Raw genomic sequence first — 72,089 nt, forward strand, 5'->3', positions numbered from 1 at the left:
TCACATAAAGCACAGTTGTCTGTGGTATGTTGTTGTATATAGGAAAGGAACTTTTCTGCAGTCTTAATGATTCACTTTATCCTTCAAGAAAGATGGTGTAAAATTTGTTGTAGCCTTATGTCAAATGTAGCAATATCTTTAAGTGGTAATGCTGCTCTATGCATGTGGGACATATCAGGTCATTTTACATTAATATATAATATTTTATAAATCAAAGCTTCTATAACTATAAGAGTCAAACTTGTGTTAGTTCTCACAAATGTCCTTTTTTCAAATTCACTAGTCATACAGAGCTATGTAATTTGACTATACAGTGATGCCAGAGCATGGTATACCTGTTCTTTGGGGTGATTGTGTGTTCTAACTTATACCTGACTGTCTAAAGTTCATAAGGTATAGAACATTTTCTCACAAAGTCTAAGCCTGGAAGATAATATAAACAGCACTTAATCTATTAAAAATGATCAAGTTTGCAATCGCTGATGAAAATTAAACATTTCAACAGAACCTAGATTAAATGACGTGGTTCATTTTGACTGTCAGGAGATGAATATAAGCCAGGTGTAAGGATAGGAAAAAGTGTCATTTCTACTCTAAGACAAAAGAGATGACTTGAAGAGGAAAACTAAGGCCAATGATTTGTCTTAGGGGTGACAGTGAGTGCTCAGTGGAGGTGTGACAAGATTAACAAGACAAAGACTATAAATTGTCAAGGCAAACCCAGAAGATGTAAGAACCGAATGAGGAAATGTGAGGCAGTTATATATTCTCAGTAGGTGGAATCTTGCTGGTGTGTGAACAATTTTAAGGAATGTTAAGATGTTTCTTTGCACTCATCATCAGGACTCTCTCATGAAAGCCAACTGCTATCTGATTTTTTTCTGATACTTAAAACAACATATGAGGAAATGAGTATATTTAATCCAAAAATAATAAGATAAATAATATTTAGATCTATTGTATAAGGATACTTTGGTTTTATGACATTTTCATTCAATGAAAATATTAGGCATTAAGGGAGGGGAGTGAGCTAATGCTTGTTGAAGGTCAACTATGAGGTACACATTTTGATAGATTCTCTACATGCTTTAACACTCTTAGTGTAGCAACAAGTTTTATTAGAAAGTAAAAGGCTTTACTTTCTTTATTAGAAAGGACTTTTCTCCATTTTATACAAGAAGAAAATGAGAGGTAATGAGGTTAAGCAACAATATCAAATCTTTTAGACTCTGCCTTGTCTTCTCTTCTCACTTTGCAATACTCCTTGCTAGCATAATGTGAAAATATCAAAACACAGAACCAATCCTTGGCCACATTGTACAGACTGGCCTTGAGGCATTATTCCCTCATTTTGGGGGAACACTTTCTTCCCTTCATCTGTACCTTGACCTCTGTTTCCTAGGTTACTCGCACTCTCTTGATTCTTCTTATGCCAGAGAAAAGCCATCTGATGATCTCATTTCCAAAGATGTATTCCCTTTTATGTGCATCATGAAAAGTGTGATCCAATGAGCTAAAGAAATGAAATTCAAATGGGTGAATTTCAAAGAAAGCGACACATGAGTGAGAAAGATGTTTGGGGAAAGAATAAACAGCTCAGTCACTCACGAAAGTGATACTCTGTTTGGGCAGGAGTGTAGCACCCTAAAGAGCTAAATGTTGTTTCTATAGGGCTTTTCCCATTGTTTTCCCATAGTGTTAATATTTATTCCTTGAAAACTGGCTCCGCAGTCATTTAAGTTCAGGAAATTTTCACTGATTTCATTTATCCAACAAATATTCTTCAATAACTGCAATGTACTAGAGAGTTCCAGGGAATGGGAATACAATGTTGAATACTACAGACTAGTGTTGCATTTGTATGAAACTTAAATTCCAGTGGGGAATATGTGGATAATAAATAAGGTGACAAATGAAAAATGTAATTGTGTTACTAATAAGAATGATAATCACGTTTTATCAAGGGGGTGATGCAGAAGAGAAGAATTGTGTTGTTGTTTGAAGTACAGCTAGAATTTTAGTTAGGCCCAAGTTTATATAACTTCATTGTTTACCCTCCTTTCTTTTTATGAGTAAATTACTCTAACACATGCATTTGCAATGGGGATGCTATCTCTCCCTGGTAGGTAAAAACAGTTTCTTGAGAGATGAAAATATCACACTTTTTAATATATAAATCACAGAAATACATTAAGTACATAAATAATATATCTATGATGTTAAAATTTTAGGGTGGGTGATTACAGGAATGAAATGTCTAAAAAAGAGGCTTAAGGGGGCAATAATGACAAGAAAAGATTGAGGAGAACTGCCTAGCCCATGGTTAGATAAGAACATGGAGTGATGTCAGCACGTTGGTAAAGGCAATTCAAGCACAGATCTTGGACCTGTGAGGATCATATCTGGGAAAATCGAGAGGCGTTTTTCTTCTCAGGAGACTTCCCAGGTATACGGTCAAATACGTTAATGAACCAGTTATAATCTCCAAAATACATTGCATATGTAGGATATTGATATTTTTACTATTAAAGGTGGAAAAAGAAATGAAGACTATAACCCCAAACGTTTCTGAATTGAAAACTTGTCATTTGAGAAAACTAATTGTTAAGGAATGAGAAAAAATTTTGTCCTTATTTTTTCTGGCTGAAGTACATTTTTTAATACTTAGTAATAGCAATTGCCCTTCAGTTAAGTGTGACACAATTTTAATAATAGTCTCAAAAGATGAAAGAACTTGGGGTCCGCCCCGTGGCCAAGTGGTTAAGTTTGCTCGCTCCGCTTCCGTGGCCCAGGGTTTCACTGGTTCAGATCCTGGTCACGGACATGGCACTGCTCATCAGGCCATGTGGAGGTGGTATCCCACATGCCACAACTAGAAGGACCCACAGCTAAAAATGTACAACTATGTACTGGGGGGATTTGGTGAGACAAAAGAAGGGAAAAAAAAGAATATTGGCAACAGTTGTTAGTTCAGGTGCCAATCTTCAGGAAAAAAAAAAAAAGATGAAAGGGTCTCCGATTAGTTGATAGAAAAATTTGGACCTGCTACTTGTTAGGTGGCCAAGAATAAATCTTATTGACTTTTCTTCATTTATATTATCAGGGCAGTTGGGTCATTGTGTGGCCATTCTGTTATTGAAGGAGAGAGATTAGCTGTGGAGCAAATAATTGAATGGTGTATACCATGATCTGGTTTTGTGTTTGTGGTGCATCACCTTGTCCAGGCTCCAGTGATGTTCTGTGCCTTGTGAAAGTGGATCATTGCAGGGGTAGATGGGAATTCACTGGTATGGTGATTAGCTACTCAGTCAATAGAGACCAGCCTCAAAAAGATGCAGTTGGAATGATGCAAGTGATCAAAATGATACACACTTTGAAATTCTGTGTCATTTGAAAATGGCACTCTGTCCTCTTTTGGCTCAGGTCTATTACCCAAAGGGGAATGCCTTATTATTTTTCTTCTAAAATGTGGATTGGAAAATCTTTACAAATTAAGCTCCAAGTGCAGCCAAATGGCAGAAACAGTTCTGTGAATGATTTTGTGAACAGCTTAGTGGCTGTCTTTTTTAGCAACCTTTCTTATTTTGATGACATTTAAATTCCTTTGCCAACCACAAGGGTTGTTTTCTATTTAAGTCCTTGAATACTTAGAGCATGTGTTTTAAATCTTTCTTTAAAATCAATAGAAACTCTAGTCCTATTAAAATTACTTCCCAGTGACTGGTTGGATGATTTGTTTCCAGTGTCTGTCTTCTTGCATCCACACTTGGATTTGCTACATTGAAACTCTAATGTGTCATGATTTCCTGCTCTTTTGAAGATAAAAGTCTGTGTGAGTACATCTTGGATGCGGCCAGAGCTTTTGGTGACCCTGCTGATCCCAGAATCTTTACTTACACAATATCCACCTTCTACTTCCTGGGACCATCAGGTAACTGGGTTTTGGAGGTCACGGAGAAATCATCAGACTAAGTTTTGCAGGTGACTTTAAAAACTTGAGCATTAAACATGTTCTTTTAATTTAAACTACTATTTTGAAATCATTGAAATAACTGAATCACCTACATGTGAATAATTATATTATACCTAAAATTTCTCAGTAGTTCACCTATTTTATCTGTATACACAAATTGTGCTCTCAGAATGGAGAGCTTTGAGCTAACAACAATTTTTATCTTCTTTTCCTTTAATTTCTTTTGATAAATTATCAAAATGTAGGTGTCTACCTTTTGGCCTCTCTCCAGATCATGAGATTTGCTAATAAAACAATGTGTTTATGTTTCAGAGATGTTCCCTTAGGACGGGAAGGAACAGGACTCGCTGGCGTGTCTAGGACAGTTTCAGAGAGATTTCTATTTCCCTTTTTTCATGCAACATTTTTGTGTGTGTGTTTATTATACATATGCATTGCATCTATATGTTTCTGCTTTCCTCTTGTACTAGTTTCCTTTAACCTTTATTTTTCTACTAATCACTTTTGAGAAAAAAAAGTATGTAGTATTTTCTCTCTGTTTTGATTAGTTAATGATACTTCATGTTTCCCCAGACAAAAGCACAAACATTATTTGTGCGTGGCTCTGGCCACAAGGATGGTTTTGGTGCTGGTGCTGAGGGTGATGCTGATGATTTGCTCAGGGAAGGGGAGGTGAAACCAAGAAAGGTTGCTCAGGGATTAAGCCCCCTCTCTCCAGAAGCATTCCAAGAAAACAATGATTTATTTTATCTACAATGATAGAGTAATTTTGACCCTATAAAAGTGCTACTACAGATAATTCCGTATCCACATATCTCTCAAGGAAAGGGAAGTGAATTAGGAAGGCTATAAACAGAAAAAGTCCTTTAAGTGCCTTTAATTAGAGGTGTACACTACTGATGATGTGTGTGGCCAGGACACGGATCTTCTGAAGAGCACAGGGCCACTGATTGTTCATTAAAAACACTGACCCAGAGGAGCTCACTGGACACACTACTATCACTTCTTGTTATCCAGGATATTATTGAGGAAATTATTTTGCTCCATAAGAAATTCAGACACAAGAAACAGCTATCAGCTGTAAAGTCAGCTTCTTGGATTCAAATTCAGGCTCTATCACTTACTAACTGTATAGCCTTCAGATAATTAAATATTCTGCTTTTTCTCAGCCATAAAAGTTGTGCAAACACAGCCAGATGTGAAGATTAAATGAGAAAACATGTATAAAGTACTAATAAAGTTTCTTGTAGAGAGCATATACTAAATTATTTATTATTATTATTAGTGAGATATGGAAATCCATACATAGGCCATATAGTTATTACATTGCATGTAATTTAGCTTTCTTGGATACTGATCATATCTTTATTGCTTATGTTGTCAATGAAACTATCGATGGAAATGAGACTGTGCAGGATTTTGAGAGACTAATGTTACAGAATCTATCAAAGTTAAACATAGACATGTCTTTTGACGTGATGGTGACATAAATTTCTCCAACAGAAATATTCAAACCAGTAAGTAAAGAGTCTGTAAGCGATGTTCATTGCAGCGTTGTGCAAAAGACAGAATATTAGAAATAATATAAATGTCAAGCAAAAATGGGCTGATTAAAAGACTTATGGTGTAACCATAAAATGGAGTAATATATAGAAACTAAAATGAAGGAAAATTCATAGATAACTGACACAATGCACATATAAACCAAGTTAAAATTCTAGTATATTATTGTACTTTTATATACTTTTATCTAGAGTAAAACAAATACACGACTGTGCATACATAGCATACCTACCTACAGGTGCACATATGAAAACCATGCACTAACTTGTTATTGGAGGTCGAGTGAGTACTAGTTGTTGGGAGTGATCCTGTGACTTTAAACTTTCTATCACTCTATCTGCCTATACAGAATATTTTCCAAGGGCCATGTTTAACTTTTATAATTTATAAAAATAAATTATTTTTGTTTAAACTATTCTGTATTTGGGAAGAACTGCAGACTACTTTAGAAAATGGTTTTGGGAGACATTTCTTTTAATGTCAATGCAAAACTTACATCCCGCCTAGTGTTGAGGAGTCCTTGAGCTTATTTCCTGCCACCCAACTGAGGATTTAATAGAAGCAAATGCAAACCCACATGTGTTGAAAATAAAAAGGAAGATAATCTATTTTTAAATGATTTGTGGTCAGTATCATTCTCTTCATCCTGGGAAAGAAATGGGGATGCTCATCTAAGCCCTTTATGTTGTAAAATTCTTTAATCTTTACAACAAACCTTTGGGATGTGTAACATTACTTTCCTCTTTTATAGAGGATGAAACTGAGGCACAGAAAGGTTGTCTGGCATGTTATAGGAACTCAGAAGGAACAATTAACTGTACATAGAAAATGAGGAATTTTATGTGTGTTTCTTTAATCTTGTAGCTCTTACTACTCAATTCCCAATTGAACTCCAGTCCACCTAAGCACATATGTTCAAGGAACTTGTGCCTTGTGCTAGTCAGGGTAAATAAGTTTTATGAGGCACACAACCAAACCAGGCATTATAATGTTTACTAAACATTTAAACTATAATTTAAGTTAATATTTCTATCACATTTTAATGTTTATAAGTTTAAAAATTAAAATTTAAATTATAATGCTAGGAACTTAATATGTTTAATACAACTCTGCAAAAAGCACCTGAGATTTAGAGAGAATATATAACTTCTGGTTAATTACACTGCTGAAAGGTCCATAATAAAATCCAGTTTTTGTGATGTCAAAGTCCATATATTTCACTCTGTAAACTATGTTTTTCTTTTCTTTCTTTAGATCTTGCTCACGCTGATGTCATTCTTGTTCACTTTCTAAATTACAAGTTTATAAATTTAGAATTTTCTAAATTCTCATGTCAAGGACTATCTCATTTCATCATCTTTGAAATCTATAGATCATACTATACTGATAGTTTCCCTCCAGAACTTATACCAACATGCATTGTTTCATGAGTGCTCATTCTTTCTCCCTCTTTATAGATAGGGTATTTCCTTGTATCCCTCAGACTAAGGGATATGCTATTACATGAGAAATATGCACTATCTAGGTAATAATTAGATAATTGAAGAAATGTAATTTCTCACTTCTTTATATGAACAATCTCTTGAGTGATGGCATTTCACAGGAATACTGGAAAGAAAAAGATACTATTACAAAAAGGATCTGATGGGAGTGATTCATACTGAACTGGAAGTCCAAGGTGTGGTTCAGCTCTTGGGTTTGGCTAAAGCATGTCTAGGAGCAGAAATGATAAAGATGAAGGATCGTAAATGGGATATTTGATCCTGAATGCCAAAGGAATAGCAGTCAGGCTCTGACAACAACGTTCTCTCATTTCTGGAGGCAGAGACTGGCACCAGCATTGCTTGGCCCCCATGGTTCAATGCAGTTTTCTTTGGCTGAATTCAATATCATGGATTTAATTAAATTTAATTTAATGACAAGAGTGTACATAGCACAGCATTAGAAATTTGGTGGAAAGAGAATAAATTAGCTATCCTTAAGCATCCACGTAAGGAGATAAAACCAACATAAAATTTAAAAAAAATTATAAGATAATTGAATTATTGCTGATATGCAACCTATTAAAATGTACGGAACAAATATTCAGGATGGCAGTGGTGAAGGGAGCACTGGGGAGGAAGAGAGGTATGAAGGAGAAGTGATAATGGATGTGTTGATATCAGACTACATAGACAGAGGTAGCAAAAAATCAGAAGCTTATAGGAATGGAAAATAAGCATGATGGATATTTGAATAGTACTCCCCAAACATTCTCCTGCCTGTTACTACCCTTGATCCTCATGGAAGTGGTGTGAGGCAGGGCATAAGATTCTTAGAGCGGTTGTAGAACATGGTGGTTATATATATGAACCATGGTGCTATTAACTCGATCACATACACACCAAAAGGGTTTGAGCAACTTGCACAAGGTCTCTAAACCTTATCTAATGCTTCAGAAAATCAGGATAATACTCTTTCCCCTCTCATATGGCTTTTGTTAGAATTATAAGAGAAAATCCTGTAGCTCTTAACATAGTACCCTCAAATAATAACTACTTGAAACATGTTGACTTTAATTTCTATTGTATTCTTTTATTTTTGCAGGATTTGAAGGTTGTATAGTCAGTCAGTGGCCTGAGGTGGAGAACTAAAATTGCTCATTCTAAACCTATGGCCTTTCCCACTGTACTAAAGAGATTGAGATGTGTGGTCTGGCAGTAAGAGGTAGATTTGTCTGCAGTGGGAAGGAGATATAAAATTATGAAGTTTATTACATGGGGGACGGTCTTGAATATCAGATTGAGAAGTTGAGAAGTGTAGTAGTAGTCAAAAGAAATTTGTGAGTAATTCACAGATTTTAAGACAGAAGGGGATTATTATCCTTTCTAGTGCATTTGGTTTTGGAATATTTTAAGTTATGAGATGGTTCAAAGGAAATCTTACTTGGAAGTGTAAGCATTTAATCTAGGTAAGAGCCATGTTGTTGTGTTTGAAAGGGAGAGAGTCCCTGATATGGCTTATTTGAAGCCCTAGCATTTTTCTCATTTATTACAACTATCTCATTCTCCAGATGAGGAAACTGAGACCCAGAGTGGTGAGCAATGTAACAGCATATCCTGGCAGTTAGAGGGAAACCTGGAATAAAACCTAGTTACTTTGATATCTAAGAACGTGTTCCTTCTCCTTCATTAATGCTATTAAAGAACTTTCGAAGTTCTTGAGCTGGAGATGGGAGAGAGGGTTAATCCATATGGTAGATTTGCAAAGAGTGTCTGGCAGCTGTAGACTTCACTTAGTAAGAAGGCTAATTCTAAGAATGGGTCTTTGAATATTTAGGTGAGTCTTGGAGAATGCATAGTTTACATCCCCATTTGAAGTGGTAGTCTCTAATATATTCTCACCAAGGGACAGACAGCCTCTGCTTAAGTACCCTATGCTCCTGAAGCAGTTCTTTTACCATATCATTTGGTGGCAGCAACAATTGTGTTTAGCTAGTGAACCCATTGTTCACATCTTCAGTGGTATAGTGTAATGGGTAAGAACTCATGTTATGAAATGAGATTACCTGGATTCCTAATCCTCAATTATTTTAGATGAGATGTTTAATGTCTCCAAGTCTCAGTTTCCTCATCCTCAAGATAGCATTTGTGATAGTACATATCTCATGTGATACGAAAAATAAATGCAATCATGCATGCAACATACCTAGCACTTTGATGGTACACGGTGTAAATTAACTGAGTTGTTTTATTGATATTTTGATTATTCTTTAGAATTCTGTATTTCATCTGTGAGCACGCCTTCACAAGGAAAAATGGAATAAATGATTGACTCTGATTCAGACTCATGTGCAGAGACTGTCAGCTAAGTTGGATCTGTGTCTTCCTGGAGCAAAGAGACTTAAGGTTTTATTTTCTTTAATCAGCATATATGAAAAATGATAGAACCTTGGAAGCTTAGTTAATGGTTGTAACTTCTAGTTTCAGATTGGATTTTACATATGTGTATATATAACTGGAACATCCTCTTTATCGTGGAATTGTTCTTGAATTTTATTGTAGAGTAGTTTAGTGTAACGACCACAGAAAGTATAAATCTATCTTAAGGGATTGTTATAAAAACGAAATTGTCATGAGTCACAGTGGCTCTTTCATAGTGAACACTAGATATTGTCAACAGAGAAGTAGTATAGTTTGTTATTGGTATTGAATCTGAATCGGAATAAGCTGGATTTGAATTTGGCTTCAAAGTTTACTAGTCGTGAGAACTTAGTGTCAGCTTGTTCATTCCTTTAAGCCTCAGGATCTTATCTCTAAAATACAGAAAATGTCTCATAGGATAATCCACTGGCTGAGACAGTAGGGAGTTACTGAATATTAGCAATATGTAACAATAATAATAATCCAGCTTAAGAAGAAAGAGGAATACATGGAAAGAGTACAGTAGTTAGTAAATGGAGAGTCCTTGGGACATGACGTGTCTTACAGGCTCTTCAACTAGCAGGTGCTCAACAAGTATGTGGAATAAATTAATGAGAATTTACTCAAAATGTTCCAGGTTCTTGGTTCTTGGGTGTGCCCAGTGATAAGTGGAGGTAGGCTTCCTAGCCTGAGGTTTCCAGAAAGCAGAGTGTAAGAGAAGGGCTTGCATGTAGGTACTTTATTTTGGAAAACTTACGGGAGGCAGTAAATGGGGAGAGTGTAACAGGGGAGGGAAGAAAGTTAATCCAAGATAGTGTTAAGCTGATCATCATTTATCCACTGGCTTCTATCTACTAATGATCCAAGGTTTCCTTAAGGTGGGTTAATTCCTTCATCTTTCCAGGTGTATGTACACATCAGAATAATGAAGCAGGGTCTTCTAAGTGTCTAAGGCAGCAAGTATCAAGAGAGAAAGCAAGAGACATACTGGTGTGAAGAGGTGTTTTGAGGGGATCAGTAGGATCAAGTTGTTTAGGCTATAATTGTTAGCAGCTGGTTGCTGTATCAATGGCTGGAGAAAAAGTTAGGTTAAATGGACGTGATAGGGGCCAGCCTGGTGGCATAGTGGTTAAGTTCATGTGCTCCACTTTGATGGCCTGAGGTTTACAGGTTCAGATCCTGGGCATAGACCTAGCACTGCTGGTCGAGGCACCCTGTGGCGATATCCCACATAACAGAGGAAGATCAGCACAGATGTTAGCTCTGCTACAATCTTCCTCAAACAAAAAGAGGATATTAGCTCAGGGCCAATCTTACTCACACAAACAAAAAAGAGGTGTGACAAAGAGTGCAAAAATGTGCAATACACTCAGTGACTACTAATTAAAGATATGATTCTTTTGTAGATTTTCAAGCTCAGAGCAATGTGCTTGTATAAGCCCGCAATACATGGAGAATCCTAATAATGTGACAGAATTCATTCTTTTGCACATTACAAAGAATCCAGAGCTGCAGAATATACTCTGTTGTGCTTCTCATCATGTGCATGTCCACAGTTTTGGAAAACCTATACATTTTGGTCACCATGGTCACAAGTCAGAGTCTGAGATCACCTATGAATTTTTCCTTACTTCCTTGTCCCTCATGGATGCCACCTCCTCTTCTGTCATTGCCCCCAAAATGATTGTAGACTCCTTCTCTGAGGGCACTACCATCTCTCTCAAAGGCTGCATGGCCCAGCTCTTTGCAGAGCATTTCTTTGGTGGTGTGGGGATCACCCTTCTCATTGTGATGGCCTGTGACCACTGTCTGGCCATCTGTAGGCCCCTGCACTACATGACCATCATTAGCTCTCGGGTCTGCTGCCTGCTCCTGGGAGGGGCCTTGGTAGGATGATCCATGCACAGAGAGATACAGCTTTTCTTCATGTACCAAATAAATTCTGTGGCCTCAATATCATTGATCACTTTATGTGGGATTTGTTTCCATTATTGAAATGGGCCTGCATAAACACCCACATCCTATGCCTCTTAGTCATCCTCAACAGTGGGGTGATGTGTGTGACCATCTTCCTTGTCCTCATCACATCCTATGTGGTTGTCCTCTGTCCCCTGGATTCTTGCAGTTCTAAATGGTGGCATAAAGTTCTCTCCACCTGTGGCTCCCACCTTACAGTGGTTGCCTTGTTCTTTGTGTTGTGCATTGTCATGTACATGAGGCCTGTGGCCCCTTAGCCCATAGAAAAGACAACGGCTGAGTCCATTTCCATCATCATGCCTGAGTTAAATCCTTTGATCTATACCTTGAGGAACACAGAGATGAAAAATTTCATGAGAAACTGTGGATAAAACTAGGGACCCTGGGCAGTCAGTAGCTTATATGCTGAGGACAAAGCTTTCCAACAAGGGCAACGAGGTCTTACTCTCCACATTCATTCAACCCATTGGGCACACAGCTGCCAGGGGCATGTTTTAAGCATGCAAATCAGGTTAAGATACAACAGTCAGGTGGCTGCCCACCTCTCCAGTGCATTTTGTACTCCATCTTTTTCTCACAAGGCTCTAGCCACTCTCTCTCTCTTTAAACTGTCTTTTGAATAATTCAAGACTTTCCCAGCTTTTATTCTTTCTCTGATCACTGCTGGAATTCTCTTTCCCAGAGATTTTGCTTGGCTGTCTCCACTTCAACTTTTCCATTTTCAGATGAACTCCCACCTCCTTAGACAAGTCCTTCCTCTTGACTCTTTCTAATCATCCCCTCAGTTATTCTCTAGTCCTTCAAACAGTTATATCTGTAATTTCAATGATCACAAAACGTACTTTAATAAATTATTTCTTGACTTTTATTTTGTCTGTTTTCCCTACAAGATTGTAATTCCTGTAAGGGCAAAGATTGCATTTATTCACGCATGCTGTTGGTAGAACACTGCCAGTGACCTAGTAGGCGCTTATAAATATTGTTGAATGAATATAAGTTTAAAAGAGACTTTTTTTATATTTGCAATTTCACAGGTTGGGTAAGAAGGTAAAGGAGAATAAACAGATAGAAACAATTTAGGAGGTAAAATTTTCCCAGTTTGTCTGCTGTCAAAATTCTACTTGGAAGCAAGTACAATCTCAGATAAGTAATTTGCTATTTAATATGGAGGCCGCCATTTTACCAAAATTCTCCACTATCTTTTTTATCCTTTTGTGAAGCAGAATAAGAATTTATCATGCTGAAGTCAAGGATCTTTAGAAGCTGCTGTCTATATCTTGACATTATATATTCTTTATAAAAAAAGAGCAACTCTATAGATCCATTTTTTTTAACTGTGGGAGAATGGTTCTCGCTGTTACATTATGGATATGGATTGCTAAATCCAAAGGGTATTTACTTCCTCCCAGATCCATGATTCTTGCTGTTACATTATAGATTTTACTTTCTGAATCCAAAGGATATTTATTTTCTCCCCGATCCTTTTGTTGCTGTCACTAGAGAGACACTAATTCCTTTTTAAACTGCCTCCCTTGACTAGGTATATGGGAAGCGTAAGGTCATAGAATGATTCAGCATTCTGTTATGGTTTTCTTGTTTTTAAAAATATGATATATATTACGGCAATAGTTAAAATATTAGTTACAGTATTTCAAACAAACTCTTTAAATCAATATTTTTATTTATTTATTTACTTACAGGGAAAGATTCACCCTGACCTAACATCTGTTGCCAGTATTCCTCTTTTTGTTTTCCTCTCCAGAGTCCCCGTGTATGGTTGCATATCCTAGTTGTAAATTGTTCTAGTTCTTCTATGTGGGCCACCACCACAGCAGGGCAGCTGACAGAGGGATAGTGTGGTTCGATAACTGGGAAACAAACCTGGGCTGCTGAAGTGGTGAGCACTGAATGTTAACCATGAGGCCATCAGGGCTGGCTCCAATATCTTTGCTTTTAAATGAAAACTGTATATGTGACATATAAATCTAGCATTAACTACCACCAGCTGTTTTCATTAATATGAGGATCATTTACTCATTGAAAGATATTTGCTGAGTTTTACAAAGTGTCAGATACTCTTCTAGGATCTGGGTATACAGTGATGACTAAGAAAATAAGTTTCCCTTTGTCCTGTAGCTTAAATTCTAATGCAGAAGATAAACAATATATACAAATGAAAATAAAGTCATAGAGGATAACTGATTCTCAGAAAATTGTCATAGAGGGGTGCATGTGTGACAAGGTAACTCTAGTTAGGTGACATGGAGGCTTTTCTGAGAAATGATTTCTGAATGATGAAATAGAATGATCCTTAAGCATATCAATAGAAAGAAGATCTAAGGCAAAAGAGAAAAGCTTGTGCAGAAACACTAAGGTAGGATGTAGTCTCAAGTGAAGAAGGTCAGGGTAATCAGTGCACAGTGGACTGGGGGAACGCGGTCCAAGTAGAGATGTGGAAGATAGGCAGGGTCTTGATCAGGGAACGCTATATTTTTAAACACTCAAGTTCCAAAAGAACATGGAAATCAAAATGACTCTATTAATATAACAATTAGAAATCAAATCCTTCATGAGCTTTTAGATGACAGAGCAATTTGGCATCAAAATCCCTGACAACTTCCATTTAACTTTTGCTATGTTGATATTAGTAGAACACAATGTTTACTGCCTGCTTACAGTAATTTATAATTAAATTCCTGAATTCATGCCACAATTCTTCACCTTCCCTCATGTCAAAGAAGAAGAAAACATCTATGCCAGTGTAATAACATTGATCTCTGTAAGAAGTTTCTAATGATTATTTTGTATTTTAATTATAGAGTTAAAGAACTAGAAGGATCATAATGAGATCCCTAACGTAAAATATTTGTAATATTTTGGGTAACTTTCCTAGTGTCAAAGTAGGTCCAGAACCTACATCTTCCATTGCATAAGGAAGAGCTGTTCTGACCATCCATGATGAAATTATAACCTGTCAGCTAGATTCCACAAATTTCTTCTGTGGCAAGAACCTCAGTTCTAGTAGGGCAGTGTGTCAAGCAAATGGCTTTCACGGGTTGGTGCAGTATTTCTTTTGTACTCTTGTACTAAGTTGATTCCTAGAATGGTGTTTACGTGCTGATTTTGGGAGACACTGAACAAGATCAAGACATGGGCTGTAAATGGCCCCGTGCTGACCCTTGGCTTGGGCCAGGGGTGTAGGCCATTCTCAGCTCACATTTATGCATGGTCTGACTGCAGTGCAAAATGTATAGCACTGACGATGGTGGAGGTGGTGGCAGGCATTCTATATTCTGTCTTCCCTCCTGCTAACACCCAAGGAAGTCACTAGAGCCCTTCCACAGGCTCTGTGCCACATGCCAGACAGTTCCTCAGAGGTGAATATACTTATCTCCTTCAAGGTCTTTTAAAACCTTTGCTCCTCAATCCCAACTGGCCCTTCTGATTAATGCTGTCTCTTGCCTCCCCTGGATGTGGTAGCATTGTACTCTCCGGTCTTAAACCACATGTAATGAGGGGCCTAACTTGCATGAACAGGACCACTTTTCTTTGTCTGGGCTCAGGTCTTTCATCTCTTCTCCCAGCTGGTGGTGGTGTGTGGAAGGCAGGGCTGTGGGACATCACATTCCTGAAATGCCTTTATTATGGCCTAAAGAGCTCATGGGTAGACATGATTGGAAGGTAACTAGTTTTAAACTTATAGTACAAAATTCCAATCAATTTAATGTGACTGGGAAATGAATTATTGTCCACATCTTCCTGCAAACTCTGCTCATCAGATTTGTATTTGCACTCATTATCAAGGAAACGAGAGAAATTGGAAGACAGTATTCACAGTCTAATAAATGATGCAGCATCATTAGTTATGATGTAAAACAACATTAAATAGATGGTATCAAAGAACATTAGAGGCATTTTTCCAACATAGAAAGGTTCTGAGTTGAACAAGAAGAGATGGATTCTGGACCTGGACAGGAAGAGAGATGCTTGGACACTGGGAAGAATCTTTCTGTGCTCTGACTGGACAATAAACAAATATGTAAGTACCTGCTCTCTACCTGTGATCCTAAACCTCCACTAATAAAGCACTATATCTTACACTGAGTCGTGAATTTTGTAATATACTCTTTAGTCACATTGTTTATAATTATTAATTCTTTTTACATCAAACTATTTGTATAATTAGAAATCCTGTAAAAAATATTTGGGTGGTTCTGCACACCCTAGGGAGAGGAACTGCTTTTAGAGATATCAATTTTGTGATGAATTAATAACACCTTCCCCCAATGACAAAGCATATTTTCATGGAAATTGATAAACTAGTTCTAAAGTTTATATGGATGTGTGCCTGAGTTTCAATAGAGTTGGTAATATAAACAAAGTGAGAAGAACAGAAATAGGTGATTGTATCTACTAGATGTCAGAACATAACATAAAGCTCTGGTTTGTAAATATTTTGTTATATGCCCAGGAATAAAGAATCCTAAAGAATGGAAAAAATGGCCTAGAAATAGAAGCATCTATCTTTAGAGATATAGTATAAATTTTATAATTTGATAAATGATGAAGGTGAAATTTTAAATCTGTGGAGAAGAATGGATTATTGGATAAATTCCAGAAGTACAAATTGCTATTTATTTCCCTCGTGCTCATCCCCCCATTTCACACATTTCTTTGTGCCTCTCTCTCTGTCCTTCTCTCTCTTTTCTGATTTGTAAACTTTTTGAATTCACCCAACTTTTGCACCAATAAAGTGCTTGTTGTATTATCTGTTGCACTCCATCTTCACACTATTATTTTAGTGTTATCCCTCTCACTTCCTCTAATGGAAGCAAATAATAAAGGATTAAGCAAAGCAGGGCATGGAATAAAGTACAAGATGGTAAGTGTGGTCTAATGTAGGAACCAGGGTTCCAGGACTCATTCCTGGAGTCCTGCTGTTGAGTCATACTTTAATAATAGGATCCCCTCCAGGAATGTGATCCATGTCAGATGGTGTTTCTGGGTCAGGAAACCATCTAAAATTTCAATAGAAAACCGAAAATAATCCTCCACCGCCCCCCTAAAGAAAATAACACTTATCCTTTAATACCATAGGCAATTGAAGTGAAGGTGCTTTGGGCCTTTACTTTCTGATGAGTCACTTCACTTCAGCTTCTTTCTGTGAGGGGTGATAGACATAAAAATAGGTTGGATGCAAGAGTGTATAGACCAACAGATTCCTCAGTATGGATCCTCTCTGAAGGGACATTTTTGAGCTTACATTCAAGTTTTCGCTCATGCTTCTATCCCATTGCCACATTCCATCACAGAGATCTGACATTCCTTGTTTTCAAAAAAAGAAAAAGTAAAATATCTTTTATAATGAGAAATTGTGCTTTTGGTTTTAAAGTCATGGCATATCAAGATCAGGAACTGATAGGAAAAAAGAACATTTTAGATTAATCTGTACATCTTTGTACACTTATAAATAAAATTTGTTATTCATTAACAAGCAAGTATTGCTGCTCTAGTCCCAAAAAATTCCATGTCCTTATGGATTGATGCTGTGCCTGATTCCAGCACTAGGCTCTTGCATTTAAGGCATTTACCCAAAACCTGCCCAGAGACACTACTTTCCATCTGAGTACCCACAGTGTTCTTCTCCTGAATATGAAGGAAAATGAAAGCATCTTCAAATAGAAACCCAGGAGCAGTTAAAAAGGAGAAAAACTTAGAAAAACCTCTAATTGTTTGGGGACAAACACTTGAGTAAGTCAAACCACAGATAACTGTGTCTTGGAAAGTCATACTGATGGGAAATTTCCAAATCCTGAGGGGGAACTGAGAGGCAATTCTGCAGGCTCATGACCTATCAGAGAAACCTCTTTAAATTCCAGTTGGAAATCAAGGAGGAAACTCTTGCTTCTTTATTTTTTTCTCCATGAGACTGTGTTGGAGACAGTACTTGAGAAGGAGTGGGCAACATTCTCGACCTCATCTGCCAGAGATGCTCTTCCTCTCTCCTTTAGATGTAGAAATAAGAGTTGGAAACGTATGTCACGCTTTGGCGAGCCACTGAATGCACTCTTCTCCCTTAAGAATAGAAGATTGCTGTCACCAGAATTTTCAAGGAACCAACACATGGTGAGATTTGTAATTCACATTTCTGCATTTGCAGAGAGGATTTTAAATTGTGATATTGTACATACAATTATGGGTGTTGTGGTGTGGGCTCTCAAGTTTAATACAACGCATGGGTCTACACTTAACTGTGTATACCTGAGCTAGTACATAACATTTCTGGCCTCATAATCTTCATTTTTAATGGGAATTATAATATTACCAAGTTCAAAGGATTTGGAAACTTAAATCAATACATATAGAGTCAATAGGACAGAACTTGACACATAATATGTGCTCAATGAATAACAGCTATTAGAATGTAAACTTTTTTGGAGGAGTTAGGAGTCCCTATTATTTCAAGTCTAATTAAATTAGACCTATCTTCAGTTTTTCATCTCCGAGTTAAATCTAAATAACTATGAAATGCAATGGGTACACATTTTTGTCTTCGCTCTCCAATAGCATTTCATTTATTCTTTCTATATATATTCTAACTTATCATTCATGCTCTAATGCTGTACCCTTCCTGATGTTTTATATTAAAAAGTGGGATTTTTTGAAGCTGTATACAGAATACTGAGATAGGAGCATGGTAATTCAAGTGCTGTTTACCTTTACAGAGCTATTGATATATAGTATAGCAGTTAATATTCCCACAACAAAGCCCCAACAAATGGCACAGGGAAGGACATTCAAGGTAAGAAAGAGTGACTTAAGTCACAGACCAGAGTCTTCTAATTTTATTTTATTTATTTATTTTTTAAAGATTGGCACCTGCGCTAACAACTGTTGCCAATCTTTTTTTTTTTTTTTTGCTGCTTTATTTCCCACTCCCTCCCCCGGTACATAGTTGTATATCTTAGTTACAGGTCCTTCTAGTTGTGGGATGTGGGACGCCACCTCAACGTGGCCTGATGAACGGTGCCATGTCCGCGCCCAGGATTCGAACCCTGGGTGGCTGCAGCGGAGCGCACAGACTTAACCACTCGGCCACAGAGTCGGCCCCGAGTCTGTAATTTTAAATGCTGGTTAAAGTCAACTTAATTTTCTCTGAGTATATTTGATGTCATAGATGGTCTTAGATATCTACATCAGAATTGTTCAGAATATTTGAACGGCCAAAATTGTGGCCTGGTTTAGTGCTGGTTGTTGGGGCTTTACCTCTCTCTTAAGATGAGCTGAATAGTTAGGAGGACAGGCAAGAGAAGGTCAGGCATCTATCAGGAGTGACACAAGTGGAAACAGAGAAAGGTTATTTTTTCCCCCAATTACAGAAATAGTAAGAGTATAAAACTTAAGATATTTAGGGATATCAGCAAGTAATATTGAGGGGAGTGAAGAAGATGTGAAAACTGAAGAGAACATATTTTCCAGATTGTCATGGAAATAAACATGTTTAACTAGATAGACAAAGAAAAAAACTCTTTTATTGCACAGGTAAATAATAATCCTAGATCTAAAATATAGTACACTGAATAACTTGACAAGGAGAGTAATTAAGAATGGCATTTTAGGGCTGGCCCCTGGCAGAGTGGTTAAATTCATGTGCTGCACTTCAGTGGCCCAGGGTTTTGCTGGTTCAGATCCTGGGCATGGACCTGACTCCACTCATCCAGCCATGCTGAGCGGCATCCCACACAGCAGAACTAGAAGGACCTACAACTTCAATGTACAGCTATGTACTGGGGGGCTTTGGGGAAAAGAAGAGGAATAGATTGACAACAGGTGGCTCAGGGCCAATCTTAAAAAAAAAAAAGTAAAACCAAAACCCCAAAATGGCTGATTTATATATTAAAAAATGAGATTTTAATGTATTCTTTTAATTTGTAATAAATATATTTATTTATGAAACTATATGCAGATGTGACTGTTATGTGGAGATAGGTACATATAAATGCATCTAAAATTTACTGCTTGAAATATAACTACAAAACACTAGTTAATAATCTTACAACTAATTCCTCATATAAGTTTGAACGTTATACATACTTCAAAGTTGAAATTTCTATTATTTTCAAAAGGATAGATACTAGAATTACTTTGTTACCAAAATGAATAGGAAGGAAATAGTGGACATTGTGGATATTAGGGAGACAAAATTCCCAAGGTCACAGCCCCACAGGATGGCCCAGAGCCCATAGTTCAGGCTGTGAGGGGTCCTGAGCAATCTTTGCTGCAGCTTCAGCATATTAAAGAGTAAGATATCAAGAGAGGAAAGACCATGGAATCTTCCAGGAGAAATGTGAACAGAATAAGTTGCTTCCTATAGGAGTATATGCCGTTAAAACTGATCAAAGTGAGAGATGGGAAGGCTGGGTCCATGATACAACTACTTATGGAAGGTTTACAATAGTTTAAAGTTTTAATACAAGATTCTACGTTATGTTAGGATATTAATTCCTCCTATGCAAGTTAATTATACAAGATAGATAATAAAATTATCCTCAAACCCCATCTCCTTTTTCTGATCAGTTCAATACGATGTTGTTGGTTTTAAATGTTAAAAGATTTTAGTGTTAAATCTTGTAATTAGATCAAGGTATGAATTGAAAATAAAGTCTCTACCATTTTCATATGTTCTGTTCTTGATTTTAAAATTATACTAAAATGTTCAAATGGATAAAGTTATCACAATTTTTCTTGTTTTTCTCATTTACCATATTGTAAAAATGCTTTACAATCTATGTCCTCATATTATTAATTAGTATTTTGTTCACAGAACACTGTGCTATTAATTCGTAGTAGTCCAATTCACACAAACACCTTTCTATTATTCAACATTTTAGATATTTCTAAATTTTCACTATTATAAATGACATTTATCATCTTCCATTATGAAACTTACACCTTCTTTCACTTTCAGAACAATTTTTAAGATTGGGATTACTAGTATGACAAGTGTAAACATGTTTATGATTCTGGAAATATTTGCTAAAATGTGTTCCAAAAGAATTACATGCATGAAGTAGTTTCATTGCAATTTTATGATTGATGTAATTAAAAAAACTTGATTTTAAAAATATGTATTCTATTTTTATGATGGATTTAATTTTCTACCTCACTTCGTGTGTGTAGACACTGTTTAAAAATAATGCTGAAATCAATATTTCAAATTTTCCTTTTGAATTATACATCGCAGAGCATATTCATAACTGTCTTATTGACTCCTACGGGCCGGGCAGCTTGGACAAGTGTTACTGCGTCTATCTTGTGGGAGAGAACTCGGAGGCTTAGCAATCTCTTCAATGACACGTGTCTCTTAAGTGATGAAGATGGGATTGCTAGCCTTTTGATAGCAGAAACCGAACAATTATTGTATTACTTTTCATTAAATGTTTATTTTGGACTAATTTAAGGCTAATAGGAAAATTACCAAGATAGTACAGAGAATTCTTGTATACTCTTCCCTTTACTTCCCGTAATATTCTCATCTTACATCACCATGACTGTATTTGGCAAAAGTATATAATGCACATTGATATATTACTCTTAATGAAACACGAGGTTTTATTCATATTTTATTAATTTTCCCACTACTACCCTTTTCCTGTTTTATGGTTCGATCCAGCACAACACATTCCATTTAGGATAATTACCTTTTAAATGACCTAAAGTCATAAATTTGTGATCATAAACTATGAGGACACTGTACTCTCCATTGTCAAAGTTTTAACATTAATTTTGGAAATTTATGTTATCAGAAAAAAGAGAGGGTTGATTTGTTTATATCTAATAAAGATTTTAATTCTGAAATGGTACTATTGTTGGAAATTCTTCAGAAAAGGAAAGTGGAGAGCCTAAGAATTATTTTATTATTAGATTAATGTAGAGCTTTGGTCTTCCTCTCCACCTCGCTACCCAACTTGGCTTTCTTTGTACAATGAAGCTACCTGAAGAAGAAGCAGACACATGTGGGCCTGAGGGCTCTGATACTTTATTCAGGGATTATTAAGGACATTTGCAAGTGTTGCATATTTAAACAACACTGTATCTGCACCGTGACCATAAAATATTTTATATTTGTGAATAAATAAAAGGATCATTAAAAAAAGTACCAACATCAGTCATGGTGGAGCAAGAATTAGTAGTGAAAACGTTGTCATTTCTGCTCTATGTCAATGGCTCTGCGGGCTGTTCTCACCATCTATAGTCATGTTCTCCTGTGCTTCTAACTACATAAACATTTTTATGAGCATTGCCATATCTGATTCTCGCAAGAACTCTCTCAATACGCATACTTATTTTTACCCAGTTACAGAAGTAGAACCCGAGTCTTTGAGAATTTACATTACTTTTCCTCGACACCTCAACATAATGTAACTAAGTAGAAGAGCTGGGATTTGAACCTCGGTCTGTATGAGTCTGGAGCTAATGTTCCTACTCATTTCATTTGGTTGTCTTTTCTGCTTTGACCCTAGGATAAGCTAATAACTGCTAGATCATTTATTGTATTCTTTACTTTTTAATAAATGGTTGTTGATTGATTCATGACCTTATGGGGTTTGTTTTATGCTCTTGTTTTCTTTATGGCAGCTTGTAGCTGGATGTGAAGTTTATAGTGCTGGCACTGTTTAAGAATGCCTGCTACCCTGGAAACATAATGGAAATGGTTATTTTAAAGTAAGGAAATAGATAGATGTTAGTACATGTAATTGTATTTTTGTTAGTTTTATTAACATTGAAAATTGTTTTTGTTAGCTCTAGGTGGCATTTATACAAATCAACTTATTTTTAATTCTCACAGTAAGCCTCATTATGCTTTCATTCACCTATTTAACAAACAATAATTATATATACATGTACACACACAGACAAGCACTGTCTGGCTGATAAGTTTCTGTTATATACATGTAGGTGAGGACAGAATCGTTCTCTGAAGTTGTGTCTTGCTATGGAAAATGAAGTCAAAAGTTGAAGTAATTATCTGGATGACTCATGGAAAAACTTTCTGTGGGTAAGGTGGCTGGCTTTTTAAGTGAGAGTGTAGTTACCACAATTTGTAAAACCATTTTATCAAAAGTGATATTTTTGCATTTTCCAATTTGATCCTCATCATGATCCTGTGAGATAAGCGGATGGGCTACACATGAACATCCCTACTTTACAATATAGTCATAAATTCAAAACAGATATACTTTGGCAAGTTGTACTTGATCAATTGAGCCACATTGTATACATAATTAGCAAGTAATTAATAAAGCCTCAAGACTGACTATATGTGACACACTGTTTCTATTTCTTACCTGTGTGATTGTTGACAATCTGCCATTCGCTCTTTGACTTTCATTAAGGGGCTGCATTTAAACAGAACAAAGGACTCAGAAGGGTTTAACATCTACAGGTGGATGGAGACTGTAGAAAGGCCAATCCTGCTCTAAAGTTCTTCTTATAAAAGAAGCATCTTTGCTTCTTTCCCTGTTGATCCAGTGGGAGGGACTTGGGTGTCGAAACCAGCCTGTGTTACAATTCCAGATGCAGCATCTATTATTTGTTTGGCCTTATCTCTTTAAGCATGAGTTACCTCCCAGTAAAATAGGGATAATAAGACCTACCATGGGCTGTTTCCCATGCACTAAGCCATGAATAATTGCTTTCCTCATATTATTGAACTTAGTCATAAAGATAACACTCTTCGTTAGGTATTGTTACTTTTTTATAAACCTCTGTTCTTATTTTTAAATGACGAATGAAGGAAAACACCAACTAAACACATGCGTACTTGTTACCTGTTAGTATTGAGCTAGGCACCTTACCATAGAGCTTTCTCTTTTATAAAAAACAAATTAATTAATCTTAAAGTCTCAATTCAGTTCAGACATTTAAAGAAATAATTAGGGGACTTGTCATGATTTTCAACTGCTTCTTTAACTGGGTGTCATTTCTTCTTCTATTTGTAGATATGAGTCTCCTGATCAGTGATAGTGTGCCAGTCATTGTGCTCCGACTCTATGCAATGAAAGGCACCACTACTTAACTGGCAGCCATCCTTTCTTCAGAACTTGGATACGACTTGAGAATCCTCAACAATTCACTCCAGGAAACCACTATTGAGTGATCAGAGTTGGTGGTTGAGATGAAAACTATTTCTCATCTCTTCCACATGCGAATACCTCCATTCCCCCAAACTGAAACTCTGGCTATTTTTAAGTATTTAATAACTTATCTCCACCTCAATTCTGCCTAACTTCCCAAACCACCTCCCACAATTTTATAATTTTGTTTTCTCAATGAAGACAGAAGCACATAAGATAATTTTTCATATGGATGCCTCCGCTTGTAGATGACTATGATACCATAAACTGGTCTGAAGTAACTTTCTCTTCATTTGTGGTAGCTTTCAACTTTCCCTTGGAAATCATGCAAAACCAAAGCTTTGTAACTGAGTTTGTCCTACTGGGTCTTTCAAAGAATCCAAATGTTCAGAAAATAGTATTTGTTGTATTTTCATTGGGCTACATTGCAGCTGTTGGGGGCAACTTGCTAATTGTGGTGACTGTCATGATCAGCCCGGCACTCCTGGGCTCCCCTATGTACTTCTTCCTGGATTTCCTATCCTTCCTGGATGTATGTTTTTCCTCTGCCATTGCCCCAGAGATGATTGTGGACTCTCTCTGTGAGAGGAAAACCATCTCCTTTGAGGGCTGCATGACCCAGCTTTTTGCTGAGCATCTTTTTGCTGGGGTGCAGGTCATTGTCCTCACTGCCGTGGCCTATGACCACTATGTGGCTATCTGCAAACCCTTGCATTACTCTTCTGTCATGAACTGGAGGCTCTGTGGCATTTTAATGGGGGTAGCCTAGATAGGGGGCTTCCTGTATTCCATGATACAAATTCTCTTTACGTTCCAGCTGCCCTTCTGTGGCCCCAACGTCATCGATCATTTCATGTGTGACTTGTACCCATTACTGGAGCTTGCCTGCACTGATACTTACATCTTTTGCCTTTTGGTGGCTGCCAACAGAGGGTTTATCTGCATAATAATCTTCTCCTTATTGCTTCTTTCCTATGGTGTCATCTTTCTCTCTCTGAGAACCCATAGTACTGAAGGGCAGAGGAAGGCTCTCTCCACCTGTGGATCTCATACAGCTGTTATGGTTTTGTGATTTGTCCCATGCATATTTGTGTATGCATGACCTCCAACTGCTTTCTCCGTGGCAATATTTTACACCATGCTAACTCCCTTGCTCAATCCTTTGATTTACACTTTCAGGAATAAGGAAGTGAAAAATGCCATGAGGAATGTGGTACAGAATAATAATGTTTTCCAATGAAAAACAAAATATTTAACTTTGAAAAAATTTTTTAGTCAAGAATAAAAAAGTCAAATTTTCTTATACAAAAACTTTATGTGAATAGGTCTTTTTGAAAGGAGGGAATGTAATGAAATAAAAAAAGCACTAACATGAGAGTCAAGAAATAAGGTTTTCATCCGTAAATCACTTATCAACTCTAATTCGGTTACTCAGTATCCTCATATGTAAATTAGAAAGAGCTGAATTTTATGCTTACTTAGAATCCAATAACCAAAAAAGAATGAAAAGAGAAATCAGACTGCTTGCCATTCACTTCATGCTTTAAAAAAAACCTTATGGAAGGAAGAGAAAAATATCTTAGAGATTAGGAACAGACACTCAAACTATTTCAAGTGAAAAGAAGTTTATATTTATGGCACTGATGTCTGTGACTGATGGAAAACAATCGGGACTCAGGAAGGGCAGAGACTGGAGCATTCTCAGAACCTAACTGTAGGTGTACCTGTATCACATGATCCCGTCATTTGACATGGTCCGTGACGAACTGCTACAGAATTTGCATCATTTGGTGAATTTCTTGAGAGACAAAACCTGATTGGCCCAGGCTTGCTTATGGATGAGTTTCTCTTGGGTCAGGTGACCACCTCATACCTGTCAGCTATGGGAGAGGAAGAGGAACCAGATTCCATAAGGGAGTCAGCAATGAGCATCTCTTACACAAGTACAATCAAAGGTCACTATTGAGGGAAGCTGTTATGAGTGAAACCAGTACTAAAGCTGCATATACAGTGAGCTGAGTTTCCTCCCCTACAGGAGGATCAGAAACCAGAGACATTCGAGTGAACAATAGGTTTCAAGAGAGGGTACTACTTTAATTTACTTGGTTATTTGAATTTTCTTGCCTTTGTCTTCTACCTAGGTCAAAATAATTCTATTTGAATAACAACCAACAAAAAAACATTCAAATTCAGACACATCTTTCATGTCATTCCCATAATTAAGGTTTGTTTGTCTCAGATCGCCAAATGGCCTCTGGAATAAATTATTTACAGAAAACTATTTCGGTCCTCAACACATTAACACTAATAAAATGCTTATTTATTGAGTATTATAGACAAAAATACTAATCATTTTTTTCTTTACTTAATCTTCCATTTCAGACCCAAAGAAGAACATATGATATTAATTTTCTGCCAGAGTATCTGCGTTATTCACTGGAACCCTTATCTTAGTAAGATGCAACTTTAAATAAGCAGAGTTTAAATTAAGGTCCTAATTCATCCTAAAACTAGAGGTGAGACAGAGGTGGGTCAAACTTAAAATAATACAAACCTCAGTTATCATCTCATCCCATTTCGACAGTTTCCATGAATGAATGACTGTAGTCAACTGCCTTCAGTAAAACCCTGGCATTGATTTGACAGAAGATGAAGTCCAGTTACGTAATCCAGTCATTCAGGGTACAGTGAATTTTAATGAGCCCTCAGGGTCAGTTCACTTCAGAGCTGGAAGGAACATCAAGAGATCATTGACTCAGCTTCTTGCCTTTGGCCAGTTTAATGGTCTGCTTTGAAACTAGCTTCTGCAAAGTGTTTTCACCGGAACTGGGAAGGCTAATTATTCCCTCAAACATAGGGAGTTAATTTAGGGCTTTTTGACTGGGAAGTTTAATGCATGGACTCATTCATTGGCTGTTCTTGTTTTCCAGGCTAAGAAATCTTATGACATTACTGTATATCTTATTAAAATAAAAAGTAATTTGGACTTGTACTTAAGAGATTTGGATTCTAGGCTCAGTTCTGTTACTAATTAGCAACATGACCTTAGGCGAGTTATTTATTTTCTTTAGTCTTCAGCTTCTTGTGTCTAAGGAAGGTTAACAAAAGCACAAATATTTCCTCTGCACTTTCTCTGAGCCAGGGATTCTTTCCTTTCATATGTTATATATTTCAGTATTTATAGAGTCTTTTTTTAAAGTAGGTCTTCAGGGTCAGCTACAATGACCTAGTGGTTCAGTTCAGTGCACTCCACTTCAGTGGCCGAGGTTCAGTTCTCAGGTGTAGACCTACACCATTCATCTATCAGTGGCCATGCTGCTATGGTGCCTCACCTATAAAATAGAGGAAGACTGCAACGCATGTTAGCTCAGGGCAAATCTTCCTCAGCAAAATATATATATATATATATAATATATATAAATAAATAAATAAAAGTAGGTTTTCATATTCTCATTTAATTGATGGAGAATCTGAGGCTCAAAGACTTTAAGCAACATCCTAAAAACCTTCCTCAGGATTCTTCTAGTCCATTTGTAACTAAAAAGGCCAGATGTTGGGATATGATTTTCTCTGAGACACATGGGCTTGTTGGTTGCCACTAGACACTTCAGCAAAGTGCAGAGCAAGGTAGAATCTATTCATGGCATTCTTCCACCTCAACATCCATCGCCCATCTTTCTCCTTCCATGCTTACTCTAGACCTCTCACTTCATCCTCATTTAAGGCACCTAGCTTGTAATGTCATATCTTTCAGGTAATTCTTACACCAGAGGGCTGGGTAGTAACATGGTTTTCCAGGTAGCAAAGTAATTTTGTAATGTAATCTATCCAATGTTTAATAGGTTGCAACAATTTCAAAGCAAACACATGTCTTCCCTGTAAAAGCAAACACATGTCTTCCCTGTAAGTGGAAGGGCATACATCTTTAAAAAGAAAAAGGAAAAACATAAGAAGTATTCAAGAATTACTTTCCCTTTTCCTTCTTTCCTGTCCTCTTCTGTACACTGATTCATAAGCAAAGATAGGATTAGAAATGGGAGAACATAACATTAAAAATAAAATAAATGAATAAAGATTATTACTTGTAGCCTTTTATAAAGAGAAAATATGAATTTAAAGAGGTTGAGAAACACTTAAATTAACATAGCAGATAAGTAGTGAGACCCAGACTCATGTCTACGTTACATATTTCATTTATCTAGCTGTACACTAATTGTTCCCAAAGTCTACTTTTGCCCTTGGACTGTCTGAGCTAAGTATCTCGTTGGATATCCTTTGGGACAAAGTTGGGAGTAATGGTTTCCTTGGAGCTCCTGAGGCTAAAAGCCTGCCTTAGGCATTTGCAAACTTTTGTGGGAATTACTATAAATATCCAGTGCAATATAAAGAAAACACTTAACTCACATTTTTCCAAAAGAGAAACTGTGGGAAGCTAGCTCTTCACAGGCATTTCTCTCTCAAAGCGCAAGAAGGGTTTTCTCCAAAACTTTCCAAGAACCAAATTAAGCAACTTCCCCTGTTTTTCATGATGCTCTCCCCTGCTCCAGTAGAAGTGTGGTTTTGTCTAACCTAGTGCATCTGCTCAGGAACCATGTGAAGCACAGCCACGTGCAGCAGCCCCTTTCCCCATAAACTCGCTACACCCCATAACCTCTAGGATAGAAAGCATTGTAAATCTCAATAAAGTATAGGTTGCATGTTTCATTCAGGCTTCATATAATTCACCATCTAAGTAAATTAAAGTGGTAGATATGAAAAATATACTTTATTGAAAGTCATCTCTTTGCTTATAAGAAAAGAGGTAAGTTTTTCATCCATCTGAAATATTTGCTTCCTTTAGACTAACCTGATGGAATCTATTCTCAGTGTGTCACCCAACAAATAGTGGGGGTACTGGAGAGTATTTCCCCCAATGAAGTGTTATCGTGGTCCAGGGCTCCTAATCCTTCCCTGGTCTCAGGACAAAGCTACACTACCTCTCAAAAGCATCTCTGCTCACAAAGGTTGCACCAAACAGCACCATGGCCCTGAGGACCGCGTGGCAGAAGTTTCTTTCTCGGGGGTCCGCTCATTTGAAGAGTTTCCGGTCAGTGCTGATATTTGTGGGACAGAGCACAACATAGGGCTGCACTTCATACACACCTGGGCTTTCAAGATCCTTGACAATGCTTTCTCGTGACCCACAATGCACCCCCTCTCTGGTTTTGGGGCAAGTGATAGTGCAGTGTTAAGGGTGAAAGAAGCTGAATTCTTGGATGAAAGCTTGGGTCAAACTAACTTTTATAATATTTTTATTAAAAATAATAACTCCAATTCTCTCCGCTCTATATGGCTATCTATTTACCTGACTCTCTCTCTGCTGTCTGCTCACTATAACTCTCCTCTCTCTTACTCTGACTGCATTCAGTCTCTGCTCTTTCCTTCTCTTCACTATTATTCACTTAGGTTTCTAGTTTTCTGCTTTGATGTTTGTCTCATCATGAAGTTTACAGAGCTTGATTTGGAGTCAGAACAGGGAATTAAGGTATCATTTGTCATCTTTCTCTGATGGCTTGGAATTTGTCTTCTCTGGGATGCAATCTACATGATGACTGGGATTTGATGTTTTATATGACCTAGAAGGTGAATGCTAGAGAGAGATACTATCCAGTAGCGTCTCACTCTAGTTGTAGCCTAACTGTACCAGGTAAAACTTTCCATATCAGAGCTCAAACTCTGTACACAGAAAAAAAAAAAACAAGGCAAATGGCCACACTTATTTTGTGAGAAAATGCACAGATCAAATGAAATTTAAAAAATGAAAATGTGTTCAAAAGATTAGATTATAGAACAAGAACAATATATAATCTAGGCTTGTCTTTTTGAATTAAATGTATATGTTTAATAAAGCATATAGCAGTATAGGAGCATAGGAGATAGAACCAGACATTTGTTTATGAGAAAAGAAAGAGAAGAGCTGTGGTACAAAATATAAGTGAACTGGTTAACATTTCAGAAGGTAAAGGAAAAAAATAAGGATTAAAGCAGGGAAAACAGCATGCTTCACTACTGTGATGACCCCAAAATCAGAGAGGTAGGCTTGTCCAGGAGTGTTAGGAAATAGTAACTGAATTGAATGATCAGATTCTGAGGTGGGGTTCATCTGACTTACTGCATACACTTTGTCAAGTGCTGCTTCTCTGTACTCATGTCCCTAAATGCTTTCTCTTTACTTATTTAAAATAAAATAGAATTACGTGACCTCACTTTCATGTTTGTCCATTATCTGCCCACAAATATACCTCCTACAACTTTAATTTAATGAGAGTGGAGTTTTACAGAGATCATCTTTATGTTTACCTGAAGCAATTACTGCTTCTCCTCTTCTTATGATTGTTTTTTACTCACTCTTCTCACCCAATTTCTCCTCTCTTAAGAACAAAAACCTCCCTCTCTTTCATCTTTACCCCCGTGTATGAACGTAATATATTGAAACTGAGTAATCATTAATTCATTTTCCCTTTCGTAGTTGTGAGATATGATAGGAACTGTCCATCGGAACTTGTAGTTTTATAACATCTCTAGTTTATCACACCAAAGTAATATTATTTTCACTGAACTGCGAAGAAACTTAAAGTTTTATTTAGATGTTTGTGTTTATTAGAAGTAAAGAGACAATTTGAATTTCTAATATTGAAAATCTAATATTGAAAAATGCTATTGAAATTCTACATAAAGAAACCTAGTTTAAGTTTATTGAATACTTGAGTTTCAGAGAAACTCATTGGAATATACAGTTTAACACATTTGAAGCCATAACTCCACTTCTTTCTCATTTTTGAATCTTCACTGACCAAACAGGTTATTCTCTAGGGATCTTTCTACCTTTGGAATCAAAACTGATTTGGTATTATTACAAACAGTTGTGTGTAATTCTTATGTAAGTAACTATCTTATCTAGAGGCATGTTACTCTTCCAACTTGAATGTAAAGAGGTTGAGGACATCTTTCAATGCCACACTACAGTGACTGCAGATGTGAGTAGGTTCTTAGTACATATATGATGACTTGATGGTGTTACTAATTCATTGATGGATTGGTGATTCATGAGAAGGAGGAAGAGTTTCTCAAAATGCATGCTAAAATAAATTCAAGATCATTTGTCATTAATATTTTAAAAAACATCATAGAAATATTATGAGACATAGTAAAAATGATAACTCCCCAACTGAAGTAATAGACTAAACTGGAAAGGAGAGAAAACTTGATAGATTGACTATATAAAAATGAAAAAAAAACTAAAGAGCTCAAAATTTAAAAATATCAAAAACTTAACTACAGGGGCTTGCCCCATGGCATAGCAGTTGTGCTCAGAGCACTTCACTTTGCCAGCCCAGGTTTGTGGTTTCAGATCCCTGGTGCAGACCTATGCCACTCATCAGGCATGCTGTGGCAGCAACCCGCATACAAAAAATAGAAGATTGGCACAGATGTTAGCCCAAGGACAATCTTCCTCAGGCAAAAGGAGGAAGATTGGCAACAGATGTTAGCTCAGGGTGACTCTTCCTTGAAAAAAAAGAAAAAAAAAACTACAGAAGATATATATAATTCAGAAAAGATGAAATACAAGAAAGAAAAATATAAAATATATAAAGTGTTATACCATATCACTAATCAAAGAAATATATAGCATGATTTTAATGCTATTAACCAAGCAAATAAGATAATGCCCCAAGTCAAATTTTTATTAGGAATCTGTTCCGTATTTCTATAATCTTAGAAATAATGGAAAATGATCCAGTCTGTACATAAGAGGGGACATTTAACCAGACAAATATAACACTGAGAAACCTGGAAGAATGGGTAAGAAAGTAAGTTAATTGTGAAATGTGGAATTGGTTAATTATACATTTTTCAAGGGTACTTTTTTTACCCTGTAATCTACTGTTAACTTTGGATATTTTGTTATGAAAATATTTTTGTTTTATAATTAAATTTTCTCTAATAAATATTGAAACATATAAAAAGGCCATTAATAATTATGAAAATTTTCATATTTCATGTCATCAACCTCCTGTAAATTTAATCTGAATAAAATATTAAAAATAAACAAAGGCTATAAGTGAGAAGAGGCTTATTCAAAAGCTTTTTATTAGAGTGAATATTTGAAAAGAAGTAACATAAAAATAAATTATAAAATTTATATTATGAAATGTTGATATGTTAACTTACAGTTGCTAAAATGGACAATTGTGTTACAGATACTCTTTAGCTGCATGCAGAAAGACTTTTAACAATCAAAAATTAAAATAAAAAGTATAATATTACAGGACGATTGGAATTCTATAGATATGTATGTATATAAACAAAGAATACAGTAGAATAATGGGAAATATCTGTGTGTTAAAATTTTGAAACAGTTTTTGAATTATGTTTTCAGAGAGATAAAAATTGGAAGAATGGAAATCTCTGAAATATAGTGGTAGGAGAATCATATATGAGTAAAGACATTGTTCAATTTATAGAAATATAACAAGTGGCACATCACTTTGGATCCATGGGATGTGGAACTTGATACCATGCATCCTCTATGACTAATATATTATGTCAAATATATAGTAATTTTCCTCAATAATGCCAACCTCAGTGATTTACTCAAATATTTTATGTGCCATGACTGACACTGAAGGTAAAATTATGGCCACTAAAAGCCTAAAATTGGAGGAATAATTTCTCCTTAAAGAATAATCCACCCAAGATATTTAAGAGTCACAAATAGTGGATGCAAACTGGTGTCCAAATCAAGAAATGCCTTTTCTCAAGAGGGATTCTCTAAATGAATTATTTCAAAAATATATAGGGATGTTATTTTTCAGTAATTGAGATGTGTATATATATATTATCTGCTCATATACATCATATACATATACTTAATAAAATGTCTATTAGAATTTCTAATTTTCATATGAAGAAGGAGTTTTAAGACATTAAAGTGATTTGATCAAGATCATGCAGCACTGTCATTAGTCCTCAGACTTTGGCGGAGGGCACAATCACTTGTAGGCTTATTATTTTCCCCCCAAAATCATGATCCACATAGGAAAACCTTGAATAAATACCCATGGTTAAAGCATGGACAATAGCATTAAAAAGATAAGTTTCCCAAGCAATTATAATGCATGAAAAACTTTGAGGACCACTGAGTTATATGTGTTAATGGAATCAGAACTGTAAAGTTGGAATTCAGAGTCCAAGTCCATTGCTATTGCCAAGTCACCATTTTCCTCATGTTCTTTGCAGATGAACAATTTCTCATCTGCGTCCTTTCTATGTTCACTGTAACCGTGGAGCTGAAATAGTCTGAATGAGTTCATTCTGCTTGGGTTAACACAGGAGGTACTAAAGGAGAAAATAATGTTTGTGGTCTTCTTGTTTCTCTACCTCACAATTCTGTCAGTCAATTTAGTTATTGTGATGACCAAGACATTGCCAGATGCTTGGAAGCCCCATGTACTTCTTCCTTTTCTACTTACCCTTTGCTGATATGTGTTTCCTACCAACTGCTGCTCCTAGGCTGCTTATAGATTCTGTTTCTGAGAAGGAAGTCATCTCCTACAATGAGTGCATGACCCAGATCTTTGCAGTTCACTTCTTTGGGTGCATGCAGATCTTGGTGCTCATCTTCATGTCCTTTGATTACTATGTGGCCATCTCTAAGCCCTGCGGTACACAACTATCATGAGCCAGCGTGTCTGTTGTGCATTGGTGAACCTGGCATGGGTGGGGTCTTGTATCCATTCCTCAGCACAGAGTCTTTTGGCTTGGAAATTACCCTTCTGTGGCCCCAATGTGACAATCAGTATTTCCGTGATATGCAACGTTTGTTGAAAGTTGTATGTCATCAATCAACATAGTGTTTAATTGTGTTGCTATATGCATGGTGACTTTTGTGATCCTGCTTATCTCCTATATTTATATCTTATATTCTCTGAGTAACCCCAGGGCATACGGAAGAAGGAAAGCCCTCTCCACTTGCACCTACCACGTTATTGTTGTCATCTTGTTCTTCACTCCATGTATATTCACATACTCTCACCCCCTTACCACATTCCCAGTGGAAAAAGTGGTGGCTGTGCTTTACACTATTGGGGCATCTTTGCTGAAGCCCCTCATTTACATTCTGAGGAATGAAGAAGTTAAAAATGCCAAGAGAAAGTTATGGTGCAAAAACTGACTCGAGGTGGCAAAAACAGAAGACTCCAATTGCCTATTATGTAAAAGTTTAAATAAAATTGGATTAATAGAAAAGAGAAAATGTTGTCATTCCAACGTAGGCAATCTAATCCTCTTCCGGGGGGTGTTTGGAGAAATATGAAAAATGATCACATAGCACAGACACATTTCATTTTGAGTCAATATCACAGAGCGTCAGCATATTGAGAACAGCAGTATTTGTGGGAGGATCAACCCACTCCTCACTTCTGCTTTCCGCATTGCAGCTTATCAGCCAGATCCCGTTGTATCTATGGCTTTACCTCCCTCTGTACATTATTCTAGTTTGTATTTCTTTTCTTCGTGTTTCTGATCTAAGTTGAAAAATTGGTCCCAATTTTGACTCATTCATTTTGTTGGCGAATCAGTTCCGGATTCTACTAAATCTGGATCTTATCTTTTCCAGCTCAACGGTGAATAGCACAGAAACTTATGATCCCAAGGGAGCATGTATATATATATATATATCAGCTAATTAAGTCCTTAATTGATGCTTGTCTTCCCTCTGTAACAGCCATAATACTGGCCTTTCCTTTGCCTGTTGAACACGTACGAGGAGAAAATTCATGGTCTTCTATTCAAATAAGGACAATTCTAGTTAGAACAAATATATGCATTGTATTGATTCATAATTTTTCTTCATGTACAGTAACAAATTTTCTGATTATCATGTTAATTTTTTGTGCATACTATTTAGTTTTATATACATACCTATTTTTGTAATTTAAGTCTGTGGAAACTTCCTTAATCTTTGATTGATGGACTGGCAACAATTTGAGAATTATCTATCCAACACCTCATGGATGAGATCATGTATCTAAAAAAGGCAAAAACTGACATAAAAAATAGAGCTAATGTCATAATAATCCATCCAAAAGGAGAAGATGTCCACAGAAGCGAGTTTTCCAGCTTGGATATACAAAGAACAATATATTAAGGAAGCAAAATCCCTCATTAGGTATCAGGTATAGTCCTAGTGCAGAGAAGTGTTTCACTGACTTGTGTGTAAGACTTGCCAGTTGGCCGGCAGGTACACTTCTGGGTTAGGAGAAATGTCTCAGGCTATGGCTACTTGAGTTCTAGCTTTAGCAAGCAAACTTTGTATGTCAACTGGGCTTCCTATGGAGATTTTCCTTCCTGGAGAGAAAGATATTGACCAGTGACTGGGATAAGCACTTTGGTGTTTTGATTTATACTTTTTAATGTATCTCATTAAATTTACATTCCTGTTCAGGTTCTGTTAACCAATGAGTATGGAGAATAGGAGCCTGAGGGAGTGACTAATGGATCTATCACTGAGAATAAATATAATCAAGACTATTTTTCTACAGATCTGAAGATTGGACCCTAAATTGTGGCAAATGAACTCATATAATGCCTCTTTGAGAAATTTTGTATGAGCACCTCTCCTGGGGATAATGACATTGATGGACCTTCACTCTCTGATAATAAAAGTTTGGAAGATTTATTTATCTCTTACTCTTTACTGGAGACTCTCTCAAGTATAAGTCCTGCAAATGATGAGGCAGGATTTTCCTGAATTGTAACATAAGGCATTGATAAGCTACTTGCCTTGCCAGTTTTGCCACAAATTTAGCATTGCTATTAATTGCTATTGTTTAACAGTATATAAACAGAAAAGGAGAAAGAGAAAAGGAGAAAGGGGAAGTAGTAATGAAGATGAGGTTATGGAGGGGAGAAATCTTTTCTTCTTGAGTTTTGCCCAAATACTCTGGGTAAAAGTGTTTGCGGAAGGTCATTCGTTATGAGGAAGCTTTTTTCTTTTTCCATTAATTGAGATTCTCTGAGATTTCTCTGAAGATGCATGTGTTTAGAACACCAAAGCTCAGAGAAGTTTCATTAAAATGTTATATTAAAACTCTAAAATAAAATCAAGGATTATTGTGACTTTAAATACCATCTTTATGCTGATGACTTTCACATTTACATCTCCATCTCACACTTCTCACTTGAATGCCAGACTTGTATACTCAACTACTTGCTCGACATCTTTCTCTATATATCTAATAGGTATTTTCACCTTTAATGACTTTTTTCACCCTAAATACACTCTACCTGTAGCCTTCCCCAGAAATTCCATCTTTCCAGTTTCCCAGGCCAAAAACATGGAGTCACAAAAGTTGATATCAGAGCTCACACCTAACCTATTAAAAAAAAGTTTGCCTTTAAACTATTTGCAGGATATGATATATTTTCCCATTAATTCTCCTGTCATCCTGGCCTGAGAGGCCACTCTCTCTCACTGAGACCACAGCCATAAACTCTAAGAATGCTGACTACTTCTACTCTTGTTCTGCTGAGTTCACTTCCAGGACAGCAGACTGAAACTCCTTTTGAAACTAGAGGCAAATCAGGACTTCTCTGCTTAACACTCTGCAATGGTCCCATTTCACTCAGACAAAAGGGAAAAATCTCTGCAGTTATTTAGCCTTCTCTTGACTCCTTGGCCTCTTCTGGTAATGCCACAGTAACTCCCTTGGTTCCAGCCACCCTGGCTTCCTTGCAACCTTGACCACAGCAGGCAGGCTTCACTTTGGGGCATTTGCCTCAGCTGTTTTCTTTGTTTAGAATTCTTTTCCAGTAAGGTGCTTGGTGAACAGCTTCACTTGCTTATTCTAGTCTCTCCTCAATAAGGCTTCCCTTATGCCATATTAAATACAGCACTCCCATCAGTGCTCCTGATTTCTTATCTTACTCTATTTTTTTCCTTCTTAATAGCATTTATCATCTAACATACTACTTAATTCACTTATTATATTTATTGTCTATTGTCTGTCCCTACTAGAATGTAAGCTCCAAGAAGGCATGGGTTTTTGTCCATTTTATCAGGATTATATACCAAGCCAGTTGTAGAGTGCTTTCATCATAGCAGAAATTCATTAAGTATGTGTGGTAGTTGTTGTAATCGAGTGCTTAGAACTTGATGAGTTTAAACCAGAGAGATCCTAATACTAAGACTTGCTGGTTTCTATAAGAATGCTTCACTTCGTGTTTTCATTTAAATGATAATTTTGAAACTCATATGAGTATATTCTGGGTCATCTTATGACCAACTTATATACAGTTGTAACCACAGAATTTCCATGCCAGAGTGTGATTACTGTTATGGTGGCTCCAAATACTGCTACATTGTGACTGAAGGCTAAGAAGTGAGCAGAGGTGAGCTTGAGGAAATTCTTAAGCTCGCATTCTGGTTTACATCACAAGTGCTCTTGTGTTTGGTCAAAATGAGCCAGTCCATGAGAGCCTGCCCATCTCTGGGTATTAACAGAGTTCAGAGTTGCCTGTAAGTCTAAAAGTCAGACACTGACTCATAGCTGCTCCAGAGTAGGGTGATGGATGTGTTAACTGACATTGTGGTATATATTTCATAATATATACATGGATTCAATCATCACATTGTACACTTTAAACTTACACAATTTTATATGTCAAGTATATATCTCAATAATGCTGGAACAACAACAAGAAAAGAAAATGCAACTCTAGCAGGTAATCTTTGAGATTTTCTTCCTCTATATTGAATAAGGATAGATTTCTATAAAAGAGAGACCCAGTGCTTTAAACTATAGGAAGATTATTCTATTTGATATAAAAATTGCAGGTAGATGGTCCAGGTTGGCAGGGGGGTGCATCTCCTCCTTTTTATTTAGGAAGTCAGGTTCCTCCCAAGCAGCTGATTGGTCATCTCCTAAGGTCTTCATGTTCAAAATATGATGCAAATATTAGTATCACTGGCATCACTGGGAGCTTGTTAGAAATGCAGAATCCTAAAGTTCATCCTACACCTAACGAATCATGCTTTGAATTTAACTCTAGGAGTTTCATATGCAGATTATAGTTTGAGAAGCATTGCCATAGAGCACTGTTACCTACAGTTGTGACACCACCAGCTTAGTTTCACATGTCAAAAGGGGAAATCTACTTGAGGAGTACAGTGCAATATTTAGATTTCTGCCTAGAAATTAACATATCCCTTCTCCTTGCATCCAATTGACAAAAACATAGTCACAGAGCTGCACCTAGATGCAAAGGGGCTGGAGAATGTAAGCAGTGCTCAGGTTGCCATGAACACAGGTGTCCTCTGTTACTGCAGAAGAAGGGAGAATGGGTTTTGGTGGAGAACTAGCAGCCTCTACCATGGACACTTGGCACCTGGCACATCTACAGAAACATTTTTTACTGAAAATTTAATTTGATGTGACAAATATTTTTTGACTTCCTATTATTGCTCAGTACTATTCTAGGTAGCAGTGAAAAAAAGAAAATCCCTGTCTTCAGAACTCATGTTCTTGTGGATTATGCTATTTCAAAATGCCCAATAGCAAGTCCAGGAGTCTTGAGTTCACAGGATTTGAAGAGATTGCATGAATGCTTCTTAAACTAAAGACTGGTGATTTTTTAGTGATAATGATTAAAATTTACATTTTAAATCTCCTATGGCACTATAGACTCCCTTTTTACATCAAAACTCACATAACACTGAATCCCCTTTCATTAAATCTTCTGTATGTTAGGTAAACAACAGGCAGAATCTCCTACACGTTCAATCTCTTATGTGAATATTTTCTTGCTTTCCTAGTTCTTCTCTCTATATGCATTTCCACTTAAGCAAAGATTGTGTCTTTTCCCACATCTCTCGTGTCAAAGCCCTGGAGATGAGATTTTGTTATGAGTACCTCTCATTGCTACTTCTAGTTTCTACCCCCTCTTTACTCCATGATTATCCTTAGCTTTCAATCTCCATCAGATGATGCTACAAGCCACTTTTTTTTTTATATAAAAGTCATCTACTGCTTCTAGGGTCTTTGCACCAACACGCACAAAGATGATCCTTCCAATATGCTGGCTTCTAAACCTACCAATTGGCCATTTTTCCCCCCAGGAATCTTGACCTTTAATGTATCTCATTTGTTCATGCCCATAGTCATACCTTAGACTCTGTAATTACCAATAATTCAAAACCTTCTAAAATCTCAATTTCGACTCACAAATTTTCAAACCATCTTATTATTATTTCCAGCTTCTATTTCTTGCTCTTTCTTTCTTTCTTTTTTTTTTTCTTTTTTGGTGAAGAAGAGTCACCCTGAGCTAACATCTCTGCCAATCTCCCTCTATTTTTTATGTGGGTCACTAACATAGCATGGCTGCTGACGAGTGGTGTAGGAACTGAGCCTGGGCCTCCAAAGTGGAGCATCCCAAACTTAAACACTAGGCCATGGGACCAGGCCTTCCAGCTTATTTCTAATTGCAAATTTTAACAATCCTTTGACCCCACTGTAACACATATACCTTTGTTCCTGCCAACTTTTTGCATGACATCAGGCATACTCCTGCCTAAGGACCTTCACACAGGTTGTTTTCTGTGTCTTCATTATTCTTCATTCAGATATATGCATGGCTTACCCCCTCACTTCCTTTGGTTTACTATTAAAATGTGTCTGCTCAATAATGACTTTTCTGAGTACTTCATAGAAATGCAACTCCCACCAACATTCTGTATCTTCTATTCTTACATCTCTGCTTAATTTGCTCCTTAGCACTTACCATTCTCTGACATGTCATACAGTTTAGTTATCTATTTACTTTTGTATATATACTAGAATACAATTTATATAAGGGTAGGGATTTGTGTCTTTTTAAAGATATTTTACTGTTAAATCCCCAGTGCCTAGAATAGCACCTGGTACATAGTAAGTGGTATCGAAATTAGAAATAGCAAATTGAAAACCACCAAATCAATAAATAGTAATAGTAACAGTTTATTGTGCATATAAGACAGTTCACAAACTGGGCCGTTCCAAATTCAGCATGATATGAAGCTCAGGAGCATGAAGTTATAGGATGGCTTATAAAGTGAAAATTGGGAAGTCGTTAACCTTTACAATGATTGGTTATTACAATAGATGTTTCCAGATGGCAGGAGATATGTAAAAAGTGATTATGTCACATCATTCTTAGGAAGATGACTTAAGTTTCTTTTATGATTTTCAGAAGCACTGACAAGAAATAACCTAAGTTAAGCTTCACTTACCTTCATGAAACAAGCTAGACTTAGTCTTGCCTATGTGGCTTAAAAGGTATTGTCTGCTCAGGGAATTCTCAATTGCTGTATCCATTTTGCACTTATTTTTAACAATTTTCTTCTTCTGGCTATTGTCTCAGCAAGCTGAGAGTGTGACCAAATAGTATACTGTTACCCTGGATTACTACTGTTGATGAAGCCAGGATGAAGAATCACATCCTTGTTGATTCTGCTAGTTGAGTAGTCAGGAGGGATGGTCATGTGGCGACTGTTATCAACAGTTGCATCGTCATCATGGACATGGGTGGTCAGAGCATTGACTTCTTTAAGTTGTCTAATCCTGATGGACATCATTTGATGTGTGAGTGGCTGCAAAAGGCATTTAAAACCCTTGCAAGGATAAACGCACTAGAGAGATTAATATGATGACTATACGGAGAAAAATAGTTAAGGACTGAAAAATTTACCAGAGCAGAGAATCCTGCAAGTCAACATTTAACCAAATAAATAACTTAATTGGGTTATAATCAGATTCAGGTTTCACCTTTTGTATAATAACAGTCTTTTATGAAGACCAGACCAATAATCTAAGAAATTTTGTGGTTTTAACAGAAAATTAAACTCTAATTTTCTATCAGTATATTATTGAGCTCATTTAAATACCCTCCTAAAAAATCTATTCAATTTTAGCCAGTGTTGACCTCATAAGACAGAATTTCTTTTCCTCAAACCTCCTCTACTTTCTGTATCTATTTAGGTTTTCTCTTATTCTTTTTCCTTTCTTTTCTGGAACAACTGCTCATTTTATTTTAGACAATGTTACTTTCTTTTCTTAAAAAAAATCATATCCTATGTTCCTTGTATACTCTTCATATAAAAATACATACCATTTTCTTCCCATACTTTTCATACGAAGTTGCTTCCTTTCCTTCTTATTATTTCCAGTAGTTCTATTTTTACATATTGATTATAAATTTTAACTATTAGTAATCTTTACTTTCCAGTGAAAACTAGGAAACAGGCAATTGTGAACTGTCTGTCACATATTAGCATTCTGTAGTATAAAGGTAAATTTATAAGAATATAATTATAAAACATTACTTTTAGAGAGAAATTTTTCATAGTATAATACTTTAATGTGGTGAAATACATGTTTATTAATAGACCCAAATATCTTTTGTCTTTCTATAAAAAATTAAGAGCCAAAAGTAGATAAATTTAAACTTATGGTTAGCAATCAATATGTCAGTATATTGTTTTATTTGCAAATTATCTAGATAGTCAGTGAGTATCCCTTATTTAGTTTAACTTCATATAAACTTTTAACTTATTTATATTTACTTAAATTGTTTATTTTTATTGAGTATGCTTAGATTAAGCATCAAATAACTAACCATCACCTTAAGATATTTTTCTTGGTGACACATTTTGTAACATAGAGATAGCATGAGCTTATTTGTCTAGTAAACCCAGGTAGGTAAAGTAATATGTTTGCATCACATCTGATATTAACAATTCTGAAGATATGCTTGCTTTTATTAAACTAACAAACTTAAACTAGCTTTTATTTATCACAGATTATCCTGATCATATGAACTTGAGAAACATTGGGCTTGATTATATATTTCTGAGAGTTTTAGGAATACTTAATTTATATAAGTACTTATTTTTCTTTAAGCTAATTAAGTAGAACTGTTTTAAAATATCACATATGCATAATATGCATAAATACATAGATATACACAAACATATAGATAGACACAAATAGCCATCTTATAGCTTTTATTTTAGAATTTTAGCCATGTCTAGGTTATAATAATATGAAACTCAAAAGAATAGCTGGGTCCAAATTTTGTTTCTGGCAGGTAGACTAATTAAGGTCACTACCTCAGATGGCCCAAGTTTTTAAGATTTTTTATTTGTGCTCTATAAGGATTCCTTTAAAGAAACTATTTTTGGATTCATTCAGTCATTTAGAAGCTTCTGCATACACATCAAAGAATGCATTCTGTGGTCTCCAAGGAGTTTGAGATCCTCTTTTCAGGGATGCCCTTTAAGTTAGACTACCTTATCTAAATAAAAGGTTCCCTAAGTGGCTGCTACAATTCCAAATTATCCAAAAGTTCACTCATTTATTTAGAGAGGCAAATGATCCTGGTCCACAGTGGGTATACATATAAGAGGCAGGAGTAATTAGGGGAGGAGGAAAAAGAGATTTTGACTAGGTGGAACACATATCAGCCTTTAGGTTCCCTGAAAATAATCTATGGAGAGCCCAATAACTCTACTCCTGCCTAATACCTGTGGAATCAGGAGTTTCTCCCCTTACAGATAGAAAGGTGACCTAACAAGACACTTTATCAAACAAAATACAGGGATGCACAAAAAAGTCAGGGAGTTCAAAATGCAAGGATAGCAGAGCTTGGATCCAAGAGAGACTTACTTTCAAACTCTAAAGTCACTGAGAAAGCAGTGAGCTCACAGGGCTCCGAGGGCCCCAGGACCTGGTTCCTCACTGGCCTCAGAGACCTTGAGGTTCTTCAGATTCCACTTCTGATGTCGTGAACTGTCAAAAATTCAGAAAGAGCAAAATTAACACCATCAAATCAATAGGTAATATTTAGTAAGAATGTACTGTGCATTTAAGACAGTTTGCAAACTGGGAGCTTCATATCAGTCTTTGAAAGGAGAATGGACCTGTTTGAAGTACAATTTACATGTTGCAAACACACTGCACCTGATTCATCTGCAAAGTAAATCAGAATTGAAAGAGCAAAAACCATGAGCTCTCTTTTGGATATCTTCTCATTTTTACAAGAAAAAAGGTAAGTTTTCAAGCCCCACTGAACTGTTTTCTTTTTCTTGCCTCTCTCTTGGGACTGGATTTTAGGGCAGTTGCTCTCATCCAGTCTGCCTGCTAAGAAACCTTAAATTCCAGGAACATACTTCCCACAGTGATGAAAAGATTCTGAGGTTTCAAAGTTCACAGATTTTCCTGACCTTAGCTTAACACAGCCCCTTTTCAGGAACAACTCTTATCACAAATGGTGGTGCATTGAAGGGAGCAAGGATATAGGATCCTATACCTGCAGATTTCTCATTAGCAAAGCTTAAGGGCAGGAGAAGGATACAGATGCATACTGATGATACAATGCTTCTATGATACTGATGGTCCTGAAGTTAACAATGCTAATGTTGGCTGTCCAGGACCTACTGTCACCCATGCTAGCAACAAACATTAAGTTCTATTTCTGGGGTTGGAGTAAGGGATAATATGAGGAGCAGAGGAGAGAGAAGCAAAATTCCCTTGTGAAATCCTCGGACAAACTACTCTTTATCCCTTACATGGCCCTTTGCTCACCCTTACACTGTGGGATTTTCCTTCTCTCATCCCTTGATTCTTCTTTCTATCTGGCTTTTCCTCAAAATCAAATTTTTCCCTTTGGCTATGAAACTTACCATGATTCCCTAACTTCTCTATCTTCTCCTCCTCATTATTATTTTTCAAAAATCCATGTTAAATCCTGATCTCTTCATTTGATCCATCCTGAAGTTTGCATCCATTTGATAGTCAGAACATATACTGAACATGTCAGTGTCTCCTATTTTATCTATTTATGGTTTCTTGGCATTATGCTGGCTCTGCCCAGATCGTTGGAGACTGATAGTTTGTATGACACTGTCGGCTCGAGCGTTAGAGAGAGATCACCATGGAGCATGAATGCTTGGGTTCTGCTTCTGGTTCCTCCATGACTACTTTCTGTTAAACTTTGCCTCCCAGCTTCGACTGAAGTGCACAAAATAGAACAACAATAACTTGCCTTATGAGATATCAAATGAACAAAATCAAATGAACAAAAGCTAGTAAAGCAAAATGAGAGAAGTCTATAATTAGGGATTGCGTGATTTAGTATACACACATGTGTGTGCACACACACACACACCCTTTAACTGTGGAACGCCATTAGCAAGAAAGTTATTTGGCTGGGAAAACATGAAAAGCTTTGCTGAGGAGACAGCATTTGAACTGGAGACTTTAGACATAGGTAGAAACGGATACCAGAGGAAGGTCATTTAGCCACTAAAAAATATGGGAAATTCAGAGAATGAGATTGGGTGCATTTACGAGGGACAATAGTGTAAAGCTTGGTTGGAACATGCATAAGCAGAAGCACTGGGAAGAAAACGTGAAAAACAAAATAATGACACAGAATTAGAAGACTTTGGAAGCCAACGTGAATATTTCAAAAGTTGCATTTGAAAACCGTCATAAGCATTTTATTATATTTATGATTCATCATATTTTTAAAATGGCTACTTTTCCTTTTCAAGGGCTAGCAAGGAGGTAAAACGAGAGAGAAACGACAAAAAGAGTGAGAAGAAGAGGGAATATCTGAAATTTTGTCTTTCCTTTCTCTTTAGAAACATAGAATAGGCCTGTGGGAATCCACATTAAGAATTCTAGGATTGAGCATTTGTAATACTGATGTTTATGAAGTATCAGCCTGATGTTGCAGTATGTATGAAATAGTAATTCTTACAATGAAAACTCACATAAGTATCTCATTCAAATCCTTCTTATTAATTTAAAAATTACTTTATTGAGGACATATTGGCTTAAAATATTGTGTAAATTTCAGGTGCATATTATTACTTATCAGTTTCTGTTCAGCTTGCTTCATTTTCACACCAATAGTCTAGTTTTTATCTGTCACCATACGTATGTGTCCATTTACCTCTTATGCCCACTTCTCAATCCTCTTTGCCTCTGGTAACCACTAATTTGTTCTCCTTATCCATGTGTTTATCTTCCACATATGAGTGAAATCATATGTGATTTGTCTTTTTCTGTCTGGTTTATTTTACTTAGCATAATACCCACAAGTTCCATCCATGTTGTTGCAAACAACACAATTTTTTTTTCTTTTTTATGGCTGAGTACTATTTCATGGTATAGATATGCAATGTCTTCTTTATCCATTCATGAGTTGGTGGACATTTGCTTTGCTTCCACATCTTGGCTATTGTGAATAATGCTGCAATGAACAAAGGGGTGCATAACCTCTTTGAATTGTTCATTTCATGTTCTTTGGACAAATATCCAGCAGTGATATAGCTACATCATATGATATTTGTAATTTTATGAGGAGTCTCCAAATTGTTTTCCATAGTGGCTGTACCAGTTTGCATTCCCACCAGCAGTGTATGAGGCTTCCCTTTTATCTACATCCCCTCCAACATTTGTTATTTTTGTCTTGTTAATTATAGCCATTTTGATGGGTGTAAGGTGATATCTCATTGTAGTTTTGATTTGCATTTCCCTAGTAATTAATGATGTTGAACATCTTCTCATGTGAAGGTTGGCCATCTGTATATCTGTATATCTAAACATCTGGAAAAGTGTCTATTGATTTCCTCTGCCCAGGTTTTAATTGGATTGTCTGTTTTTCTGCTGTTGAGTTGTATGAATTATTTATACTTAGATATATGATTTGCAAATATTTTCTCCCATTTGGTGGCTTGTCTTTTTGTTTTCTTCATGGTTTCATTTGCCTTGAAGAAGCTTTTTAGTGTGATGTAGGCCCTTTTGTCTGCCTTTGTTTACCTTGCCTGAGTAGACATGGTATTTGAAAAGATGCTGCTAAGATCAACGTCAAAGAGCATACTGCCTATATTTTATTCTAGGAGTTTTATGGTTTCAGGTCTTACATTAAAGTCTTTAATCAATTTAGAGTTAATATTTGTGTGTGGTTTAAGCTAATGGTCTATTTTAATTCTTTTGTATGTGGCTGTCCTGTTGTGTAGTTAGCTGTCCACCAATGTGTGGTTTTACTTCTGGGCTTTCAATTCTATTCCTTTGATCTGCATGTCTGTTTTTCTGTGAGTACCGTGCTGTTTGGATTACTATAGCTTTGAGGTATATTTTGAAGTCAGGGATTGTGATAACTCCAGCATTGTTCTTTTTTCTCAGGATGTCTTTTGTTATTCATGGTCTTTTGTCATTCCATACAGATTTTATGATTCTTTGTTGTATGTCCATGAAGAATGTCATTGTAAATCTGATTGGGAGTGCATTGAATCTGTAGATTGTTTTAGTTAATAAAAATATTTTAACTATGTTTATTCTTCTAATCTGTGAGTGTAGAATATCATTCCATTTCTTTACATCTTCTTTGACTTTTTTCAGTAATGTCTTATAGTTTTCAGTGTGTAGGTATTTCACCTCCTTGGTTAAATTTATTCCTAGGTACTCTATTTGTCTGTGTGTGATTACAAATGGCATTTGTCTCTTCCTGCTAGTTCTTTATTTGTGTATAGAAATGCAACTGATTTTTGTATGTTGATTTTGTACCCTGCAAGTTTGCTGTACTTGTTGATGATTTCTCATAGTTTTCTGGTGGCTTTAACAGAATTTTCTATTTATAGAATCATGTCACCTGCAACAGTGATAATTTTATTCTTCCTTTCCAGTTTGGATCCCTTTTATTTCATTTCTTGCCTAAGAGCTCTGGCCAAACTTCTAGTGCTATTTTGAATAAGAGTTGCAAGAGAGGACCCCCTTGTCTTTTTCCTGTGCTCAGAGGAATGGCTTTTGGTTTTCACAGTTAACTATGGTGTTGGCTGTGGGTTTGTCATATATTGGCTTTATTTTATGTTGAGATAATTTCCTTCTATACCCATTTTCTTTAGAGTTTTGTCAAAAATTCACGTTGGATCTTGTCAAATGTTTTCTCTTCATCTATTAAGATAGTCATGTGATTTTTGTTACACGTTTTGTTAATGTGGTCCATCACATTGATTGGTTTATGAATGTAGACCCATCCCTGCACCCCTGGGATATTCCCTCCTTGATCATGGTGTATGATCCTTTTAATGTATTGTATTCAGTTTTCTAATATTTTGTTGAGAATTTTGGAATCTATGTTCAACAGTGATATTGTCCTGCCAATTCTTCTTTTTTCTGTTATCCTTGTCTGGTTTTGGTATCAGGGTAATGTTGGCTTCATGGTATGCGTTACAAAGCAGCTCGTCTTCTTCAACATTTCAGAATATTCCAAGAAGGATAGGTATTAAATCTTCTTTGAATCTTTGGTAGAATTCACCAGAAAAGCCATCTGGTCCTATACTTCTGTTTTTTGGGAGGTTTTTTAATTACTGTTTCAATTTCTTGTGATTCATTCATTCAGATTCTCTACTTTTTGTTTATTCAGTTTTGGAAGGTTATATGATTCTAAGAATTTATCCGTTTCTCCCAAGTTACCTAATTTGTTGGCATATAGCTTCTCATAGTATTCTCCTATAATCCTATACATTTCTCTGGTATTCAGTGTAATTTCTCCTCTTTCATTTCTTATTTTATTTATTTGAGTCGTCTCTCTTTTTTTCTTAGTGAGTCTGGCTAACAGTTGGTCAGTTTGTTTATATTCTCTAAGAACCAGCTCTTAGTTTCATTGATCATTCTTGCTGTTATTTTTAGTCTTTATTTATTTTATATCTGCTCTGATTTTTACTATTTTCCTCTTTCTACTAACTTTGGGCTTTGTCTTTTTCATAGTTCTCTTAAGTATAGTTTAAGATTACTTATTTGGGATTTTTCTTTTTTGTTGAAGTAGGTCTTTATTGCTATACATTTCCCTCTTAGTACTACTATTGCTATATCCCATAATACTTGGTATGTTTCCAGGTAGTTTTTCATTTCTCTGTTGATTTCTTCATTGATCCAATTGTTGTTCAGTAGCATGTTGCTTGATCTCTACATGTTTGTGAATTTCTCAGCTTTTTTCTTGTAGTTTATTTCCAGTTTCAAAGCATGTGGTCAGTCAGAAAACATGCTTGAAATGATTTCAGTCTTCTTAAATTTACTGGAGCTTGCCTTGTTTCCAAACATATGATCTATCTTTGAGAATGTTCTATGTGAACTTGAGAATAATGTTTGTTCTGCTGTTCTGAGATAGAATATTGTGTATATATCTATTAAGTCCTTCTGGTGCGCTGTTTCACTTAAGGTCACTGTTTCCTTGTTGATATTCTGTCTCAAAGATTTATCCATTGATGCAAGTGAGATGTTTAAGTCCACTATTATTATTGTGTTGCTGCCAATTTCTCCCTTTATTTCTTTACTAGTTAATAGTTGCTTTATGTAATTTTGTGCTCCTTGCACATATATTCATAAGCATTATGTCATTTTAGGTGAATCTCCCTTTTATCATTATATAATGCCCATTCTTGCCTCTCATTAACTTTTTTATCTCAAAGACTGCTCTGTCTGATATAAGTATGGCTACATCTGCTTTTTTGCTTGCCTATTTCTTTGAGTATTGTCTTTCGTCCCTTCACTCTGAGCCTATGTTTGTCTTTAGAGTGGAAATATGTTTCCTGGAGGCAGCATATTGTTGAATCTTATTTCTAAGCCATCCAGCCATTCATGTATTTTGATTGGTGAATTCGATTCATTTATATTTACATTGTTTAGTGATATATGAAGGCTTATACTGCCATTTTTTCTCTTGTTTTTTGTTTTTTCTATAATTACATTCTATCTTTTCCCTTGTATTTCTGACTGCATTTCAGTTTAGTGGTTTTCTGTGATGGTTTTCTCAATTTTCTCTTTATTTATGATTTGTGACTCTGCTCTGATATTTTGTTTTATGGTTACCATGAGGTAACCACATGAGATAATTTGTATAAATCATTTCATAGATGATATAGTGCTTTTTACTGATAGCCTCTTACCTCCTTCAGCCTAAGTGGGTTACATCCCTCTCCTCTTCCCTTTCTGTGATTTTGTTGTCACAAGTTATTCTTTGTTGTGTTATGAGTTTGTAACTAAATTAAAGCATCTGTAGTTAATTTTGGTGCTTTCATTACCTTTATATTTTGCTATGATTCAATGTTCACTAGCCTATTCTGATAGAGAGCTTCCATTTTCTGATTTTGTCTATCTATTTATCTCCTTGCTCAAAGTTTTGTAAACCTTTGCCTTTTTGTCTCAGGGAGAAGGGCTTTCTTCATCATGTCTTATAAGGGGTAGTGAACTCCCTGAGCTTTTGTTTATCTAGTAAAGCTTTTATTTCTCAATCATATCTGAAGGATGATTTCACTGGATAGAGTATTCTTGCCTGATAGGTTTTATCTTTCAATATTTCGAATATTTCATTCCATGATTTCCTAGCCTGTAATGTTTTTGTTGAGAAAGTCTGAAAGTCTGATGGTGATTCCTTTGTAGATTATCTTCTTCTCTCTTGCTGCCTTTAATATTTTTTATTTGTCATCAACTTCTGATGGTTTTAATATTATATGGCTTGGAGATCTTTTTGCATTGAGGTAAATTGGAGTTTTATTACCTTTATGCTGTTGTACGTCCAGTTGTTTCCTTAGGTTTGGGAACTTCTCACCTATTATTTCTTTGAACAAGCTCTCTGTGCCTCTCCCCCCATCTTCTCAGTCTGGAATACCTATAATCCTTATATTGCTTTTCCAAATAGAGTTGGATATTTCTCAAAGAATTTCTTAATTTTTAAAAAATCTTAGCCCTCCATGGGGCTGGCCCCATGGCCGAATGGTTAAGTTCGTGCACTATGCTGCAAGCGGCCCAGTGTTTCGTTGGTTCAAATCCTGGGCATGGACATGACACTGCTCATCAAACCACACTGAGGCAGCATCCCACATGCCACAACTAGAAGGACCCACAACGAAGAATATGCAACTATGTCCCGGGGGGCTTTGGGGAGAAAAAGGAAAAAAATAAAATCTTAAAAAAAAAATGTTAGCTCTCTCTCCTCCTCCACCTGAAGCATTTCTAGGTTTCTCTCTTTGGGACCACTAATTCTCTGCTCCATAAGATCTACTATATGTTTTATTCCTTTTACATTATTTTTTATCTCATTAATTGTATTCTTCATATACAGAATTTCTGTTTGGATTGTATTATGGAGCTTCAATCTCTGTGAAATATTCCTTCTGGTCATTAATTTTATTCTTGAGCTCATTGAACTATTTTTTTTTATAGCTCATTGAGTTTCTTTATGATAGTTATTTTGAATTGCCTGTCAGTTAGATTTTAGTCCTCTGTGACAGCAGGTTTGGTTTACGTAGAGTTTTCATTTTCCTTCTGTTCCCCAGTGTTACTGTCATTCTTCATAGTGTTTGATGAATTGATCCTCTGCTGGTGAATTTTGGTAGTAATCACCTTTCCTTACATGGGTACAGTTTTTGTTACTTTGGTTCTGGTCACCTGGGTCTCATGTTCCTCCACTGGCTCTCCATGAGCTCAGATGCTGTTGTAATGTGCACCATCTGCACTACTGTTCTTGGGTTGTCTTGGGGTCCTGGTTGCACTGATACCAGTAATGTCAGCTTCAGTGGTGTCACTGTCACTAGTGGGGCGTTTTGAGCCTGGGGACTTGTATACAGTCCTGCTGTTGTGGAGCTGGTATCAGAGTTGCCACTACTGTGTGCTGGGTAACTGGTTCTTCTGTGGTTCCTGTTGCTTCTGGTCACAAATTCCTCCTGCTACTCTTGGGAGGGGCAGGAGTTGTTTTTTCTGTTCCCACACAACTGCTCATAGTTTAGCTCGTCATCACTCTGTGTTCATGTGGGCTGGGCCACCATGCTCAGCAAGTGAGCTGTACTTGCATGAGCAGGGCTTCCGCCCCGGCAGGGCACATTCATGTGATCTGAGCTGCCACCACTTGCTGTGGAGCTTTGCACAGGTTGGGCCACTGCTGCATGAGTGGTGCCCCTGCAGGCCTAGCTACCTTCACTCTTCAAGCATTCATATGGGCCTGGCTGTCCCTGCCTCCACTAACAGTCATGCTGGCCACACTGTGAGGATCCATGACCTGGACTGCTGCCACTGGAGAGAGGGAGGATGCCACTCTCTTAGTTCCACAGCTTGCCAAGAGTCCAGTCCACTCTTTCAGATGTATAGATTCATAGATCTCTCAGGTGTCCTGTTGTGCTGTGTAGGGAATCCTCTGCTGGTTAATGGATGTCCCTTTAGCTGTAACTTAGACGGGAGAGACAAAGGAAATAACTCACTCTGCCATTATGCTGATGTCACTCCAAAGTCTTACTTTTCTTCCACTAAAATGTGTGAGACGTTCTATTTATGATTTAATGAGCATTAAATACTGTGTAAAAGAAATTATTACCTTGTATATTTTGGTTATATAAAAATGATCCTGTTCTTAGGACAGAGAAAATACTCTGTGTGATATTATAATGATAGATATGTGTCATTACATATTTATCCAAACCAATAGAATCTACATCATCAAGAGTGACCCCTCAGGTAAACTGAGGACTTTGGCTGATTCTGATGTGTCAATATAGGTTCATCAATTATAACAAATTCAGCACATTGGGGTGGGGGTAATGTTGATAATGGGAGAGGTTATGCATTTGTAAGGGTAGGAATATATGGGAAATCTCTGTACCTGTCTCTTAATTTTGCTACAAATCTAAAACTGCCCCCCCCAAAAAGTTTTAAAAACAACCACAATAACAAAGGATCCTGTTAAAGCTGAGGAGAGTTACTTAATTTTGCTATTTTTCACAGAGTCTAATTGAGAGTGAACACCTATAATCTTCTCTAATAAAGGAAATGACAACTCTGAAGTCATCACTGAGTCACATTTGGGATGCCTGCAAGCCCAGTCTTCATTTGATTGGGGCCACAGTGAATCCACTTGTATGCTTTCCACTGTGTTTCTAAGTGCAGAGAATATAAAGACAGTTGTCTTTAGTGGAATTCTGACACTTTGAAGGCAGTAGGTAGGCTCTTCATTACAGACATCCTCAAAGTTCAATTAAAATAAATTTAGTAAAAAAAAGACTACATTTTGTTAAACTGCTTTGAGTAATTTTTGTTCTAAGGTACTGAAGAAATATTAATAAAAGTTATTCTCATGGTTTTTATGCCTCCAAATTTTATATTTCACCAATAACATTATATTAAAACTTCATAACCTAGTTATCATGGTCTTCAGCCAGGAGGACAATCTACTTTTACAAGCTTTTCTATTGTGACTTTTTAGTCTGTCTAAACTAGAAGTTTCATATTGACCTTCTCTTTATTAGCCTGATAAAGCATTTGCCCCATCTTTACTATTAAATCTTTGATTTTATTTCTCTCATCCAAAATGTCCTCACTCCTCTGATTTTAATATATCTGGGTACCACACTTTTTCACAGCCATGGACCTATTTTATTTCTACTTTCCTCTCGTCATGAGCTCCATATATTTGAAGCTGTTATAAATTTTTTATTTACTTTTAAATATCATTAAAGATATTTGGAATTGTCATTCCTAGCTTCTGATCACCAGGAGAAAACTAATATGATCCACAGTTCTGGTAAAATTTCAGCCACTCAGCAAAGGAATCTAAGGTGTTAAAACAGCTGTGCCACCTTATTACAGATAAATGAACAATTTAAATTAATATTTTTCAAAAATAAAAAGCACTTCTTGAAAAGCCAATACTAATAACCATAATGAAAGTAACCACCCCACGTGCAGGTGCTGCACATCTGCATCTTCTAGATGCTTTGTACGTAATGAATTCTATAACATTCAAAGCAACTCTAAAAGGTACATTCTTTTATTATTTATGTTTACAAGTGAAGAAAATGATGCACAAAGATGTCAAAGGACTTGTTGAATATCACACCCTGATGGGCAGTTGGGTGTGTGTGAATCTATTCACTGTGGCTTCCAATTTTATGCACTAATCTCTGTGCCAACCCACCTCTCAGGTCTACTTGTGAATATTTGCATCTCAAAGAACCTGGTTTAGAACCTGCCTCTTCAGTTACCTTTATATTTCATCTGTTAATATAATTCTGAATTTTTCACCACTACCTGTCCTTTAGGAATTTTTATTCCTCTCTGCAGACAGTTTCTACTCATCTACTACCAATCACATGGTGACATATAATTAATGATCTTAACTGCATTCATCTTAAAACTCATATTACATTGTTAAGAACAGGAAGTGTTTTCCTCATTCCTCACAATAACTCCAGACAACTTTGATTCAATATTTAAAATGAAAGATAATTATGGAATTATGGAGGAGAGATAAATAAATACATGACTTTAAAATGTTTTCAGACTAAATTAAAATGGGGAAATTCATAACTTGGTATACGTAAAATTGAAAAAAGTTTGTGGAAATAACAAAGGCTGGAGCTTGTATAGTTCTTAATTATTATGAGCCAAATCTTTTCTAATTTTATCTGAGTAGTAACTGTGATTATGTCTAAAGTGATTTTCCCAAGACATTGCAGCTAGTAACTAGTGATACTGGGATTTGAACTCAGGCCATCTGACTCCCACAACTGTATTTTTGTGTGTGTGAGGAAGATTGGCCCTGAGCTAACATCTGCTGCCAATCTTCCTCCTTTTGCTTGAGGAAGATTGGCCCTGAGCTAACATTTGTGCCAATCTATTTTGTATATGGGACGCCACCACAGCATGGTTTAATGAGCAGGATGTAGACCCAGGCCTCTGAAGCAGGGCACAAAAATTAAACCACTATGACACCAGGCTGGCCCCGACAACTTTATTCTTAGACAAGAGATGTAATTATCTTGATAGATTAAAATCCATCTTGAATAAAATATAAACATTCCAAAATATGAGCTGACAAAAGGTAAAAGATTCTCAGAAGGAAAATATTTTAATTAAAAATGTAGTAAAAATGTGAAACTTTCTTGGTAATAAAAACATATGCACATAATAAAAACACAATTTTTCCTATTAACTAAATGAGATAATAAGATAATGTCTTAAGATAATCTTTGTTTCAACGTTCATCAGGCTTTTCTACAAAATCATCAACCTTGATATACTGGCCAAAAAATAGATATAGAGATACACACATATGCAAACATACTTATAGAACACTTCTGGAAGGACATACAAGAAACTAAAAGTAGGGGGCCAGCCCCATGACCAAGTGGTTATGTCCGTGAGCTCCGCTTCGGCAGCCCAAGTTTTCACCAGTTCAGCGGTTCAGATCCTGGGTGCAGACATGGCACCACTCATCAAGGCACACTGAAGTGGCATCCCACATACCACAGCTAGAAGGACCCACAAGTAAATATATACAACTATGTACTGGGGAGTTTTGGGAGAAAAAGGAACAATAAAATCTTTAAAAAGAGAAACATAAAGTAGTTATTTCTAGAGAGTAGAATTATAGATTCAAAGATTTGGGACAGATATTTTAATTTTACTTCTCACAACCTTCTGTTTACTTTGAATATTGTACGATGATCATGATGCATTCTATAATAAAAATATAGTTAATAAAAGGGTACAAATATTTAAAAACCTTTTAATACCTATCACTTACAATGGTAATCTCTAGCATTTGGTGCAGCAATATTGCACTTTAGAAATAATCCCAAAGTTGTATGTAGAATTATTTATGAGAATGAAGATGGAAGAGTATATCTCAATGGTCAAATGGCTAATTAAATACATTTTATAAAAATTTATACATTATTAGACCATTAAATTGATAATTAAACTATTGAAAGTATAACAGGAGAACTATTACAAGAATTGTAAGTCAAAATCAGAACACAAAATGATATCACATGATGATGTCAGTCACATAAACTATATATGCTATGAACAAGGATGTGAAATAGAAAATTGATAAAAATATACGTTGGAATTATGGGATGTTTTAGAAGAAGAATCTTGGAGAATTTAGGGTAAAGAAGGATATATATCGAGAAAAGACACTACTTACATTATAGACATGGAAATTTTATACCAGGTCCAATTCATAGGTGAGAGGCTCAATCTTCTAATGGAGTAAGCTCAAGAGTACAGTAAAGACATAAAAAGTAGTTTCTCAAATTATGACAAACTCCAAATATTATCCAGATATTTGTTATATCATGACCATCAGTGAAGCTGGCATCTTAAACACAAGAGGCATAGGTAAAGCATTGTCAAATCAAAGCATATTTCATCCAAGGGATAATGGACACAAAAATAAATCAACTGAACTGAGAATATTTTCTTCAGGTGAGATTATCCAACAATATTAGTGTTTAATTACATTGCAATAGTGTTGTTCAGATTTCAAAGCACAGAGATAAGATGCATAATACATGAGATATATGTGTGTTTGTGCGTGTGACTCTGTTGGGGAACTTTCTCATTGTAGTGACTATTAGAACATGCAGGGCCCTTGGGAGTCTCATGTACTTCTTCCTATCTCTCTGTCCTTTGGTGACATCTCCTTCTCTACAATCACAGCTCCCAGATTGATTGTGGATGCCCTTTCTCAGAAGACCATTTCCTACAAGGAGTGCATGGCTCAGTTCTTTGGAGCCCATTTCTTTGGTTACATGGGAATCTTTGTGCTCAGCCTCATGGCCTTAGGTCTCATGGCAATTTGTAAGCCCTTGTCAGATGCAACCATCACCAGCTGGTGAGTCTATGGTGTGTTGGTGATCTGGCCTGGGCAGGATCTTGTATCCACTGTTCAGCACAGATTTTCCTGGCTTTGAGATTGCCCTTCTGTGACCCTAATGTGAGGGACCACTATTTCTGTGGCTTGCAGCCCTTTTTGAAACTTGCCTGCATGGACACTTATGTGATAAGTTTACTAGTTTCTGAAAGCGGGGCCATATGCATGACAAGTTTCACAATTCTGCTTATCTCTTATGTTGTCATCTTATACTTTCTGAGAAATCATAGTGCAGAGGGAAAGTGAAAGCCCTTTCCACATACACCTCCCATTTTGTTTTTGTTGTTCTCATATTTTTGGTCCATGTATGTTCAGATACATATGACCACCAACCACATTTCCAATAGACAAAATGGTGGCTGTGTTTTGTACAATTGGGACACCCTTGCTCAACCCTCGGAGCCATTCACTGAGGACTGCAGAAGTGAAAAATGCCATGAAAAAGTTATGATGTAGCACTGTATGACTTCAGTTGAGAGATAGGGATTCTAATGTACACTTTCTTAACACCTTAATTTTGTTTCATGGGCAGAAAAGATAAAATATTCTTGTTGGGAGTCAAATAATTAATAAATCTGAAATCTGAGTGTATATAAATACATATTATAAATATATATGTATAATATATAATATATATTATCCTTATTCTGAGGTGATTGAATTAGAATATGATTACTTAAAGTCCATAATCATTTTGAACAAACTATGATGACCCTTACTTGAATTCTATCAACATTTGGCCATATTCACATGGCAATATATCTTGCTGTATATATTTCTCTTCAGAAAGAAATGCAATAACAAATGACAGAATGTGAGTGTGTGTGCACCCACACCAATTATTTTCTTAGATTTTATTCTACTCCTTATGAATGTGGTCATAAGAGCTAACCCATATGTCTCTGGACACTTCCAGAATCAAGGTTGCTGTCTTCACAACCTGAGCATGAGAGAAGGTGCTCTGAGAAAATGCTGCTCTGTAAATGTGTGCCCGAGCCTGCCTCACTTGGGGGATCTAGATTGATGGACACTCAAACTCCAATAAAAGCTGGAAATATTAGTGAAAACCCAGACTTTCACTGGAAAACCTGTCCAAAATTCTCTGAATAGTGAGGGAGGAAAGAGTCTCATGTTTGTTTGTGATCACCAATATCACCAAACAGTTGGGATCTTTCACAGCGCTCTTAACAAAGGAGAGGGAAGAGGCTGTAAGAGATTTTGGCAGCAGATGTACACAGCAGAGGGGATAAAGGGAAGAAAGGAGAATACATAACAACACATGATGAAGAGAGAGAAAAGATGGAAGAAAAGTGGTAATTTTACTCAGTTGGGATGGAAGGAGCTTTACCTTCGTTATATTTTGAGATTCACTTTTGGGTATACGAACATTTGCAGAAAAAAATGAAGTTTCAATGATATTCCTATATCATTGAAATAGTATGGCTTAGCTTCACTGGCTATGTTTATTTGGGTTTTAGGAAAGAAGCATATATATTTTTTGTTGTTCCTAATAGTATCTCAAAGCTCAAAATTCAGTTATCTTGGGAGAAAAGTCAGCTCTAGTGCTTCTCAAGTTTGGTCTTTTAATTTTATATGGTAATATTTTAAAATGTAGATTTCCATTTTGAAGATAATTTGATCTGTATGTGTAACGCACACCCACCGCTACCACCACCACTTCAAAATATCACAATCAAGTACTGTAATGCTGTTTCAATATCTAAGCTTATAATTCCCATCAAACTGGCAGCAAGAAGCATTACTTTAAGTCTTTTAGGCTACTGAGAAAAGAACACAACAAACTTCATAAATATGTGAAGCATTTCCATTAACTGAAGACAAAATATTGTCATGTCACATCGAAGACTCCCAATAGTTCAAATATAATCAAGTAGTGGCAGAATAAATGTTTAAATCCCAAAGAAGACATTTTCCAGAGCTCTCAGTACCCTATTCACAAGTGGTAGTTTTGTTTCACACTCCCTCCAAATAAACACTCCTAATTTTATACCTTACGGTTCTATTCTTAAAGCATTTGAATCTACTCCCATGAAGATTATAAAATGAAGTATAATTGGCTAAGTTCTCAAAACATAATCAAAATAAAACTTTAATTCTTATCTTTTGTTGCTCCTTCAAATTTAATACAGTGGGAGAAAACTCTGTTTTGTCCTGAATGAAAACTCAGAACGTTTCATGAATTTTCTTTTCATTTTTAGATAGTACAGGGCCCACATTCCCTTAGATTTTAGATAAGAGCTCAATTAGAGGAGATCAGAGAAGCTGTCAGGGAACAGAAATGTCTTAGTTGACCTGATGTCTTAAGAAGCTGCCTTACTGTCTCTCAGCTTGGCAGGGTTTTTATTTCGCTTTCTTTAGAGGGTCTTTGTAGGCCCTCTAATTCTAGCATCTTTGATGTAGAAGGAAATGTCTATGCCTTGTGCTCAGTGGTAACTGCTTACTTAGACCTCAGAAAGCCAGTGGTTACCTTAAAAATTGTGTACCCTTCCGACTGACATTATTGGAATGGCCCCTAGAAAATCATCTTATGGCTCCTCTGTGGCTGTCCATGGATAAACACCTATGAATCTCTGCCCCTCAGAAATGTTATTAATGTAGAAACACTGTTAATGTGGGCTGATCTTGACCAGGCACCATCGCCTGACTCCACCAGTAAGTCAACTAGTCTCTCTTCTTGCCTAGACTTTCTGATCTCAGTCCCTTGAGCCAACAAATATAGATGGTCTCATTCCAAGTTCTCAGAATAATGCTCTGAAGTCCCCCTCCATTATGGACACACACACATGCACACACACACACACACACACACACACATACAGACACATTAAGTTTGGGGTGAGGGGCAGGCATATCTCTACAGTAATTTCCACAAAACTGTTCTCACAAAACACTCTCCCACTTTATACTCTGACCAGGTTTATATCTTTTATCTAATTGTGGGAGACTTACCTTTATCATTTCCTTTGGTTTAGAGTTAGGCATAGGTGATTCAGACACACTTTGTCATCTCACATCTATTGTGCCTGGTCAACGTTTCAGTTTTTTTTTTTTTTTTTTTTTTTTTTATTTTTTTATTAATGTTATGATAGATTACAACCTTGTGAGATTTCAGTTGTACATTTTTGTTAGTCATGTTGTGGGTACACCACTTCCCCCTCCGTACCCTCCCCCCACCCCCCCTTTTCCCTGGTAACCACCAGTCAGATCTCCTTCTCAATATACTAATTTCCACCTATGAGTGGAGTCATATAGAGTTCGTCTTTCTCTGACTGACTTATTTCGCTTAACATAATACCCTCGAGGTCCATCCACATTGTTGTGAATGGGCCAATTTCGTCTTTTTTTATGGCTGAGTAGTATTCCATTGTGTATATATACCACATCTTCTTTATCCAATCATTAGTTTCTGGGCATGTAGGCTGGTTCCACGTCTTGGCTATTGTAAATAATGCTGCAATGAACATAGGGGTGCAACGGACTCTTGAGATATCTGATATCAGGTTCTTAGGATAGATACCCAGTAATGGGATGGCTGGGTCATAGGGTATTTCTATTTTTAACTTTTTGAGAAATCTCCATACTGTTTTCCATAGTGGCTGTACCAGTTTGCATTCCCACCAACAGTGTATGAGGGTTCCTCTTTCTCCACAACCCCTCCAACATTTGTCGTTCTTGGTTTTGGATGTTTTTGCCAATCTAACGGGGGTAAGGTGATATCTTAGTGTAGTTTTGATTTGCATTTCCCTGATGATTAGCGATGATGAACATCTTTTCATGTGTCTATTGGCCATATTCATATCTTCTTTTGAGAAATGTCTGTTCATGTCCTCTGCCCATTTTTTGATCGGGTTGTTTGTTTTTTTGTTGTTAAGCAGTGTGAGTTCTTTGTATATTATGGAGATTAACCCTTTGTCGGATAAGTGGCTTGTAAATATTTTTTCCCAATTAGTGAGCTGTTTTTTTGTTTCAATCCTGTTTTCCCTTGCCTTGAAGAAGCTCTTTAGTCTGATGAAGTCCCATTTGTTTATTCTTTCTATTGTTTCCCTCAACTGAGGAGTTACAGTGTCCGAAAAGATTCTTTTGAAACTGATGTCAAAGAGTGTACTGCCTATATTCTCTTCCAAAAGACTTATTGTCTCAGGCCTAATCTTTAGGTCTTTGATCCATTTTGAGTTTATTTTGGTGTGTGGAGAAAAAGAATGGTCAATTTTCAATCTTTTGCATGTGGCTGTCCAGTTTTCCCAGCACCATTTGTTGAAGAGACTTTCTTTTCTCCATTGTAGGCCCTCTGCTCCTTTGTCGAAGATTAGCTGTCCATAGATGTGTGGTTTTATCTCTGGGCTTTCAATTCTGTTCCATTGATCTGTGGACCTGTTTTTGTACCAGTACCATGCTGTTTTGATCACTGTAGCTTTGTAGTATGTTTTGAAATCGGGGATTGTGATTCCGCCGGCTTTGTTTTTCTTGCTCAGGATTGCTTTAGCAATTCGCGGTCTTTTGTTGCCCCATATGAATTTTAGGATTGTTTGCTCAATTTCTGTGAAGAATGTTCTTGGGATTCTGATTGGGATAGCATTGAATCTGTATATTGCTTTAGGTAGTATGGACATTTTAACTATGTTTATTCTTCCGATCCATGTGCAAGGGATGTCTTTCCATCTCTTTATGTCATCGCCTATTTCTTTCAAGAGAGTCTTGTAGTTTTCATTGTATAGATCCTTCACTTCCTTGGTTAAGTTTATCCCAAGGTATTTTATTCTTTTCGTTGCTATTGTGAATGGGATAGAGTTCTTGAGTTCTTTTTCTGTTAGTTTATTGTTAGTGTATAGAAATGCTACTGATTTATGCACGTTAATTTTATACCCTGCTACATTGCTGTAGTTGTTGATTATTTCTAATAGTTTTTCTGTGGATTCTTTGGGGTTTTCTATGTATAAGATCATGTCGTCTGCAAACAACGAGAGTTTTACTTCTTCGTTACCTATTTGGATTCCTTTTATTTCTTTTTCCTGCCGAATTGCTCTGGCCAGCACCTCCAGAACTATGTTGAATAGGAGTGGTGAAAGTGGGCACCCTTGTCTTGTTCCTGTCCTCAGAGGGATGGCTTTCAGCTTTTGTCCATTGAGTATGATGTTGGCTGTGGGTCTATCATATATGGCCTTTATTATGTTGAGGTACTTTCCTTCTATACCCATTTTACTGAGGGTTTTTATCATAAATGGGTGTTGGATCTTGTCGAATGCTTTCTCTGCATCTATTGAGATGATCATGTGGTTTTTGGTTTTCATTTTGTTAATGTAGTGTATCACGTTGATTGACTTGCGGATGTTGAACCATCCCTGTGTCCCTGGTATAAATCCCACTTGATCATGGTGTATAATCTTTTTGATGTATTGCTGTAATCGGTTTGCCAAAATTTTGTTGAGGATTTTTGCATCTATGTTCATCAGTGATATCGGCCTGTAGTTCTCCTTCTTTGTGTTGTCCTTGTCAGGTTTGGGGATCAGAGTGATGTTGGCTTCATAGAATGTGTTAGGGAGTTCTCCATCTTTCTCAATTTTCTGGAACAGTTTGAGGAGAATAGGTATTAAGTCTTCTTTGAATGTTTGGTAGAATTCTCCAGAGAAGCCGTCTGGTCCTGGACTCTTGTTTTTGGAGAGGTTTTTGATTACCGTTTCTATTTCCTTACTTGTGATTGGTCTATTCAGATTCTCCATTTCTTCCTGATTCAGTTTGGGGAGATTGTAGGAGTCTAGGAATTTGTCCATTTCTTCCAGGTTGTTCAATTTGTTGGCATATAGTTTTTCATAGTATTCTCTTATGATCTCTTGTATTTCATTGGTATCTGTTGTGATTTCTCCTCTGTCATTCCTGATTTTATTAATTTGCGATTTCTCTCTTCTTTTCTTGGTGAGTCTGGCTAGGGGTTTGTCAATTTTGTTAATTCTTTCGAAGAACCAACTCTTTGTTTCATTGATCCTTTCTATTGTCTTTTTTGTTTCAATATCGTTTATTTCTGCTCTTATTTTTATTATTTCCCTCCTTCTACTGACTCTGGGCCTTGTTTGTTCTTCTTTTTCTAGTTCTGTTAGGTGTCGTTTGAGGTTGCTTACGTGAGCTTTTTCTTGTTTAGTGAGGTGAGCCTGTATTGCGATGAATTTCCCTCTTAGGACTGCTTTTGCTGCATCCCAAATGATTTGGTATGTCGTGTTCTCATTTTCATTTGTCTCCAGATAATATTTGATTTCTTCTTTAATTTCTTCAATGATCCATTGTTTGTTGAGAAGCGTGTTGTTTAGTCTCCACATTTTTGCACCTTTCTCTGCTTTTTTCTTGTAGTTGATTTCTAGTTTAATAGCGTTATGATCAGAAAAGATGCTTGATATTATTTCAACTCTCTTGTATTTATTGATGTTTGCTTTGGTTCCCAAAATATGGTCAATCCTTGAGAATGTTCCATGTGCACTTGAGAAGAATGTGTAACCTGCTGTTTTTGGATGAAGTGTTCTATATATATCTATTAAGTCCATCTGGTCTAATTTTTCATTTAATTCTATTATTTCCTTGTTGATTTTCTGTCTGGATGTTCTGTCCATTGGTGTTAATGGTGTGTTGAGGTCCCCTACTATTATTGTATTGTTGTTGATGTCTTCTTTTAGTTCTATTAAGAGTTGCTTTACAAATTTTGGTGCTCCTGTGTTGGGTGCGTATATATTTATAAGTGTTATGTCTTCTTGGTGGAGAGTCCCTTTTATCATTATATACTGTCCCTCTTTGTCTTTCTTTATCTGTTTTGCTTTGAAATCTACCTTGTCTGATATTAGTATAGCGACACCTGCTTTCTTTTGTTCATTATTAGCTTGGAGTATTGTTCTCCATCCCTTCACTCTGAGTCTGTGTTTGTCTTTGGGGCTGAGGTGTGTTTCCTGGAGGCAGCATATTGTTGGATCTTGTTCTTTGATCCATCCTGCCACTCTGTGTCTTTTGATTGGGGAGTTCAATCCGTTTACATTTAGAGTGATTATTGAGACGTGGTGGCCTACCACTACCATTTTGTGTCTTGTTTTCCGGTTTTCTTCAGTTTCCTTTGTTTCTCGTCCCATGGTTTAATCTGTTCTGATGTAGAGCTGCTACTCTCTGTTGTTGTCCTTCTACTTATCTCCTCTGCTCTTGGTTTTGTAGTCCCTTTCCTTTTTTGGATTTTTCAGGAATGAGGGTTTTCCTGAGGATTTCCTGAAGAGGAGGTTTTGTGGCAATGAACTCCCTTAATTTTTGTTTATCTGGGAAAGTTTTTATTTCTCCATCGTATTTGAAGGATATTTTCGCTGGGTAGAGAATTCTCGGCTGTAGGTTTTTGTCCTTCAGATTTTTGAATATATCATTCCACTCTCTTCTAGCCTGTAAAGTTTCTGCTGAGAAATCTGCTGATAGCCTGATGGGGGTTCCTTTGTAGGTTAGTTTCTTTTGCCTGGCTGTCCTTAATATTTTCTCCTTGTCGTTGACTTTTGCTAGCTTCACTACTATATGCCGTGGAGTTGGTCTTCTTGCATTGATAAAGTTTGGAGATCTATTGGCTTCTGTCACCTGAAGATCCATCTCCCTCACCAGATTTGGGAAGTTCTCAGCCATTATTTCTTTGAATAGGTTTTCTGCCCCTTTCTCCTTCTCTTCTCCCTCTGGTATACCTATAATCCTTACGTTGCATCTCCTAATTGTGTCTGATAATTCTCGGAGAGTTTCTTCATTTCTTTTAAGTCTTGCTTCTCTCTCCTCCTCTGCCTGCAACAGTTCTATATTGCCATCTTCCAAATTGCTAATTCTTTCCTCCATATTATCGGCCCTACTGTTCAGAGCATCTAGATTTTTCTTAATCTCCTCTATTGTGTTCTTCATTTCCAGTATTTCTGTTTGGTTCTTCTTTATCGTATCAAACTCTTTTGTGACATAGCTCCTGAACTCGTTGAGTTGTCGGTCAGAATTCTCTCTTAACTCAGTGAGTATTTTAATGATGGCTGTTTTGAAGTCATCATCATTTAGGTTATATATCTCATTTTCTTTGGGATTATTTTCTGTGTATTTGTTACTTTCTTTCTGTTCTGGAGATTTGATGTATTTTTTCATATTGCTTGATGATGTTGATTTGTGCCTCCGCATGGAGATAGAGTTTAGTTGCTCCTTTCACTTGTTTCAGCTGCTGCGGTGGGGGGAGCAGCTGTTTATACTTCACCAACCAGGAACCCTGTCCGTAGTTGCTAACTGGGCCTGGGCCCCTCTTCGTAGCCACAGTGGCCCTTTGGATTCCCTCCTCTGCCGTGGGGGCCGTCACGGGGGGCTTCAGACTGCAGGTGCCTACTGTTGTTGCCCACCTAGATGCGCTCTCTCTTTGGGGTCTGCAACGGTGTTATGGGCTTTTCCAGCGGCCAGGGGTGGGATCACTTTTATTTGTCGCTCGGTTGCTGTCGGCACCCACCAAATCTCACTTGTCCTCTATGGGTCGCAGGAGAGCTATTGGCATCTTCTACAGTCTGTGGTTAGTACACCTAGCTATGCTGCTTTTGCCCTGGGGTCTTCCAGCCTTGTGGCTGGCGGCTGGGTGCCTTCTACTGGTGCTGTGCAGAGGCTTTCCCTAAGGCTTCTGTGAGCCTGTAGGGTTTCCCCCTAGGCTACTAAGCTGGGTCTCTGGAACTCTCTCCCGCCCCGGTCCTCTCCGAGATCTCCGGCAATCCCTAGCCTCACCTGGTGGGCAACGGCAGCTGGGGGTCGCCCCGCCCTCTGGGCTTCTCTCCGGGCCTCTGCCGGGAGCTCTGAATGCTCAGCGTGGCCCCTCTGCTACCGGCAGACAGAGAGTTTTGTCTGCTGCCCGGGCGGAGCTCCGGCGCTTCTCCACCGGATCGCCGGACCCGCCTTTGAAAGTTCCCCCGCCCCGGTCCTCTCCGAGATCTCCGGCAATCCCTAGTCCCACGGGGCGGGCAACGGCAGCTGGGGGTCGCCCCGCCCTCTGGGCTTCTGTCCGGGCTTCTGCCGGGAGCCCTGAGTGCTCAGCGTGGCCCCTCTGCTACCGGCAGACAGAGAGTTTTGTCTGCTGCCTGGGGGAGCTCCGGCACTTCCCCTCCGGGTCGCCGATCCGGCCTTTGAAAATTCCCCCGCCCCGGTCCTCTCCGAGATCTCCGGCAATCCCTAGTCCCACGGGGCGGGCAACGGCAGCTGGGGGTCGCCCCGCCCTCTGGGCTTCTGTCCGGGCCTCTGCCGGGAGCCCTGAGTGCTCAGCGTGGCCCCTCTGCTACCGGCAGACAGAGAGTTTTGTCTGCTGCCTGGCGGAGCTCCGGCGCTTCCCCACCGGGTCGCCGGACCCGCCTTTGAAAGATCCACCGCCCCGGTCCTCTCCGAGATCTCCGGCAATCCCTAGTCCCACGGGGCGGGCAACGGCAGCTGGGAGACCTCCGTGCCCACCGTGTCTCTCTCTGGGACCCTCCGGGCGCCCCGAGCACCAGGCCGGGTCTCCCCGCCAATGGCGGGGAGAGACTCTCCCCGCGGGCTCAGGTGTGCAACTCCAAAGTTTCCCTCTGCGTTTAGGAGTAATTGCGGGGGGTTTAAGTAGGGTTCTGGTCACCTGTTTCCACCGTCGCTCCTCTGTTGTGTTCTCGCTCCTGCCCTAGATGTGTGTGGATCCTCTGGGGGCGTCCGTTGGAAGAAAGCCGCTTGCGGGTACTAGGCTGCCCTTCGGGGTCGGAGAGTTTTCACCTATTTCCACATCCTCCCGGAGGAAAGTCCGTCCGCCTTCCGATGTATAGTCGCGTGGGTGTCTCAGACGTCCTGAGATGCTGTCTGGATATCCTTTGTCAAGCGATAAGTGTCCAAATAATTGTAGACTCGAAGGGCGAGAGACAAAGAGGACTACTCACGGCGCCATCTTGGAAGAATCTCCTCAACGTTTCAGTTTTAACAACTTGTTACATAAGAAATGTTAATTCATAAATAATTTGTATTAACACTGGACTTCAACAGAATCTATTTTCATTTAGGAGGGGATGGTACATTATTCCAATTTGAGAAACATTTTCCTGCACTCACATAAGAGAGAAATTTTATGGAGATAAGTTTGTACCATTAAACTCTATCTGTAAACAGAGAAAATTTCAAAGGGAATTGGGCAGAGACTGACTTTAGGAAGGAGTGGTGACAGAAAGGGAAAGGAAGAGGAAGGAAAGGAAGTGTGAAAATTAATCTTTGGTTCAGGAAATAAAAATTACAAAGTAACTTCATAAAAGATCTAAGAAAGCCTTCTAAAATAATTTTGTGATTTCTGCAGTGAAGGGAGCCATTTTCAGTTCTTCTGTCTTTGTATTGAGGTGTGAGCCTTCTTATACAGAAGACCACCTAGTATCCTAAAGAAAATCATCACTAGGCTGTCAACAGACAATGGGTTTACCGTTGAAGTAATTTTGGCACCAGTCACTTCAAATAGCTGGCTGACTAAGAGGCTGTGTAGGACCCTAGCAGATGAAGCCAATAATAGATTCTGTGGGATACCACAGAGATCTCTCTCCCTCCTCCTTTCTGCATCCCACCCCAATCACAGAAACTAGAATGATGGTGTTCATATAAGTACAGCCTAGCTAAGGAATAATACTAGTGTCCTGTGTCTTAAGTGTACCCTGGTCCTCTAGCCTGACATGCAGTATTAAAATGGCATTTCCTTGTCTTAATTTTCATTAATTAATTATTATTGAGGTTGATTTTTAAATGTTTAAAAATGATTTTTAAAATGTTTATTGACCATTTATATATTTCTCAATTGATTTTGTGTCCTTTGCCCATTTTTCTATTGGAGTGTTCTTTTTATTGATTTGTAAAAACTCTTTATATATTATCACTGTCACATTATAAATAACTCTTTAATTCTTTAAAAAGATAAAAAAATAAAAATGCCTACTTAACAACTCCTTCAGGATAGAAAGGACGTTTTACCCAGTAATTCAAACAAAAGTACACACTGAGATTGCATTCTATTTGGATAAAGTTCCCGTCCCTGAAACCATTGCTCTTGTCAAAAACCCAACTCTTTGTATTTCCGTACTCTTTCTTGTGGAGTTGCACTCCCCCTACCACATCTTAGTATTCTTAGTATTGAGCTACTGGCTAAGATTGCACAGGGATCTTTGAAGACTGCTGGATTTTTTTTCTCTGCATAGCTCCTTCTGCTCCAGTGCTCTCCTTCACAGATGACAGCCTTTTAAGTCACCCTGAACTCTGATCTTCATCTTCCTCAGTGAGAACTGTGGCTGCCTTGCTTGGAGTCTCCTTTCCTGCTCCTTGGTCCAGAATGATATCTAGCAGAAGCCTGGCTTTACCCCAGAGCCTACTGGATTTGTTTCCTTTCCCTAAGGGATCCCAGTACTATATTGCCTGTTGGCCAATATTGAAAAGCATTGTTTCACATATTTTGTCAAGATTTTAGTTACTTACAGCAATAGGAAAATCCAGTTACTCCATTATGTCTGGAAATGTTAAGCACTATGTTTTCTTCAAATACATACATATCGTCTATTTTATATTATTTATAAATGTTAATTAATTACAGAAATGAAAATTAATGCACTTTCCTTACTTAAAAAGTGAAAGCATTACAAGTGAGTACATAATCAACTTTAAACATCACTTCTACTTGCATCACCATCTCCTGTGTCCCCACTCTCACTGTAATCGGATTTTAGAGATATTTTTAGCTTATTCCGCATCCTTTCTCTCTGTTTTTCATGTATCCCATACGCATAAAATTCTGTCACAAAATGTTTTTCTATCAACTTTGTGAGATAGGTTCCAAGATTTTTTTCAAATTGATAGTCATTTATCGTAATAAATTTTATTTGCATATCGATAAAACTTCCAGCTTCATCATATATCATATTGTCAAATAGACGTGGCTGAATTTCTAGGCTCAATACTCTGTCGTATTAACATATTTGCCTATTCTGTGGGTATATCCTGTTTCAAAATTACTGTGGCTTTATGATGTATTTGTTCTTGCTGCTTCTTCCTCCTCCTCCACAAATGAAAAAAGAGGCTTTGATTTTTCACATATACATATTCAACTATGTGGAGTTTAGAATCATTTTCTTAGTTTCCATGAAAAAAAATCTTGTTGAAATTTTTATTGTGATTTCACTCAATTTGTTTATTAATTACGAAAGTTAACAACTTTAAAATATGGTATCTTTCCATGATGAATTCTATAAGTCTTTATTAAGTTGTGTGCCTTTTGAGAAGATGTTTAGTATTCCTCATAAAGACTGTACACATTTTTCTTATGTTCTTTATAGCAATATTTTTACTATGGAGCAAATATTTTATTTCATAATTATTTATTGTAAGTGTATTTGAAAGTGTTATTATGCTAATTTTTGACTAAATTTTTTAAATAAACATTAAAATTCATCAATTGATTGTCTTAGTTTTTCTAAGTATATGAACATGTCAGCCAATATTGCATTGTTATCTCATTTTCAGTTTTGATTATTTCTTTTTACCATTATTTCATTGGTTGACAAAGAATTTCCAATGAGACAACCCCTGGACCAAACTGTGCTGGAAACTTGTAAGTTTGTTTGATCCAAAACTTGTACTTAACATAGTGTTTTAAAAACATAATTAGATATCAACATATTAAAATCATTAAATTTCATATAAAATATGGATGCTGATTTCCCTTGAAATCTGAGTTAAATTTGGACACACTCCCAACAAGGCAAGAAGAGACTAGAGCTACGTCATGACACAGCCTTTCGGGGGGCAGGGTTTGCTTCTTTTCCAGAGGTTGAAAATCTCTTAAATGTTTTGCACAATTTGGCTTTTATCATTTGTTTTGTCTTTCTTGCCACAGCAGTTACATGAGATTGAGAACTCTACATTACGACCATCAGTGAAATATATAATAATAGCAGTGTAAAAAGTGGCCTTGTCTTATTGCTGAATTTAACGGAAATTAATCCATAAATTTCCAAGTCAGTTAATTTAATTCAGTTAATTTACAAGTAGGTTTCTGGAACATATCCTTTGACCAAGTTAAAAAATTAAATAATTTCATTTTACTTTTAGTTTGCTGCATTTTAATCATAGTTAAAACTAAATTTTATCAAATCCCATTTTAGTGTCTTAGGAAATATCCTTTTTTAAAAACAATATAATTTTATTAACAGAAAGTCCTAGTAACATAAATCAGTGAACCAAAGGTTGTTTCAGAAAACAGTATATAAAAAATTCCCAGGTCTTTCTTGACAAAATTCATTTAATGAGAGATAAAGGCACCCTATTTTATGAGAACTAATTTAGTCATCTATAAAAAAAAAAAGATGCACAGAGACTGACAAGTGACCCTAAATTACAGGATGATATACTCACAAAATAATCTCATCAATATGATACAAAACATAAAACTAAAGCTAGAATTACACTCTTTCTTTGTTTGACATTCATGAAATTATTAAACCTCATATATCACACAAATACAAAATAAAGAACCTCACTTCAAGGTCCTTCCCAGTATTTGCTCTACATGATATAAAGATCATCCTGGGCTGGGTCCATGTCTGAGTGGTCCATTTTGGGCCCTCCACTTATGTGGCCCAGGATTTTGCCAGTTCAGATCCTTGGCACAGACCTGGCACTGCAAGCCATGCTGAAGCAGCTTCCACATAGCAGGACCAGAAGTACCTACAACTACAATATACACGGCTGTTTAGAGGGGGAATTTGGGGAGAAGAAGGAAAAAAGAAAAGATTGGTAACAGATGTTAGCTCAGGGCCAAACTTTAAATAAAGAATTTTTAAAAAAATCATCCAAAAGTTTTTCCAAAGACACGAGTAATCACAGTTTTATGGAGTTTTTCTTATATGATGATACGTGCAAAAAATAAAGAAATATAGAGTTAAAAGGAGTATTTTACTGTACAATATTTAAAAAGGGTATTGTGAAGTTTCTTCTACAATTTAAAATTAAAGGACTAATAGAAGGTAGTTAGAAAAGCATTCCACACCATGTTGCCCAAGTCCTCTATAGCACAGAAGTGAGAGTCCATCTGTATTCTGAAACAATTGTGACTTGGGCTCATTTTTAAGATATAAAAACAAACTTCGTCCTCTTTGGGGATTTAGGAGCACTAGCTACATCAGCAATATGGGATCTAACTACTGTGTACATTTCTGAATCTGCTTCTTATCACTCTCTAGCTGGACCACTGTGTTCCATTCACTCTGCTCTTTTACGATTCCTTAAAAATACCATGGTACTTCCTGCATTCGTTTTCTTTCTCTAGAATCTTCATCCCTCTAATCCTCATATGGCTGTTTCCTTCTGATCATTCTTGTCAATAATTGGTGCTTATCATTATTAAACATATTGATTAATATATTACATCACTTTTCCTAAGGACATCTCAACAGAATTCAAAATCAGCTGAAATTTTACCTGCTAACAGAATCCTTCTCTGACCACCCAATATGATGGAAGCTCCATGAAATAATCATAATCTTCTCTTTCCATTAACTCTTTTGTAAGGTTCACTCTCTGACTTTTGTTTTGTTTATTTTTAGTTAGTATTTATGGTCTCTTTTTCTTCCCTAACCATCTGAATTTGGGTATTTGGAAAACAAGACTCTTAAGTTCTATAGTCACTCAACAAATACTTTTTGAAAACTTAATAGGTGCCAAGCATAAACAAAACAAATATCCTTCTCACACAAATGTAAAGTCTAGAGAGAGATGGAAAGTAACAAAAATCATATGATAATTATACAAAATAATTATACTTTTTTATCATTGTTGCTAATAAAATTAATACCCTGACATGGAGAATAATGACAGGAGTGGAAGAATCATTGAATAGCGTCATGATGGTAACTCTCTGAGGAAATGACAATCTCCCAATATAAGGCCAGAAGTTAGAGAGAAACAGCCACCTCAACAGGATGAGGGCTTGTTTTCAGAGAGAGAGATGCCAAAGCACTGAGGTGAGAAAAGTCTTGCATAGCTATAAGGGCAAATGAAAAAGCCCAGCATGGCTAATGCATAGTGAGGGAAGAGGTAAGACCCTCAAGATGTGGTTGGAGAGTTAGAGGTGTTAGAAAGATCAATTAGGGAATTTTAGGGCAAGACAATGTGTTTGTAAAGGCAATGGGAAGCCAAGGAGGGATATAAAACATTAGAGTATCACAATCCCTAAATTTTAAATACCCTAAGTCATAAATCAGATTTACATTTTTAAGAGGTGCCTCTGGCGACTAGTAGAGAATGGACAGTTTTATTTCTCACATATTTCTTTTTTAATTTTTTAAAAATTTTATTTATTTTGTGTTATTTTTAAATTGAGGTATTTTTAAAATTATTTTTCTATAACTATATATGATGACGGATGTTAACCAGATTATTGTGGTGATCATTTCACAATATATACAAATATCAAATCATTATGTTTTATACCTGAATCTAATACAATTTTATATGATGATTATATCTCACACATTTATGAAAGAATGGCTTACCCTTATGGAAAACATGATATTCTCAACATGACAGTCACTTGCCAACCAAAGTCTCTTGTTTCACCCAGTTTCCTCATGGCATTTTTTACCTCTGCCTTCCTCAGGCTGTAGATCATGGATTTAACATGAGGTTGATGATGGAATCAGACATAGTCATTGCCTTTTCTATGAGGTAAGTGGCCACAGGCCTCATGTACAAGAAAATGTGTGGCAGAAAGAACAAGATGACCACTGTGCAATGGGAGCCACAGGTGGAGAGAGCTTTATGCTATCCTTTTGAGCCACAAGACTTCAGCGAGCAGGGGATGATCACATAGGAGGTGATGAGGGCATGGAAGATGGTCACACATATCACCCTACTGTTGAGGATGGCTAAGAGACCCAGGAAGTCAGTGTCCATGCAGGCCAGTTTCAGCAATGGAAACAAATCACATTTAAAGTGATCAGTGACATTGGGGCCACAGAAAGTTGTTTGATTTATGAACAGAAGCTATATTACTACATAGATAAATCCTCCCAGCCAGGACCCTCACCAGTAGCAGGCAGCACATCTGAGGGCTAATGATGGTGAAGAAGTGCAGGGGCTTACAGATGGCTACATAGTGGTCACAGGCCATCACAATAAGTAAAATGAGCCCCACACCACCAAAGCAATGATCCTTGAGGGAGATGTAGTAGTGCTCTCAGAGAAGGAATCCACAATAATCTTGGGAGTGATGACAGAAGATAGGTGGCATCCAAAATTGACAAAGAAATAAGGGAAAAAATACATAGGTGATCTCAAACTCTGACTTGTGATCATAGTGATCATAACGAGTAGGTTTCTGAAAACTGTGGACACATATATATTAGAAACACACCAGAGAGTATTTTATGCAGCTCTGGGCTCTCTGAAAGACCAAAAAGAATGAATTTTATCATGTTGTTTTTATTTCCCATTTAACAGGTGCTGACATCAGCTCCAACTGAAAGTTGGAAAATCTAAAAAAGCAACATAAGATTTATAATTACTGATTATTTGGCTTCATGTAGTTCTTGGAGTTCCAGAAGATTATTGTTTGTTTTTATTCATTTATTCACCATTCAAACATTTGGTTTTTAAGAACATGCTAAATAAAGTGGTTAAGTGGTGTCAAGATGGCAGTATAAGAGACTCTGCACTCATCTCCTTCCACAGACACAACAAATC

General features: G+C 36.9%; 2 pseudogenes; both read left to right on the top strand.

The window, feature by feature from the left end:
• The first annotated feature begins 10,887 nt into the window (after nucleotides 1-10,887).
• LOC138921516 (olfactory receptor 4C6-like) lies at nucleotides 10,888-11,786 on the top strand (annotated as a pseudogene).
• Nucleotides 11,787-23,877: 12,091 nt separating this feature from the next.
• On the top strand, nucleotides 23,878-24,808 carry LOC138921601 (olfactory receptor 4C15-like; annotated as a pseudogene).
• Nucleotides 24,809-72,089: the final 47,281 nt, after the last annotated feature.

Source organism: Equus caballus, chromosome 30 (genome assembly GCF_041296265.1).
Source record: "Equus caballus isolate H_3958 breed thoroughbred chromosome 30, TB-T2T, whole genome shotgun sequence".
Lineage (NCBI taxonomy): Eukaryota > Metazoa > Chordata > Mammalia > Perissodactyla > Equidae > Equus > Equus caballus.